A 72,089-nucleotide genomic window follows, 5' to 3' on the forward strand; every position below is an offset into this window, starting at 1 on the left:
CTAGCACAAACCGTGTTGGATTTAGAGTTCCAAATACATCTATCAATATAGGAGAAAACAGTGTGAAACCTAAAAATTCAAACTGTTATGGGAAATGAATGCTTCAACATAGAAGAACTAAATTTGGGGAACCAAGTCGCCTTAGTGTACTGATCATTACCTGAACGTATCATCCAGTTTGGGTGAAAAAATATTTGCTGAGATTTCTGGAGATTCGTAATTTTTGGAAGAGTGGCAACCCCTTTCCATGAAAGTGTTTCTCGCTAGTCACTGCTTAGGGCTACATCAAGAGGAAACAAAACATAGAGATAGAACGTGAAACTACTTTATTTTGTCATGTTTCAAGAAGCTAGCACAAACCGTGTTGGATTTAGAGTTCCAAATACATCTATCAATATAGGAGTAAACAGAGTGAAACCTAAAAATTCAACCTGTTACTGGAAACGAACGCTTCAACATAGAAGAACGAAATTTGGGGAACCAAGTCGCCTTAGTGTACTGATCATTACCTGAAAGTATCATCCAGTTTGGGTGAAAAAGTATTTGCTGAGATTTCTGGAGATTCGTAATTTTTGGAAGCTTGGCAACCCCTTTCCATGAAAGTGTTTCTTGCTAGTCACTGCTTAGGGCTACATCAAGAGGAAACAAAACATAGGGATAGAACGTGAAACTAATTTATTGTGTCAAGTTTCAAGAAGCTAGCACAAACCGTGTTGGATTTAGAGTTCCAAATACATCTATCAATATAGGAGTAAACAGAGTGAAACCTAAAAATTCAAACTGTTACTGGAAATGAATGCTTCAACATAGAAGAACGAAATGTGGGGAACCAAGTCGGCTTAGTGTACTGATCATTACCTGAAAGTATCATCCAGTTTGGGTGAAAAAATATTTGCTGAGATTTCTGGAGATTCGTAATTTTTGGAAGCTTGGCAACCCCTTTCCATGAAAGTGTTTCTCGCCAGTCACTGCTTAGGGCTACAGCAAGAGGAAACAAAACATAGAGATAGAACGTGAAACTACTTTATTGTGTCAAGTTTCAAGAAGCTAGCACAAACCGTGTTGGATTTAGAGTTCCAAATACATCTATCAATATAGGAGAAAACAGAGTGAAACCTAAAAATTCAAACTGTTACTGGAAACGAATGCTTCAACATAGAAGAACGAAATTTTGGGAACCAAGTCGCCTTAGTGTACTGATCATTACCTGAAAGTATCATCCAGTTTGGGTGAAAAAGTATTTGCTGAGATTTCTGGAGATTCGTAATTTTTGGAAGCTTGGCAACCCCTTTCCATGAAAGTGTTTCTCGCCAGTCACTGCTTAGGGCTACATCAAGAGGAAACAATACATAGAGATAGAACGTGAAACTACTGTACTGTGTCAAGTTTCAAGAAGCTAGCACAAACCGTGTTGGATTTAGAGTTCCAAATACATCTATCAATATAGGAGTAAACAGAGTGAAACCTAAAAATTCAAACTGTTACTGGAAACGAACGCTTCAACATAGAAGAACGAAATTTGGGAAACCAAGTCGCCTTAGTGTACTGATCATTACCTGAAAGTATCATCCAGTTTGGGTGAAAAAGTATTTGCTGAGATTTCTGGAGATTCGTAATTTTTGGAAGCTTGGCAACCCCTTTCCATGAAAGTGTTTCTCGCCAGTCACTGCTTAGGGCTACATCAAGAGGAAACAAAACATAGAGAGAGAACGTGAAACTACTTTATTGTGTCAAATTTGAAGAAGCTAGCACAAACCGTGTTGGATTTAGAGTTCCAAATACATCTATCAATATAGGAGTAAACAGAGTGAAACCTAAAAATTCAAACTGTTACTGGAAACGAACGCTTCAACGTAGAAGAACGAAATTTGGGGAACCAAGTGGGCTTAGTGAAGTGATCATTACCTGAAAGTATCATCCAGTTTGGGTGAAAAAGTATTTGCTGAGATTTCTGGAGATTCGTAATTTTTGGAAGCTTGGCAACCCCTTTCCATGAAAGTGTTTCTCGCCAGTCACTGCTTAGGGCTACAGCAAGAGGAAACAAAACATAGAGATAGAACGTGAAACTACTTTATTGTGTCAAGTTTCAAGAAGCTAGCACAAACCGTGTTGGATTTAGAGTTCCAAATACATCTATCAATATAGGAGAAAACAGAGTGAAACCTAAAAATTCAAACTGTTACTGGAAACGAACGCTTCAACGTAGAAGAACGAAATGTGGGGAACCAAGTCGCCTTAGTGTACTGATCATTACCTGAAAGTATCATCCAGTTTGGGTGAAAAAATATTTGCTGAGATTTCTGGAGATTCGTAATTTTTGGAAGAGTGGCAACCCCTTTCCATGAAAGTGTTTCTCGCCAGTCACTGCTTAGGGCTACAGCAAGAGGAAACAAAACATAGAGATAGAACGTGAAACTTCTTTATTGTGTCAAGTTTCAAGAAGCTAGCACAAACCGTGTTGGATTTAGAGTTCCAAATACATCTATCAATATAGGAGAAAACAGAGTGAAACCTAAAAATTCAAACTGTTCCTGGAAACGAATGCTTCAACATAGAAGAACGAAATTTTGGGAACCAAGTCGCCTTAGTGTACTGATCATTACCTGAAAGTATCATCCAGTTTGGGTGAAAAAGTATTTGCTGAGATTTCTGGAGATTCGTAATTTTTGGATGCTTGGCAAGCCCTTTCAATGAAAGTGTTTCTCGCCAGTCACTGCTTAGGGCTGCATCAAGAGGAAACAAAACATAGAGATAGAACGTGAAACTACTGTACTGTCAAGTTTCAAGAAGCTAGCACAAACCGTGTTGGATTTAGAGTTCCAAATACATCTATCAATATAGGAGAAAACAGTGTGAAACCTAAAAATTCAAACTGTTATGGGAAACGAATGCTTCAACATAGAAGAACTAAATTTGGGGAACCAAGTCGCCTTAGTGTACTGATCATTACCTGAAAGTATCATCCAGTTTGGGTGAAAAAATATTTGCTGAGATTTCTGGAGATTCGTAATTTTTGGAAGAGTGGCAACCCCTTTCCATGAAAGTGTTTCTCGCCAGTCACTGCTTAGGGCTACATCAAGAGGAAACAAAACATAGAGATAGAACGTGAAACTACTTTATTGTGTCAAGTTTCAAGAAGCTAGCACAAACCGTGTTGGATTTAGAGTTCCAAATACATCTATCAATATAGGAGTAAACAGAGTGAAACCTAAAAATTCAAACTGTTACTGGAAACGAACGCTTCAACATAGAAGAACGAAATTTGGGGAACCAAGTTGCCTTAGTGTACTGATCATTACCTGAAAGTATCATCCAGTTTGGGTGAAAAAGTATTTGCTGAGATTTCTGGAGATTCGTAATTTTTGGAAGCTTGGCAACCCCTTTCCATGAAAGTGTTTCTCGCCAGTCACTGCTTAGGGCTACATCAAGAGGAAACAATACATTGAGATAGAACGTGAAACTACTGTACTGTGTCAAGTTTCAAGAAGCTAGCACAAACCGTGTTGGATTTAGAGTTCCAAATGCATCTATCAATATAGGGGTAAACAGAGTGAAACCTAAAAATTCAACCTGTTACTGGAAACGAACGCTTCAACATAGAAGAACGAAATTTGGGAAACCAAGTCGCCTTTGTGTACTGATCATTACCTGAAAGTATCATCCAGTTTGGGTGAAAAAGTATTTGCTGAGATTTCTGGAGATTCGTAATTTTTGGAAGCTTGGCAACCCCTTTCCATGAAAGTGTTTCTCGCCAGTCACTGCTTAGGGCTACATCAAGAGGAAACAAAACATAGAGATAGAACGTAAAACTACTTTATTGTGTCAAGTTTCAAGAAGCTAGCACAAACCGTGTTGGATTTAGAGTTCCAAATACATCTATCAATATAGGAGAAAACAGAGTGAAACCTAAAAATTCAAACTGTTACTGGAAACGAATGCTTCAACATAGAAGAACTAAATTTGGGGAACCAAGTCGCCTTAGTGTACTGATCATTACCTGAAAGTATCATCCAGTTTGGGTGAAAAAGTATTTGCTGAGATTTCTGGAGATTCGTAATTTTTGGAAGCTTGGCAACCCCTTTCCATGAAAGTGTTTCTCGCCAGTCACTGCTTAGGGCTACAGCAAGAGGAAACAAAACATAGAGATAGAACGTGAAACTACTTTATTGTGTCAAGTTTCAAGAAGCTAGCACAAACCGTGTTGGATTTAGAGTTCCAAATACATCTATCAATACAGGAGAAAACAGAGTGAAACCTAAAAATTCAAACTGTTACTGGAAACGAACGCTTCAACGTAGAAGAACGAAATGTGGGGAACCAAGTCGCCTTAGTGTACTGATCATTACCTGAAAGTATCATCCAGTTTGGGTGAAAAAGTATTTGCTGAGATTTCTGGAGATTCGTAATTTTTGGAAGCTTGGCAACCCCTTTCCATGAAAGTGTTTCTCGCCAGTCACTGCTTAGGGCTACAGCAAGAGGAAACAAAACATAGAGATAGAACGTGAAACTACTTTATTGTGTCAAGTTTCAAGAAGCTAGCACAAACCGTGTTGGATTTAGAGTTCCAAATACATCTATCAATATAGGAGAAAACAGAATGAAACCTAAAAATTCAAACTGTTACTGGAAACGAATGCTTCAACATTGAAGAATGAAATTTTGGGAACCAAGTCGCCTTAGTGTACTGATCATTACCTGAAAGTATCATCCAGTTTGGGTGAAAAAGTATTTGCTGAGATTTCTGGAGATTCGTAATTTTTGGAAGCTTGGCAACCCCTTTCCATGAAAGTGTTTCTCGCCAGTCACTGCTTAGGGCTACATCAAGAGGAAACAAAACATAGAGATAGAACGTGAAACTACTTTATTGTGTTAAGTTTCAAGAAGCTAGCACAAACCGTGTTGGATTTAGAGTTCCAAATACATCTATCAATATAGGAGTAAACAGAGTGAAACCTAAAAATTCAAACTGTTACTGGAAACGAACGCTTCAACATAGAAGAACGAAATTTGGGACACCAAGTCGCCTTAGTGTACTGATCATTACCTGAAAGTATCATCCAGTTTGGGTGAAAAAATATTTGCTGAGATTTCTGGAGATTCGTAATTTTTGGAAGCTTGGCAACCCCTTTCCATGAAAGTGTTTCTCGCCAGTCACTGCTTAGGGCTATATCAAGAGGAAACAAAACATAGAGAGAGAACGTGAAACTACTTTATTGTGTCAAGTTTCAAGAAGCTAGCACAAACCGTGTTGGAATTAGAGTTCCAAATACATCTATCAATATAGGAGTAAACAGAGTGAAACCTAAAAATTCAAACTGTTACTGGAAACGAACGCTTCAACATAGAAGAATGAAATATGGGAAACGAAGTCGCCTTAGTGTACTGATCATTACCTGAAAGTATCATCAGTTTGGGTGAAAAAGTATTTGCTGAGATTTGTGGAGATTCGTAATTTTTGGAAGCTTGGCAACCTCTTTCCATGAAAGTGTTTCTCGCCAGTCACTGCTTAGGGCTACAGCAAGAGGAAACAAAACATAGAGATAGAACGTGAAACTACTTTATTGTGTCAAGTTTCAAGAAGCTAGCACAAACCGTGTTGGATTTAGAGTTCCAAATGCATCTATCAATATAGGGGTAAACAGAGTGAAACCTAAAAATTCAACCTGTTACTGGAAACGAACGCTTCAACATAGAAGAACGAAATTTGGGAAACCAAGTCGCCTTTGTGTACTGATCATTACCTGAAAGTATCATCCAGTTTGGGTGAAAAAGTATTTGCTGAGATTTCTGGAGATTCGTAATTTTTGGAAGCTTGGCAACCCCTTTCCATGAAAGTGTTTCTCGCCAGTCACTGCTTAGGGCTACATCAAGAGGAAACAAAACATAGAGATAGAACGTGAAACTACTTTATTGTGTTAAGTTTCAAGAAGCTAGCACAAACCGTGTTGGATTTAGAGTTCCAAATACATCTATCAATATAGGAGTAAACAGAGTGAAACCTAAAAATTCAAACTGTTACTGGAAACGAACGCTTCAACGTAGAAGAACGAAATGTGGGGAACCAAGTCGCCTTAGTGTACTGATCATTACCTGAAAGTATCATCCAGTTTGGGTGAAAAAATATTTGCTGAGATTTCTGGAGATTCGTAATTTTTGGAAGAGTGGCAACCCCTTTCCATGAAAGTGTTTCTCGCCAGTCACTGCTTAGGGCTACAGCAAGAGGAAACAAAACATAGAGATAGAACGTGAAACTTCTTTATTGTGTCAAGTTTCAAGAAGCTAGCACAAACCGTGTTGGATTTAGAGTTCCAAATACATCTATCAATATAGGAGAAAACAGAGTGAAACCTAAAAATTCAAACTGTTCCTGGAAACGAATGCTTCAACATAGAAGAACGAAATTTTGGGAACCAAGTCGCCTTAGTGTACTGATCATTACCTGAAAGTATCATCCAGTTTGGGTGAAAAAGTATTTGCTGAGATTTCTGGAGATTCGTAATTTTTGGATGCTTGGCAAGCCCTTTCAATGAAAGTGTTTCTCGCCAGTCACTGCTTAGGGCTGCATCAAGAGGAAACAAAACATAGAGATAGAACGTGAAACTACTGTACTGTCAAGTTTCAAGAAGCTAGCACAATCCGAGTTGGATTTAGAGTTCCAAATACATCTATCAATATAGGAGAAAACAGTGTGAAACCTAAAAATTCAAACTGTTATGGGAAACGAATGCTTCAACATAGAAGAACTAAATTTGGGGAACCAAGTCGCCTTAGTGTACTGATCATTACCTGAAAGTATCATCCAGTTTGGGTGAAAAAATATTTGCTGAGATTTCTGGAGATTCGTAATTTTTGGAAGAGTGGCAACCCCTTTCCATGAAAGTGTTTCTCGCCAGTCACTGCTTAGGGCTACATCAAGAGGAAACAAAACATAGAGATAGAACGTGAAACTACTTTATTGTGTCAAGTTTCAAGAAGCTAGCACAAACCGTGTTGGATTTAGAGTTCCAAATACATCTATCAATATAGGAGTAAACAGAGTGAAACCTAAAAATTCAAACTGTTACTGGAAACGAACGCTTCAACATAGAAGAACGAAATTTGGGGAACCAAGTTGCCTTAGTGTACTGATCATTACCTGAAAGTATCATCCAGTTTGGGTGAAAAAGTATTTGCTGAGATTTCTGGAGATTCGTAATTTTTGGAAGCTTGGCAACCCCTTTCCATGAAAGTGTTTCTCGCCAGTCACTGCTTAGGGCTACATCAAGAGGAAACAATACATTGAGATAGAACGTGAAACTACTGTACTGTGTCAAGTTTCAAGAAGCTAGCACAAACCGTGTTGGATTTAGAGTTCCAAATGCATCTATCAATATAGGGGTAAACAGAGTGAAACCTAAAAATTCAACCTGTTACTGGAAACGAACGCTTCAACATAGAAGAACGAAATTTGGGAAACCAAGTCGCCTTTGTGTACTGATCATTACCTGAAAGTATCATCCAGTTTGGGTGAAAAAGTATTTGCTGAGATTTCTGGAGATTCGTAATTTTTGGAAGCTTGGCAACCCCTTTCCATGAAAGTGTTTCTCGCCAGTCACTGCTTAGGGCTACATCAAGAGGAAACAAAACATAGAGATAGAACGTAAAACTACTTTATTGTGTCAAGTTTCAAGAAGCTAGCACAAACCGTGTTGGATTTAGAGTTCCAAATACATCTATCAATATAGGAGAAAACAGAGTGAAACCTAAAAATTCAAACTGTTACTGGAAACGAATGCTTCAACATAGAAGAACTAAATTTGGGGAACCAAGTCGCCTTAGTGTACTGATCATTACCTGAAAGTATCATCCAGTTTGGGTGAAAAAGTATTTGCTGAGATTTCTGGAGATTCGTAATTTTTGGAAGCTTGGCAACCCCTTTCCATGAAAGTGTTTCTCGCCAGTCACTGCTTAGGGCTACAGCAAGAGGAAACAAAACATAGAGATAGAACGTGAAACTACTTTATTGTGTCAAGTTTCAAGAAGCTAGCACAAACCGTGTTGGATTTAGAGTTCCAAATACATCTATCAATACAGGAGAAAACAGAGTGAAACCTAAAAATTCAAACTGTTACTGGAAACGAACGCTTCAACGTAGAAGAACGAAATGTGGGGAACCAAGTCGCCTTAGTGTACTGATCATTACCTGAAAGTATCATCCAGTTTGGGTGAAAAAGTATTTGCTGAGATTTCTGGAGATTCGTAATTTTTGGAAGCTTGGCAACCCCTTTCCATGAAAGTGTTTCTCGCCAGTCACTGCTTAGGGCTACAGCAAGAGGAAACAAAACATAGAGATAGAACGTGAAACTACTTTATTGTGTCAAGTTTCAAGAAGCTAGCACAAACCGTGTTGGATTTAGAGTTCCAAATACATCTATCAATATAGGAGAAAACAGAATGAAACCTAAAAATTCAAACTGTTACTGGAAACGAATGCTTCAACATTGAAGAATGAAATTTTGGGAACCAAGTCGCCTTAGTGTACTGATCATTACCTGAAAGTATCATCCAGTTTGGGTGAAAAAGTATTTGCTGAGATTTCTGGAGATTCGTAATTTTTGGAAGCTTGGCAACCCCTTTCCATGAAAGTGTTTCTCGCCAGTCACTGCTTAGGGCTACATCAAGAGGAAACAAAACATAGAGATAGAACGTGAAACTACTTTATTGTGTTAAGTTTCAAGAAGCTAGCACAAACCGTGTTGGATTTAGAGTTCCAAATACATCTATCAATATAGGAGTAAACAGAGTGAAACCTAAAAATTCAAACTGTTACTGGAAACGAACGCTTCAACATAGAAGAACGAAATTTGGGACACCAAGTCGCCTTAGTGTACTGATCATTACCTGAAAGTATCATCCAGTTTGGGTGAAAAAATATTTGCTGAGATTTCTGGAGATTCGTAATTTTTGGAAGCTTGGCAACCCCTTTCCATGAAAGTGTTTCTCGCCAGTCACTGCTTAGGGCTATATCAAGAGGAAACAAAACATAGAGAGAGAACGTGAATCTACTTTATTGTGTCAAGTTTCAAGAAGCTAGCATAAACCGTGTTGGAATTAGAGTTCCAAATACATCTATCAATATAGGAGTAAACAGAGTGAAACCTAAAAATTCAAACTGTTACTGGAAACGAACGCTTCAACATAGAAGAATGAAATATGGGAAACGAAGTCGCCTTAGTGTACTGATCATTACCTGAAAGTATCATCAGTTTGGGTGAAAAAGTATTTGCTGAGATTTGTGGAGATTCGTAATTTTTGGAAGCTTGGCAACCTCTTTCCATGAAAGTGTTTCTCGCCAGTCACTGCTTAGGGCTACAGCAAGAGGAAACAAAACATAGAGATAGAACGTGAAACTACTTTATTGTGTCAAGTTTCAAGAAGCTAGCACAAACCGTGTTGGATTTAGAGTTCCAAATGCATCTATCAATATAGGGGTAAACAGAGTGAAACCTAAAAATTCAACCTGTTACTGGAAACGAACGCTTCAACATAGAAGAACGAAATTTGGGAAACCAAGTCGCCTTTGTGTACTGATCATTACCTGAAAGTATCATCCAGTTTGGGTGAAAAAGTATTTGCTGAGATTTCTGGAGATTCGTAATTTTTGGAAGCTTGGCAACCCCTTTCCATGAAAGTGTTTCTCGCCAGTCACTGCTTAGGGCTACATCAAGAGGAAACAAAACATAGAGATAGAACGTGAAACTACTTTATTGTGTTAAGTTTCAAGAAGCTAGCACAAACCGTGTTGGATTTAGAGTTCCAAATACATCTATCAATATAGGAGTAAACAGAGTGAAACCTAAAAATTCAAACTGTTACTGGAAACGAACGCTTCAACGTAGAAGAACGAAATGTGGGGAACCAAGTCGCCTTAGTGTACTGATCATTACCTGAAAGTATCATCCAGTTTGGGTGAAAAAATATTTGCTGAGATTTCTGGAGATTCGTAATTTTTGGAAGCTTGGCAACCCCTTTCCATGAAAGTGTTTCTCGCCAGTCACTGCTTAGGGCTACAGCAAGAGGAAACAAAACATAGAGATAGAACTTGAAACTACTTTATTGTGTCAAGTTTCAAGAAGCTAGCACAAACCGTGTTGGATTTAGAGTTCCAAATACATCTATCAATATAGGAGAAAACAGAGTGAAACCTAAAAATTCAAACTGTTACTGGAAACGAATGCTTCAACATAGAAGAATGAAATTTTGGGAACCAAGTCGCCTTAGTGTACTGATCATTACCTGAAAGTATCATCCAGTTTGGGTGAAAAAGTATTTGCTGAGATTTCTGGAGATTCGTAATTTTTGGAAGCTTGGCAACCCCTTTCCATGAAAGTGTTTCTCGCCAGTCACTGCTTAGGGCTACATCAAGAGGAAACAATACATAGAGATAGAACGTGAAACTACTGTACTGTGTCAAGTTTCAAGAAGCTAGCATAAACCGTGTTGGATTTAGAGTTCCAAATACATCTATCAATATAGGAGTAAACAGAGTGAAACTTAAAAATTCAAACTGTTACTGGAAACGAACGCTTCAGCATAGAAGAACGAAATTTGGGAAACCAAGTCACCTTACTGTACTGATCATTACCTGAAAGTATCATCCAGTTTGGGTGAAAAAGTATTTGCTGAGATTTCTGGAGATTCGTAATTTTTGGAAGCTTGGCAACCCCTTTCCATGAAAGTGTTTCTCGCCAGTCACTGCTTAGGGCTACATCAAGAGGAAACAAAACGTAGTGATAGAACGTGAAACTACTTTATTGTGTCAAGTTTCAAGAAGCTAGCACAAACCGTGTTGGATTTAGAGTTCCAAATACATCTATCAATATAGGAGAAAACAGAGTGAAACCTAAAAATTCAAACTGTTACTGGAAACGAACGCTTTAACGTAGAAGAACGAAATGTGGGGAACCAAGTCGCCTTAGTGTACTGATCATTACCTGAAAGTATCATCCAGTTTGGGTGAAAAAATATTTGCTGAGATTTCTGGAGATTCGTAATTTTTGGAAGCTTGGCAACCCCTTTCCATGAAAGTGTTTCTCGCCAGTCACTGCTTAGGGCTACAGCAAGAGGAAACAAAACATAGAGATAGAACGTGAAACTACTTTATTGTGTCAAGTTTCAAGAAGCTAGCACAAACCGTGTTGGATTTAGAGTTCCAAATACATCTATCAATATAGGAGAAAACAGAGTGAAACCTAAAAATTCAAACTGTTCCTGGAAACGAATGCTTCAACATAGAAGAACGAAATTTTGGGAACCAAGTCGCCTTAGTGTACTGATCATTACCTGAAAGTATCATCCAGTTTGGGTGAAAAAGTATTTGCTGAGATTTCTGGAGATTCGTAATTTTTGGAAGCTTGGCAACCCCTTTCCATGAAAGTGTTTCTCGCCAGTCACTGCTTAGGGCTACATCAAGAGGAAACAAAACATAGAGACAGAATGTAAAACTACTTTATTTTGTCAAGTTTCAAGAAGCTAGCAGAAACCGTGTTGGAATTAGAGTTCCAAATACATCTATCAATATAGGAGAAAACAGAGTGAAACCTAAAAATTCAAACTGTTACTGGAAACGAACGCTTCAACGTAGAAGAACAAAATTTGGTGAAGCAAGTGGGCTTAGTGTACTGATCATTACCTGAAAGTATCATCCAGTTTGGGTGAAAAAGTATTTGCTGAGATTTCTGGAGATTCGTAATTTTTGGAAGCTTGGCAACCCCTTTCCATGAAAGTGTTTCTCGCCAGTCACTGCTTAGGGCTACAGCAAGAGGAAACAAAACATAGAGATAGAACGTGAAACTACTGTACTGTGTCAAGTTTCAAGAAGCTAGCACAAACCGTGTTGGATTTAGAGTTCCAAATACATCTATCAATATAGGAGTAAACAGAGTGAAACCTAAAAATTCAAACTGTTACTGGAAACGAACGCTTCAACATAGAAGAACGAAATTTGGGGAACCAAGTCGCCTTAGTGTACTGATCATTACCTGAAAGTATCATCCAGTTTGGGTGAAAAAATATTTGCTGAGATTTCTGGAGATTCGTAATTTTTGGAAGCTTGGCAACCCCTTTCCATGAAAGTGTTTCTCGCCAGTCACTGCTTAGGGCTATATCAAGAGGAAACAAAACATAGAGATAGAACGTGAAACTACTGTACTGTGTCAAGTTTCAAGAAGCTAGCACAAACCGTGTTGGATTTAGAGTTCCAAATACATCTATCAATATAGGAGTAAACAGAGTGAAACCTAAAAATTCAAACTGTTACTGGAAACGAACGCTTCAACATAGAAGAACGAAATACGGGAAACGAAGTCGCCTTAGTGTACTGATCATTACCTGAAAGTATCATCCAGTTTGGGTGAAAAAGTATTTGCTGAGATTTCTGGAGATTCGTAATTTTTGGAAGCTTGGCAACCCCTTTCCATGAAAGTGTTTCTCGCAGGTCACTGCTTAGGGCTACATCAAGAGGAAACAAAACATAGAGACAGAATGTAAAACTACTTTATTGTGTCAAGTTTCAAGAAGCTAGCAGAAACCGTGTTGGAATTAGAGTTCCAAATACATCTATCAATATAGGAGAAAACAGAGTGAAACCTAAAAATTCAAACTGTTACTGGAAACGAATGCTTCAACGTAGAAGAACGAAATTTTGGGAACCAAGTCGCCTTAGTGTACTGATCATTACCTGAAAGTATCATCCAGTTTGGGTGAAAAAGTATTTGCTGAGATTTCTGGAGATTCCTAATTTTTGGAAGCTTGGCAACCACTTTCCATGAAAGTGTTTCTCGCCAGTCACTGCTTAGGGCTACATCAAGAGGAAACAAAACATAGAGATAGAACGTGAAACTACTGTACTGTGTCAAGTTTCAAGAAGCTAGCACAAACCGTGTTGGATTTAGAGTTCCAAATACATCTATCAATATAGGAGAAAACAGAGTGAAACCTAAAAATTCAAACTGTTACTGGAAACGAACGCTTCAACGTAGAAAAACGAAATGTGGGGAACCAAGTCGCCTTAGTGTACTGATCATTACCTGAAAGTATCATCCAGTTTGGGTGAAAAAATATTTGCTGAGATTTCTGGAGATTCGTAATTTTTGGAAGCTTGGCAACCCCTTTCCATGAAAGTGTTTCTCGCCAGTCACTGCTTAGGGCTACATCAAGAGGAAACAAAACATAGAGACAGAATGTAAAACTACTTTATTTTGTCAAGTTTCAAGAAGCTAGCAGAAACCGTGTTGGAATTAGAGTTCCAAATACATCTATCAATATAGGAGAAAACAGAGTGAAACCTAAAAATTCAAACTGTTACTGGAAACGAACGCTTCAACGTAGAAGAACAAAATTTGGTGAAGCAAGTGGGCTTAGTGTACTGATCATTACCTGAAAGTATCATCCAGTTTGGGTGAAAAAGTATTTGCTGAGATTTCTGGAGATTCGCAATTTTTGGAAGCTTGGCAACCCCTTTCCATGAAAGTGTTTCTCGCCAGTCACTGCTTAGGGCTACATCAAGAGGAAACAAAACATAGAGATAGAACGTGAAACTACTTTATTGTGTTAAGTTTCAAGAAGCTAGCACAAACCGTGTTGGATTTAGAGTTCCAAATACATCTATCAATATAGGAGAAAACAGAGTGAAACCTAAAAATTCAAACTGTTACTGGAAACGAACGCTTCAACGTAGAAAAACGAAATGTGGGGAACCAAGTCGCCTTAGTGTACTGATCATTACCTGAAAGTATCATCCAGTTTGGGTGAAAAAATATTTGCTGAGATTTCTGGAGATTCGTAATTTTTGGAAGCTTGGCAACCCCTTTCCATGAAAGTGTTTCTCGCCAGTCACTGCTTAGGGCTACAGCAAGAGGAAACAAAACATAGAGATAGAACGTGAAACTACTTTATTGTGTCAAGTTTCAAGAAGCTAGCACAAACCGTGTTGGATTTAGAGTTCCAAATACATCTATCAATATAGGAGAAAACAGAGTGAAACCTAAAAATTCAAACTGTTACTGGAAACGAATGCTTCAACATAGAAGAATGAAATTTTGGGAACCAAGTCGCCTTAGTGTACTGATCATTACCTGAAAGTATCATCCAGTTTGGGTGAAAAAGTATTTGCTGAGATTTCTGGAGATTCGTAATTTTTGGAAGCTTGGCAACCCCTTTCCATGAAAGTGTTTCTCGCCAGTCACTGCTTAGGGCTACATCAAGAGGAAACAATACATAGAGATAGAACGTGAAACTACTGTACTGTGTCAAGTTTCAAGAAGCTAGCATAAACCGTGTTGGATTTAGAGTTCCAAATACATCTATCAATATAGGAGTAAAGAGAGTGAAACTTAAAAATTCAAACTGTTACTGGAAACGAACGCTTCAGCATAGAAGAACGAAATTTGGGAAACCAAGTCACCTTACTGTACTGATCATTACCTGAAAGTATCATCCAGTTTGGGTGAAAAAGTATTTGCTGAGATTTCTGGAGATTCGTAATTTTTGGAAGCTTGGCAACCCCTTTCCATGAAAGTGTTTCTCGCCAGTCACTGCTTAGGGCTACATCAAGAGGAAACAAAACGTAGTGATAGAACGTGAAACTACTTTATTGTGTCAAGTTTCAAGAAGCTAGCACAAACCGTGTTGGATTTAGAGTTCCAAATACATCTATCAATATAGGAGAAAAAAGAGTGAAACCTAAAAATTCAAACTGTTACTGGAAACGAACGCTTTAACGTAGAAGAACGAAATGTGGGGAACCAAGTCGCCTTAGTGTACTGATCATTACCTGAAAGTATCATCCAGTTTGGGTGAAAAAATATTTGCTGAGATTTCTGGAGATTCGTAATTTTTGGAAGCTTGGCAACCCCTTTCCATGAAAGTGTTTCTCGCCAGTCACTGCTTAGGGCTACAGCAAGAGGAAACAAAACATAGAGATAGAACGTGAAACTACTTTATTGTGTCAAGTTTCAAGAAGCTAGCAGAAACCGTGTTGGAATTAGAGTTCCAAATACATCTATCAATATAGGAGAAAACAGAGTGAAACCTAAAAATTCAAACTGTTCCTGGAAACGAATGCTTCAACATAGAAGAACGAAATTTTGGGAACCAAGTCGCCTTAGTGTACTGATCATTACCTGAAAGTATCATCCAGTTTGGGTGAAAAAGTATTTGCTGAGATTTCTGGAGATTCGTAATTTTTGGAAGCTTGGCAACCCCTTTCCATGAAAGTGTTTCTCGCCAGTCACTGCTTAGGGCTACATCAAGAGGAAACAAAACATAGAGACAGAATGTAAAACTACTTTATTTTGTCAAGTTTCAAGAAGCTAGCAGAAACCGTGTTGGAATTAGAGTTCCAAATACATCTATCAATATAGGAGAAAACAGAGTGAAACCTAAAAATTCAAACTGTTACTGGAAACGAACGCTTCAACGTAGAAGAACAAAATTTGGTGAAGCAAGTGGGCTTAGTGTACTGATCATTACCTGAAAGTATCATCCAGTTTGGGTGAAAAAGTATTTGCTGAGATTTCTGGAGATTCGCAATTTTTGGAAGCTTGGCAACCCCTTTCCATGAAAGTGTTTCTCGCCAGTCACTGCTTAGGGCTACATCAAGAGGAAACAAAACATAGAGATAGAACGTGAAACTACTTTATTGTGTTAAGTTTCAAGAAGCTAGCACAAACCGTGTTGGATTTAGAGTTCCAAATACATCTATCAATATAGGAGAAAACAGAGTGAAACCTAAAAATTCAAACTGTTACTGGAAACGAACGCTTCAACGTAGAAAAACGAAATGTGGGGAACCAAGTCGCCTTAGTGTACTGATCATTACCTGAAAGTATCATCCAGTTTGGGTGAAAAAATATTTGCTGAGATTTCTGGAGATTCGTAATTTTTGGAAGCTTGGCAACCCCTTTCCATGAAAGTGTTTCTCGCCAGTCACTGCTTAGGGCTACAGCAAGAGGAAACAAAACATAGAGATAGAACGTGAAACTACTTTATTGTGTCAAGTTTCAAGAAGCTAGCACAAACCGTGTTGGATTTAGAGTTCCAAATACATCTATCAATATAGGAGAAAACAGAGTGAAACCTAAAAATTCAAACTGTTACTGGAAACGAATGCTTCAACATAGAAGAATGAAATTTTGGGAACCAAGTCGCCTTAGTGTACTGATCATTACCTGAAAGTATCATCCAGTTTGGGTGAAAAAGTATTTGCTGAGATTTCTGGAGATTCGTAATTTTTGGAAGCTTGGCAACCCCTTTCCATGAAAGTGTTTCTCGCCAGTCACTGCTTAGGGCTACATCAAGAGGAAACAATACATAGAGATAGAACGTGAAACTACTGTACTGTGTCAAGTTTCAAGAAGCTAGCGTAAACCGTGTTGGATTTAGAGTTCCAAATACATCTATCAATATAGGAGTAAAGAGAGTGAAACTTAAAAATTCAAACTGTTACTGGAAACGAACGCTTCAGCATAGAAGAACGAAATTTGGGAAACCAAGTCACCTTACTGTACTGATCATTACCTGAAAGTATCATCCAGTTTGGGTGAAAAAGTATTTGCTGAGATTTCTGGAGATTCGTAATTTTTGGAAGCTTGGCAACCCCTTTCCATGAAAGTGTTTCTCGCCAGTCACTGCTTAGGGCTACATCAAGAGGAAACAAAACGTAGTGATAGAACGTGAAACTACTTTATTGTGTCAAGTTTCAAGAAGCTAGCACAAACCGTGTTGGATTTAGAGTTCCAAATACATCTATCAATATAGGAGAAAAAAGAGTGAAACCTAAAAATTCAAACTGTTACTGGAAACGAACGCTTTAACGTAGAAGAACGAAATGTGGGGAACCAAGTCGCCTTAGTGTACTGATCATTACCTGAAAGTATCATCCAGTTTGGGTGAAAAAATATTTGCTGAGATTTCTGGAGATTCGTAATTTTTGGAAGCTTGGCAACCCCTTTCCATGAAAGTGTTTCTCGCCAGTCACTGCTTAGGGCTACAGCAAGAGGAAACAAAACATAGAGATAGAACGTGAAACTACTTTATTGTGTCAAGTTTCAAGAAGCTAGCAGAAACCGTGTTGGAATTAGAGTTCCAAATACATCTATCAATATAGGAGAAAACAGAGTGAAACCTAAAAATTCAAACTGTTCCTGGAAACGAATGCTTCAACATAGAAGAACGAAATTTTGGGAACCAAGTCGCCTTAGTGTACTGATCATTACCTGAAAGTATCATCCAGTTTGGGTGAAAAAGTATTTGCTGAGATTTCTGGAGATTCGTAATTTTTGGAAGCTTGGCAACCCCTTTCCATGAAAGTGTTTCTCGCCAGTCACTGCTTAGGGCTACATCAAGAGGAAACAAAACATAGAGACAGAATGTAAAACTACTTTATTTTGTCAAGTTTCAAGAAGCTAGCAGAAACCGTGTTGGAATTAGAGTTCCAAATACATCTATCAATATAGGAGAAAACAGAGTGAAACCTAAAAATTCAAACTGTTACTGGAAACGAACGCTTCAACGTAGAAGAACAAAATTTGGTGAAGCAAGTGGGCTTAGTGTACTGATCATTACCTGAAAGTATCATCCAGTTTGGGTGAAAAAGTATTTGCTGAGATTTCTGGAGATTCGTAATTTTTGGAAGCTTGGCAACCCCTTTCCATGAAAGTGTTTCTCGCCAGTCACTGCTTAGGGCTACAGCAAGAGGAAACAAAACATAGAGATAGAACGTGAAACTACTTTATTGTGTCAAGTTTCAAGAAGCTAGCACAAACCGTGTTGGATTTAGAGTTCCAAATACATCTATCAATATAGGAGAAAACAGAGTGAAACCTAAAAATTCAAACTGTTACTGGAAACGAACGCTTCAACATAGAAGAACGAAATGTGGGGAACCAAGTCGCCTTAGTGTACTGATCATTACCTGAAAGTATCATCCAGTTTGGGTGAAAAAGTATTTGCTGAGATTTCTGGAGATTCGTAATTTTTGGAAGCTTGGCAACCCCTTTCCATGAAAGTGTTTCTCGCCAGTCACTGCTTAGGGCTACATCAAGAGGAAACAAAACATAGAGATAGAACGTGAAACTACTGTACTGTGTCAAGTTTCAAGAAGCTAGCACAAACCGTGTTGGATTTAGAGTTCCAAATACATCTATCAATATAGGAGTAAACAGAGTGAAACCTAAAAATTCAAACTGTTACTGGAAACGAACGCTTCAACATAGAAGAACGAAATTTGGGAAACCAAGTCGCCTTAGTGTACTGATCATTACCTCAAAGTATCATCCAGTTTGGGTGAAAAAGTATTTGCTGAGATTTCTGGAGATTCGTAATTTTTGGAAGCTTGGCAACCCCTTTCCATGAAAGTGTTTCTCGCCAGTCACTGCTTAGGGCTACATCAAGAGGAAACAAAACATAGAGATAGAACGTGAAACTACTGTACTGTGTCAAGTTTCAAGAAGCTAGCACAAACCGTGTTGGATTTAGAGTTCCAAATACATCTATCAATATAGGAGTAAACAGAGTGAAACCTAAAAATTCAAACTGTTACTGGAAACGAACGCTTCAACATAGAAGAACGAAATTTGGGAAACCAAGTCGCCTTAGTGTACTGATCATTACCTGAAAGTATCATCCAGTTTGGGTGAAAAAATATTTGCTGAGATTTCTGGAGATTCGTAATTTTTGGAAGCTTGGCAACCCCTTTCCATGAAAGTGTTTCTCGCCAGTCACTGCTTAGGGCTATATCAAGAGGAAACAAAACATAGAGAGAGAACGTGAAACTACTTTATTGTGTCAAGTTTCAAGAAGCTAGCACAAACCGTGTTGGAATTAGAGTTCCAAATACATCTATCAATATAGGAGTAAACAGAGTGAAACCTAAAAATTCAAACTGTTCCTGGAAACGAATGCTTCAACATAGAAGAACGAAATTTTGGGAACCAAGTCGCCTTAGTGTACTGATCATTACCTGAAAGTATCATCCAGTTTGGGTGAAAAAGTATTTGCTGAGATTTCTGGAGATTCGTAATTTTTGGAAGCTTGGCAACCCCTTTCCATGAAAGTGTTTCTCGCCAGTCACTGCTTAGGGCTACATCAAGAGGAAACAAAACATAGAGACAGAATGTAAAACTACTTTATTTTGTCAAGTTTCAAGAAGCTAGCAGAAACCGTGTTGGAATTAGAGTTCCAAATACATCTATCAATATAGGAGAAAACAGAGTGAAACCTAAAAATTCAAACTGTTACTGGAAACGAACGCTTCAACGTAGAAGAACAAAATTTGGTGAAGCAAGTGGGCTTAGTGTACTGATCATTACCTGAAAGTATCATCCAGTTTGGGTGAAAAAGTATTTGCTGAGATTTCTGGAGATTCGTAATTTTTGGAAGCTTGGCAACCCCTTTCCATGAAAGTGTTTCTCGCCAGTCACTGCTTAGGGCTACAGCAAGAGGAAACAAAACATAGAGATAGAACGTGAAACTACTTTATTGTGTCAAGTTTCAAGAAGCTAGCACAAACCGTGTTGGATTTAGAGTTCCAAATACATCTATCAATATAGGAGAAAACAGAGTAAAACCTAAAAATTCAAACTGTTACTGGAAACGAACGCTTCAACATAGAAGAACGAAATGTGGGGAACCAAGTCGCCTTAGTGTACTGATCATTACCTGAAAGTATCATCCAGTTTGGGTGAAAAAGTATTTGCTGAGATTTCTGGAGATTCGTAATTTTTGGAAGCTTGGCAACCCCTTTCCATGAAAGTGTTTCTCGCCAGTCACTGCTTAGGGCTACATCAAGAGGAAACAAAACATAGAGATAGAACGTGAAACTACTGTACTGTGTCAAGTTTCAAGAAGCTAGCACAAACCGTGTTGGATTTAGAGTTCCAAATACATCTATCAATATAGGAGTAAACAGAGTGAAACCTAAAAATTCAAACTGTTACTGGAAACGAACGCTTCAACATAGAAGAACGAAATTTGGGAAACCAAGTCGCCTTAGTGTACTGATCATTACCTCAAAGTATCATCCAGTTTGGGTGAAAAAGTATTTGCTGAGATTTCTGGAGATTCGTAATTTTTGGAAGCTTGGCAACCCCTTTCCATGAAAGTGTTTCTCGCCAGTCACTGCTTAGGGCTACATCAAGAGGAAACAAAACATAGAGATAGAACGTGAAACTACTGTACTGTGTCAAGTTTCAAGAAGCTAGCACAAACCGTGTTGGATTTAGAGTTCCAAATACATCTATCAATATAGGAGTAAACAGAGTGAAACCTAAAAATTCAAACTGTTACTGGAAACGAACGCTTCAACATAGAAGAACGAAATTTGGGAAACCAAGTCGCCTTAGTGTACTGATCATTACCTGAAAGTATCATCCAGTTTGGGTGAAAAAATATTTGCTGAGATTTCTGGAGATTCGTAATTTTTGGAAGCTTGGCAACCCCTTTCCATGAAAGTGTTTCTCGCCAGTCACTGCTTAGGGCTATATCAAGAGGAAACAAAACATAGAGAGAGAACGTGAAACTACTTTATTGTGTCAAGTTTCAAGAAGCTAGCACAAACCGTGTTGGAATTAGAGTTCCAAATACATCTATCAATATAGGAGTAAACAGAGTGAAACCTAAAAATTCAAACTGTTACTGGAAACGAACGCTTCAACGTAGAAAAACGAAATGTGGGGAACCAAGTCGCCTTAGTGTACTGATCATTACCTGAAAGTATCATCCAGTTTGGGTGAAAAAATATTTGCTGAGATTTCTGGAGATTCGTAATTTTTGGAAGCTTGGCAACCCCTTTCCATGAAAGTGTTTCTCGCCAGTCACTGCTTAGGGCTACAGCAAGAGGAAACAAAACATAGAGATAGAACTTGAAACTACTTTATTGTGTCAAGTTTCAAGAAGCTAGCACAAACCGTGTTGGATTTAGAGTTCCAAATACATCTATCAATATAGGAGAAAACAGAGTGAAACCTAAAAATTCAAACTGTTACTGGAAACGAACGCTTTAACGTAGAAGAACGAAATGTGGGGAACCAAGTCGCCTTAGTGTACTGATCATTACCTGAAAGTATTATCCAGTTTGGGTGAAAAAATATTTGCTGAGATTTCTGGAGATTCGTAATTTTTGGAAGCTTGGCAACCCCTTTCCATGAAAGTGTTTCTCGCCAGTCACTGCTTAGGGCTACATCAAGAGGAAACAAAACAGAGATAGAACGTGAAACTACTTTATTGGTGAAGCAAGTGGGCTTAGTGTACTGATCATTACCTGAAAGTATCATCCAGTTTGGGTGAAAAAGTATTTGCTGAGATTTCTGGAGATTCGCAATTTTTGGAAGCTTGGCAACCCCTTTCCATGAAAGTGTTTCTCGCCAGTCACTGCTTAGGGCTACATCAAGAGGAAACAAAACATAGAGATAGAACGTGAAACTACTTTATTGTGTTAAGTTTCAAGAAGCTAGCACAAACCGTGTTGGATTTAGAGTTCCAAATACATCTATCAATATAGGAGAAAACAGAGTGAAACCTAAAAATTCAAACTGTTACTGGAAACGAACGCTTTAACGTAGAAGAACGAAATGTGGGGAACCAAGTCGCCTTAGTGTACTGATCATTACCTGAAAGTATCATCCAGTTTGGGTGAAAAAATATTTGCTGAGATTTCTGGAGATTCGTAATTTTTGGAAGCTTGGCAACCCCTTTCCATGAAAGTGTTTCTCGCCAGTCACTGCTTAGGGCTACATCAAGAGGAAACAAAACATAGAGATAGAACGTGAAACTACTTTATTGGTGAAGCAAGTGGGCTTAGTGTACTGATCATTACCTGAAAGTATCATCCAGTTTGGGTGAAAAAGTATTTGCTGAGATTTCTGGAGATTCGCAATTTTTGGAAGCTTGGCAACCCCTTTCCATGAAAGTGTTTCTCGCCAGTCACTGCTTAGGGCTACATCAAGAGGAAACAAAACATAGAGATAGAACGTGAAACTACTGTACTGTGTCAAGTTTCAAGAAGCTAGCACAAACCGTGTTGGATTTAGAGTTCCAAATACATCTATCAATATAGGAGTAAACAGAGTGAAACCTAAAAATTCAAACTGTTACTGGAAACGAACGCTTCAACATAGAAGAACGAATTTGGGAAACCAAGTCGCCTTAGTGTACTGATCATTACCTGAAAGTATCATCCAGTTTGGGTGAAAAAATATTTGCTGAGATTTCTGGAGATTCGTAATTTTTGGAAGCTTGGCAACCCCTTTCCATGAAAGTGTTTCTCGCCAGTCACTGCTTAGGGCTATATCAAGAGGAAACAAAACATAGAGAGAGAACGTGAAACTACTTTATTGTGTCAAGTTTCAAGAAGCTAGCACAAACCGTGTTGGAATTAGAGTTCCAAATACATCTATCAATATAGGAGTAAACAGAGTGAAACCTAAAAATTCAAACTGTTACTGGAAACGAACGCTTCAACGTAGAAAAACGAAATGTGGGGAACCAAGTCGCCTTAGTGTACTGATCATTACCTGAAAGTATCATCCAGTTTGGGTGAAAAAATATTTGCTGAGATTTCTGGAGATTCGTAATTTTTGGAAGCTTGGCAACCCCTTTCCATGAAAGTGTTTCTCGCCAGTCACTGCTTAGGGCTACAGCAAGAGGAAACAAAACATAGAGATAGAACGTGAAACTACTTTATTGTGTCAAGTTTCAAGAAGCTAGCAGATACCGTGTTGGAATTAGAGTTCCAAATACATCTATCAATATAGGAGAAAACAGAGTGAAACCTAAAAATTCAAACTGTTCCTGGAAACGAATGCTTCAACATAGAAGAACGAAATTTTGGGAACCAAGTCGCCTTAGTGTACTGATCATTACCTGAAAGTATCATCCAGTTTGGGTGAAAAAGTATTTGCTGAGATTTCTGGAGATTCGTAATTTTTGGAAGCTTGGCAACCCCTTTCCATGAAAGTGTTTCTCGCCAGTCACTGCTTAGGGCTACATCAAGAGGAAACAAAACATAGAGACAGAATGTAAAACTACTTTATTTTGTCAAGTTTCAAGAAGCTAGCAGAAACCGTGTTGGAATTAGAGTTCCAAATACATCTATCAATATAGGAGAAAACAGAGTGAAACCTAAAAATTCAAACTGTTACTGGAAACGAACGCTTCAACGTAGAAGAACAAAATTTGGTGAAGCAAGTGGGCTTAGTGTACTGATCATTACCTGAAAGTATCATCCAGTTTGGGTGAAAAAGTATTTGCTGAGATTTCTGGAGATTCGTAATTTTTGGAAGCTTGGCAACCCCTTTCCATGAAAGTGTTTCTCGCCAGTCACTGCTTAGGGCTACAGCAAGAGGAAACAAAACATAGAGATAGAACGTGAAACTACTTTATTGTGTCAAGTTTCAAGAAGCTAGCACAAACCGTGTTGGATTTAGAGTTCCAAATACATCTATCAATATAGGAGAAAACAGAGTGAAACCTAAAAATTCAAACTGTTACTGGAAACGAACGCTTCAACATAGAAGAACGAAATGTGGGGAACCAAGTCGCCTTAGTGTACTGATCATTACCTGAAAGTATCATCCAGTTTGGGTGAAAAAGTATTTGCTGAGATTTCTGGAGATTCGTAATTTTTGGAAGCTTGGCAACCCCTTTCCATGAAAGTGTTTCTCGCCAGTCACTGCTTAGGGCTACATCAAGAGGAAACAAAACATAGAGATAGAACGTGAAACTACTGTACTGTGTCAAGTTTCAAGAAGCTAGCACAAACCGTGTTGGATTTAGAGTTCCAAATACATCTATCAATATAGGAGTAAACAGAGTGAAACCTAAAAATTCAAACTGTTACTGGAAACGAACGCTTCAACATAGAAGAACGAAATTTGGGAAACCAAGTCGCCTTAGTGTACTGATCATTACCTCAAAGTATCATCCAGTTTGGGTGAAAAAGTATTTGCTGAGATTTCTGGAGATTCGTAATTTTTGGAAGCTTGGCAACCCCTTTCCATGAAAGTGTTTCTCGCCAGTCACTGCTTAGGGCTACATCAAGAGGAAACAAAACATAGAGATAGAACGTGAAACTACTGTACTGTGTCAAGTTTCAAGAAGCTAGCACAAACCGTGTTGGATTTAGAGTTCCAAATACATCTATCAATATAGGAGTAAACAGAGTGAAACCTAAAAATTCAAACTGTTACTGGAAACGAACGCTTCAACATAGAAGAACGAAATTTGGGAAACCAAGTCGCCTTAGTGTACTGATCATTACCTGAAAGTATCATCCAGTTTGGGTGAAAAAATATTTGCTGAGATTTCTGGAGATTCGTAATTTTTGGAAGCTTGGCAACCCCTTTCCATGAAAGTGTTTCTCGCCAGTCACTGCTTAGGGCTATATCAAGAGGAAACAAAACATAGAGAGAGAACGTGAAACTACTTTATTGTGTCAAGTTTCAAGAAGCTATCACAAACCGTGTTGGAATTAGAGTTCCAAATACATCTATCAATATAGGAGTAAACAGAGTGAAACCTAAAAATTCAAACTGTTACTGGAAACGAACGCTTCAACGTAGAAAAACGAAATGTGGGGAACCAAGTCGCCTTAGTGTACTGATCATTACCTGAAAGTATCATCCAGTTTGGGTGAAAAAATATTTGCTGAGATTTCTGGAGATTCGTAATTTTTGGAAGCTTGGCAACCCCTTTCCATGAAAGTGTTTCTCGCCAGTCACTGCTTAGGGCTACAGCAAGAGGAAACAAAACATAGAGATAGAACTTGAAACTACTTTATTGTGTCAAGTTTCAAGAAGCTAGCACAAACCGTGTTGGATTTAGAGTTCCAAATACATCTATCAATATAGGAGAAAACAGAGTGAAACCTAAAAATTCAAACTGTTACTGGAAACGAACGCTTTAACGTAGAAGAACGAAATGTGGGGAACCAAGTCGCCTTAGTGTACTGATCATTACCTGAAAGTATTATCCAGTTTGGGTGAAAAAATATTTGCTGAGATTTCTGGAGATTCGTAATTTTTGGAAGCTTGGCAACCCCTTTCCATGAAAGTGTTTCTCGCCAGTCACTGCTTAGGGCTACATCAAGAGGAAACAAAACAGAGATAGAACGTGAAACTACTTTATTGGTGAAGCAAGTGGGCTTAGTGTACTGATCATTACCTGAAAGTATCATCCAGTTTGGGTGAAAAAGTATTTGCTGAGATTTCTGGAGATTCGCAATTTTTGGAAGCTTGGCAACCCCTTTCCATGAAAGTGTTTCTCGCCAGTCACTGCTTAGGGCTACATCAATAGGAAACAAAACATAGAGATAGAACGTGAAACTACTTTATTGTGTTAAGTTTCAAGAAGCTAGCACAAACCGTGTTGGATTTAGAGTTCCAAATACATCTATCAATATAGGAGAAAACAGAGTGAAACCTAAAAATTCAAACTGTTACTGGAAACGAACGCTTTAACGTAGAAGAACGAAATGTGGGGAACCAAGTCGCCTTAGTGTACTGATCATTACCTGAAAGTATCATCCAGTTTGGGTGAAAAAATATTTGCTGAGATTTCTGGAGATTCGTAATTTTTGGAAGCTTGGCAACCCCTTTCCATGAAAGTGTTTCTCGCCAGTCACTGCTTAGGGCTACATCAAGAGGAAACAAAACATAGAGATAGAACGTGAAACTACTTTATTGGTGAAGCAAGTGGGCTTAGTGTACTGATCATTACCTGAAAGTATCATCCAGTTTGGGTGAAAAAGTATTTGCTGAGATTTCTGGAGATTCGCAATTTTTGGAAGCTTGGCAACCCCTTTCCATGAAAGTGTTTCTCGCCAGTCACTGCTTAGGGCTACATCAAGAGGAAACAAAACATAGAGATAGAACGTGAAACTACTGTACTGTGTCAAGTTTCAAGAAGCTAGCACAAACCGTGTTGGATTTAGAGTTCCAAATACATCTATCAATATAGGAGTAAACAGAGTGAAACCTAAAAATTCAAACTGTTACTGGAAACGAACGCTTCAAAATAGAAGAACGAAATTTGGGAAACCAAGTCGCCTTAGTGTACTGATCATTACCTGAAAGTATCATCCAGTTTGGGTGAAAAAGTATTTGCTGAGATTTCTGGAGATTCGTAATTTTTGGAAGCTTGGCAACCACTTTCCATGAAAGTGTTTCTCGCCAGTCACTGCTTAGGGCTACATCAAGAGGAAACAAAACATAGAGATAGAACGTGAAACTACTGTACTGTGTCAAGTTTCAAGTAGCTAGCACAAACCGTGTTGGATTTAGAGTTCCAAATACATCTATCAATATAGGAGTAAACAGAGTGAAACCTAAAAATTCAAACTGTTACTGGAAACGAACGCTTCAACATAGAAGAACGAAATTTGGGAAACCAAGTCGCCTTAGTGTACTGATCATTACCTGAAAGTATCATCCAGTTTGGGTGAAAAAGTATTTGCTGAGATTTCTGGAGATTCGTAATTTTTGGAAGCTTGGCAACCCCTTTCCATGAAAGTGTTTCTCGCCAGTCACTGCTTAGGGCTACATCAAGAGGAAACAAAACATAGAGACAGAATGTAAAACTACTTTATTTTGTCAAGTTTCAACAAGCTAGCAGAAACCGTGTTGGAATTAGAGTTCCAAATACATCTATCAATATAGGAGAAAACAGAGTGAAACCTAAAAATTCAAACTGTTACTGGAAACGAACGCTTCAACGTAGAAGAACAAAATTTGGTGAAGCAAGTGGGCTTAGTGTAATGATCATTACCTGAAAGTATCATCCAGTTTGGGTGAAAAAGTATTTGGTGAGATTTCTGGAGATTCGCAATTTTTGGAAGCTTGGCAACCCCTTTCCATGAAAGTGTTTCTCGCCAGTCACTGCTTAGGGCTACATCAAGAGGAAACAAAACATAGAGATAGAACGTGAAACTACTTTATTGTGTTAAGTTTTAAGAAGCTAGCACAAACCGTGTTGGATTTAGAGTTCCAAATACATCTATCAATATAGGAGTAAACAGAGTGAAACCTAAAAATTCAAACTGTTACTGGAAACGAACGCTTCAACGTAGAAAAACGAAATGTGGGGAACCAAGTCGCCTTAGTGTACTGATCATTACCTGAAAGTATCATCCAGTTTGGGTGAAAAAATATTTGCTGAGATTTCTGGAGATTCGTAATTTTTGGAAGCTTGGCAACCCCTTTCCATGAAAGTGTTTCTCGCCAGTCACTGCTTAGGGCTACAGCAAGAGGAAACAAAACATAGAGATAGAACGTGAAACTACTTTATTGTGTCAAGTTTCAAGAAGCTAGCACAAACCGTGTTGGATTTAGAGTTCCAAATACATCTATCAATATAGGAGAAAACAGAGTGAAACCTAAAAATTCAAACTGTTCCTGGAAACGAATGCTTCAACATAGAAGAACGAAATTTTGGGAACCAAGTCGCCTTAGTGTACTGATCATTACCTGAAAGTATCATCCAGTTTGGGTGAAAAAGTATTTGCTGAGATTTCTGGAGATTCGCAATTTTTGGAAGCTTGGCAACCCCTTTCCATGAAAGTGTTTCTCGCCAGTCACTGCTTAGGGCTACATCAAGAGGAAACAATACATAGAGATAGAACGTGAAACTACTGTACTGTGTCAAGTTTCAAGAAGCTAGCATAAACCGTGTTGGATTTAGAGTTCCAAATACATCTATCAATATAGGAGTAAACAGAGTGAAACTTAAAAATTCAAACTGTTACTGGAAACGAACGCTTCAGCATAGAAGAACGAAATTTGGGAAACCAAGTCACCTTACTGTACTGATCATTACCTGAAAGTATCATCCAGTTTGGGTGAAAAAGTATTTGCTGAGATTTCTGGAGATTCGTAATTTTTGGAAGCTTGGCAACCCCTTTCCATGAAAGTGTTTCTCGCCAGTCACTGCTTAGGGCTACATCAAGAGGAAACAAAACGTAGTGATAGAACGTGAAACTACTTTATTGTGTCAAGTTTCAAGAAGCTAGCACAAACCGTGTTGGATTTAGAGTTCCAAATACATCTATCAATATAGGAGAAAAAAGAGTGAAACCTAAAAATTCAAACTGTTACTGGAAACGAACGCTTTAACATAGAAGAACGAAATGTGGGGAACCAAGTCGCCTTAGTGTACTGATCATTACCTGAAAGTATCATCCAGTTTGGGTGAAAAAATATTTGCTGAGATTTCTGGAGATTCGTAATTTTTGGAAGCTTGGCAACCCCTTTCCATGAAAGTGTTTCTCGCCAGTCACTGCTTAGGGCTACAGCAAGAGGAAACAAAACATAGAGATAGAACGTGAAACTACTTTATTGTGTCAAGTTTCAAGAAGCTAGCACAAACCGTGTTGGATTTAGAGTTCCAAATACATCTATCAATATAGGAGAAAACAGAGTGAAACCTAAAAATTCAAACTGTTCCTGGAAACGAATGCTTCAACATAGAAGAACGAAATTTTGGGAACCAAGTCGCCTTAGTGTACTGATCATTACCTGAAAGTATCATCCAGTTTGGGTGAAAAAGTATTTGCTGAGATTTCTGGAGATTCGTAATTTTTGGAAGCTTGGCAACCCCTTTCCATGAAAGTGTTTCTCGCCAGTCACTGCTTAGGGCTACATCAAGAGGAAACAAAACATAGAGACAGAATGTAAAACTACTTTATTTTGTCAAGTTTCAAGAAGCTAGCAGAAACCGTGTTGGAATTAGAGTTCCAAATACATCTATCAATATAGGAGAAAACAGAGTGAAACCTAAAAATTCAAACTGTTACTGGAAACGAACGCTTCAACGTAGAAGAACAAAATTTGGTGAAGCAAGTGGGCTTAGTGTACTGATCATTACCTGAAAGTATCATCCAGTTTGGGTGAAAAAGTATTTGCTGAGATTTCTGGAGATTCGTAATTTTTGGAAGCTTGGCAACCCCTTTCCATGAAAGTGTTTCTCGCCAGTCACTGCTTAGGGCTACAGCAAGAGGAAACAAAACATAGAGATAGAACGTGAAACTACTTTATTGTGTCAAGTTTCAAGAAGCTAGCACAAACCGTGTTGGATTTAGAGTTCCAAATACATCTATCAATATAGGAGAAAACAGAGTGAAACCTAAAAATTCAAACTGTTACTGGAAACGAACGCTTCAACATAGAAGAACGAAATGTGGGGAACCAAGTCGCCTTAGTGTACTGATCATTACCTGAAAGTATCATCCAGTTTGGGTGAAAAAGTATTTGCTGAGATTTCTGGAGATTCGTAATTTTTGGAAGCTTGGCAACCCCTTTCCATGAAAGTGTTTCTCGCCAGTCACTGCTTAGGGCTACAGCAAGAGGAAACAAAACATAGAGATAGAACGTGAAACTACTGTACTGTGTCAAGTTTCAAGAAGCTAGCACAAACCGTGTTGGATTTAGAGTTCCAAATACATCTATCAATATAGGAGTAAACAGAGTGAAACCTAAAAATTCAAACTGTTACTGGAAACGAACGCTTCAACATAGAAGAACGAAATTTGGGAAACCAAGTCGCCTTAGTGTACTGATCATTACCTCAAAGTATCATCCAGTTTGGGTGAAAAAGTATTTGCTGAGATTTCTGGAGATTCGTAATTTTTGGAAGCTTGGCAACCCCTTTCCATGAAAGTGTTTCTCGCCAGTCACTGCTTAGGGCTACATCAAGAGGAAACAAAACATAGAGATAGAACGTGAAACTACTGTACTGTGTCAAGTTTCAAGAAGCTAGCACAAACCGTGTTGGATTTAGAGTTCCAAATACATCTATCAATATAGGAGTAAACAGAGTGAAACCTAAAAATTCAAACTGTTACTGGAAACGAACGCTTCAACATAGAAGAACGAAATTTGGGAAACCAAGTCGCCTTAGTGTACTGATCATTACCTGAAAGTATCATCCAGTTTGGGTGAAAAAATATTTGCTGAGATTTCTGGAGATTCGTAATTTTTGGAAGCTTGGCAACCCCTTTCCATGAAAGTGTTTCTCGCCAGTCACTGCTTAGGGCTATATCAAGAGGAAACAAAACATAGAGAGAGAACGTGAAACTACTTTATTGTGTCAAGTTTCAAGAAGCTAGCACAAACCGTGTTGGAATTAGAGTTCCAAATACATCTATCAATATAGGAGTAAACAGAGTGAAACCTAAAAATTCAAACTGTTACTGGAAACGAACGCTTCAACATAGAAAAACGAAATGTGGGGAACCAAGTCGCCTTAGTGTACTGATCATTACCTGAAAGTATCATCCAGTTTGGGTGAAAAAATATTTGCTGAGATTTCTGGAGATTCGTAATTTTTGGAAGCTTGGCAACCCCTTTCCATGAAAGTGTTTCTCGCCAGTCACTGCTTAGGGCTACAGCAAGAGGAAACAAAACGTAGAGATAGAACTTGAAACTACTTTATTGTGTCAGGTTTCAAGAAGCTAGCACAAACCGTGTTGGATTTAGAGTTCCAAATACATCTATCAATATAGGAGAAAACAGAGTGAAACCTAAAAATTCAAACTGTTACTGGAAACGAACGCTTTAACGTAGAAGAACGAAATGTGGGGAACCAAGTCGCCTTAGTGTACTGATCATTACCTGAAAGTATCATCCAGTTTGGGTGAAAAAATATTTGCTGAGATTTCTGGAGATTCGTAATTTTTGGAAGCTTGGCAACCCCTTTCCATGAAAGTGTTTCTCGCCAGTCACTGCTTAGGGCTACATCAAGAGGAAACAAAACAGAGATAGAACGTGAAACTACTTTATTGGTGAAGCAAGTGGGCTTAGTGTACTGATCATTACCTGAAAGTATCATCCAGTTTGGGTGAAAAAGTATTTGCTGAGATTTCTGGAGATTCGCAATTTTTGGAAGCTTGGCAACCCCTTTCCATGAAAGTGTTTCTCGCCAGTCACTGCTTAGGGCTACATCAAGAGGAAACAAAACATAGAGTAGAACGTGAAACTACTTTATTGTGTTAAGTTTCAAGAAGATAGCACAAACCGTGTTGGATTTAGAGTTCCAAATACATCTATCAATATAGGAGAAAACAGAGTGAAACCTAAAAATTCAAACTGTTACTGGAAACGAACGCTTTAACGTAGAAGAACGAAATGTGGGGAACCAAGTCTCCTTAGTGTACTGATCATTACCTGAAAGTATCATCCAGTTTGGGTGAAAAAATATTTGCTGAGATTTCTGGAGATTCGTAATTTTTGGAAGCTTGGCAACCCCTTTCCATGAAAGTGTTTCTCGCCAGTCACTGCTTAGGGCTACATCAAGAGGAAACAAAACATAGAGATAGAACGTGAAACTACTTTATTGGTGAAGCAAGTGGGCTTAGTGTACTGATCATTACCTGAAAGTATCATCCAGTTTGGGTGAAAAAGTATTTGCTGAGATTTCTGGAGATTCGCAATTTTTGGAAGCTTGGCAACCCCTTTCCATGAAAGTGTTTCTCGCCAGTCACTGCTTCGGGCTACATCAAGAGGAAACAAAACATAGAGATAGAACGTGAAACTACTGTACTGTGTCAAGTTTCAAGTAGCTAGCACAAACCGTGTTGGATTTAGAGTTCCAAATACATCTATCAATATAGGAGAAAACAGAGTGAAACCTAAAAATTCAAACTGTTACTGGAAACGAATGCTTCAACGTAGAAGAACGAAATGTGGGGAACCAAGTCGCCTTAGTGTACTGATCATTACCTGAAAGTATCATCCAGTTTGGGTGAAAAAGTATTTGCTGAGATTTCTGGAGATTCGTAATTTTTGGAAGCTTGGCAACCCCTTTCCATGAAAGTGTTTCTCGCCAGTCACTGCTTAGGGCTACATCAAGAGGAAACAAAACATAGAGATAGAACGTGAAACTACTGTACTGTGTCAAGTTTCAAGTAGCTAGCACAAACCGTGTTGGATTTAGAGTTCCAAATACATCTATCAATATAGGAGTAAACAGAGTGAAACCTAAAAATTCAAACTGTTACTGGAAACGAACGCTTCAACATAGAAGAACGAAATTTGGGAAACCAAGTCGCCTTAGTGTACTGATCATTACCTGAAAGTATCATCCAGTTTGGGTGAAAAAGTATTTGCTGAGATTTCTGGAGATTCGTAATTTTTGGAAGCTTGGCAACCCCTTTCCATGAAAGTGTTTCTCGCCAGTCACTGCTTAGGGCTACATCAAGAGGAAACAAAACATAGAGACAGAATGTAAAACTACTTTATTTTGTCAAGTTTCAACAAGCTAGCAGAAACCGTGTTGGAATTAGAGTTCCAAATACATCTATCAATATAGGAGAAAACAGAGTGAAACCTAAAAATTCAAACTGTTACTGGAAACGAACGCTTCAACGTAGAAGAACAAAATTTGGTGAAGCAAGTGGGCTTAGTGTACTGATCATTACCTGAAAGTATCATCCAGTTTGGGTGAAAAAGTATTTGCTGAGATTTCTGGAGATTCGCAATTTTTGGAAGCTTGGCAACCCATTTCCATGAAAGTGTTTCTCGCCAGTCACTGCTTAGGGCTACATCAAGAGGAAACAAAACATAGAGATAGAACGTGAAACTACTTTATTGTGTTAAGTTTTAAGAAGCTAGCACAAACCGTGTTGGATTTAGAGTTCCAAATACATCTATCAATATAGGAGTAAACAGAGTGAAACCTAAAAATTCAAACTGTTACTGGAAACGAACGCTTCAACGTAGAAAAACGAAATGTGGGGAACCAAGTCGCCTTAGTGTACTGATCATTACCTGAAAGTATCATCCAGTTTGGGTGAAAAAATATTTGCTGAGATTTCTGGAGATTCGTAATTTTTGGAAGCTTGGCAACCCCTTTCCATGAAAGTGTTTCTCGCCAGTCACTGCTTAGGGCTACAGCAAGAGGAAACAAAACATAGAGATAGAACGTGAAACTACTGTACTGTGTCAAGTTTCAAGAAGCTAGCACAAACCGTGTTGGATTTAGAGTTCCAAATACATCTATCAATATAGGAGAAAACAGAGTGAAACCTAAAAATTCAAACTGTTACTGGAAACGAATGCTTCAACATAGAAGAATGAAATTTTGGGAACCAAGTCGCCTTAGTGTACTGATCATTACCTGAAAGTATCATCCAGTTTGGGTGAAAAAGTATTTGCTGAGATTTCTGGAGATTCGTAATTTTTGGAAGCTTGGCAACCCCTTTCCATGAAAGTGTTTCTCGCCAGTCACTGCTTAGGGCTACATCAAGAGGAAACAATACATAGAGATAGAACGTGAAACTACTGTACTGTGTCAAGTTTCAAGAAGCTAGCATAAACCGTGTTGGATTTAGAGTTCCAAATACATCTATCAATATAGGAGTAAACAGAGTGAAACTTAAAAATTCAAACTGTTACTGGAAACGAACGCTTCAGCATAGAAGAACGAAATTTGGGAAACCAAGTCACCTTAGTGTACTGATCATTACCTGAAAGTATCATCCAGTTTGGGTGAAAAAGTATTTGCTGAGATTTCTGGAGATTCGTAATTTTTGGAAGCTTGGCAACCCCTTTCCATGAAAGTGTTTCTCGCCAGTCACTGCTTAGGGCTACATCAAGAGGAAACAAAACGTAGTGATAGAACGTGAAACTACTTTATTGTGTCAAGTTTCAAGAAGCTAGCACAAACCGTGTTGGATTTAGAGTTCCAAATACATCTATCAATATAGGAGAAAAAAGAGTGAAACCTAAAAATTCAAACTGTTACTGGAAACGAACGCTTTAACGTAGAAGAACGAAAGGTGGGGAACCAAGTCGCCTTAGTGTACTGATCATTACCTGAAAGTATCATCCAGTTTGGGTGAAAAAATATTTGCTGAGATTTCTGGAGATTCGTAATTTTTGGAAGCTTGGCAACCCCTTTCCATGAAAGTGTTTCTCGCCAGTCACTGCTTAGGGCTACAGCAAGAGGAAACAAAACATAGAGATAGAACGTGAAACTACTTTATTGTGTCAAGTTTCAAGAAGCTAGCACAAACCGTGTTGGATTTAGAGTTCCAAATACATCTATCAATATAGGAGAAAACAGAGTGAAACCTAAAAATTCAAACTGTTCCTGGAAACGAATGCTTCAACATAGAAGAACGAAATTTTGGGAACCAAGTCGCCTTAGTGTACTGATCATTACCTGAAAGTATCATCCAGTTTGGGTGAAAAAGTATTTGCTGAGATTTCTGGAGATTCGTAATTTTTGGAAGCTTGGCAACCCCTTTCCATGAAAGTGTTTCTCGCCAGTCACTGCTTAGGGCTACATCAAGAGGAAACAAAACATAGAGACAGAATGTAAAACTACTTTATTTTGTCAAGTTTCAAGAAGCTAGCAGAAACCGTGTTGGAATTAGAGTTCCAAATACATCTATCAATATAGGAGAAAACAGAGTGAAACCTAAAAATTCAAACTGTTACTGGAAACGAACGCTTCAACGTAGAAGAACAAAATTTGGTGAAGCAAGTGGGCTTAGTGTACTGATCATTACCTGAAAGTATCATCCAGTTTGGGTGAAAAAGTATTTGCTGAGATTTCTGGAGATTCGTAATTTTTGGAAGCTTGGCAACCCCTTTCCATGAAAGTGTTTCTCGCCAGTCACTGCTTAGGGCTACAGCAAGAGGAAACAAAACATAGAGATAGAACGTGAAACTACTTTATTGTGTCAAGTTTCAAGAAGCTAGCACAAACCGTGTTGGATTTAGAGTTCCAAATACATCTATCAATATAGGAGAAAACAGAGTGAAACCTAAAAATTCAAACTGTTACTGGAAACGAACGCTTCAACATAGAAGAACGAAATGTGGGGAACCAAGTCGCCTTAGTGTACTGATCATTACCTGAAAGTATCATCCAGTTTGGGTGAAAAAGTATTTGCTGAGATTTCTGGAGATTCGTAATTTTTGGAAGCTTGGCAACCCCTTTCCATGAAAGTGTTTTTCGCCAGTCACTGCTTAGGGCTACATCAAGAGGAAACAAAACATAGAGATAGAACGTGAAACTACTGTACTGTGTCAAGTTTCAAGAAGCTAGCACAAACCGTGTTGGATTTAGAGTTCCAAATACATCTATCAATATAGGAGTAAACAGAGTGAAACCTAAAAATTCAAACTGTTACTGGAAACGAACGCTTCAACATAGAAGAACGAAATTTGGGAAACCAAGTCGCCTTAGTGTACTGATCATTACCTGAAAGTATCATCCAGTTTGGGTGAAAAAGTATTTGCTGAGATTTCTGGAGATTCGTAATTTTTGGAAGCTTGGCAACCCCTTTCCATGAAAGTGTTTCTCGCCAGTCACTGCTTAGGGCTACATCAAGAGGAAACAAAACATAGAGATAGAACGTGAAACTACTGTACTGTGTCAAGTTTCAAGAAGCTATCACAAACCGTGTTGGATTTAGAGTTCCAAATACATCTATCAATATAGGAGTAAACAGAGTGAAACCTAAAAATTCAAACTGTTACTGGAAACGAACGCTTCAACATAGAAGAACGAAATTTGGGAAACCAAGTCGCCTTAGTGTACTGATCATTACCTGAAAGTATCATCCAGTTTGGGTGAAAAAATATTTGCTGAGATTTCTGGAGATTCGTAATTTTTGGAAGCTTGGCAACCCCTTTCCATGAAAGTGTTTCTCGCCAGTCACTGCTTAGGGCTATATCAAGAGGAAACAAAACATAGAGAGAGAACGTGAAACTACTTTATTGTGTCAAGTTTCAAGAAGCTAGCACAAACCGTGTTGGAATTAGAGTTCCAAATACATCTATCAATATAGGAGTAAACAGAGTGAAACCTAAAAATTCAAACTGTTACTGGAAACGAACGCTTCAACGTAGAAAAACGAAATGTGGGGAACCAAGTCGCCTTAGTGTACTGATCATTACCTGAAAGTATCATCCAGTTTGGGTGAAAAAATATTTGCTGAGATTTCTGGAGATTCGTAATTTTTGGAAGCTTGGCAACCCCTTTCCATGAAAGTGTTTCTCGCCAGTCACTGCTTAGGGCTACAGCAAGAGGAAACAAAACATAGAGATAGAACTTGAAACTACTTTATTGTGTCAAGTTTCAAGAAGCTAGCACAAACCGTGTTGGATTTAGAGTTCCAAATACATCTATCAATATAGGAGAAAACAGAGTGAAACCTAAAAATTCAAACTGTTACTGGAAACGAACGCTTTAACGTAGAAGAACGAAATGTGGGGAACCAAGTCGCCTTAGTGTACTGATCATTACCTGAAAGTATCATCCAGTTTGGGTGAAAAAATATTTGCTGAGATTTCTGGAGATTCGTAATTTTTGGAAGCTTGGCAACCCCTTTCCATGAAAGTGTTTCTCGCCAGTCACTGCTTAGGGCTACATCAAGAGGAAACAAAACAGAGATAGAACGTGAAACTACTTTATTGGTGAAGCAAGTGGGCTTAGTGTACTGATCATTACCTGAAAGTATCATCCAGTTTGGGTGAAAAAGTATTTGCTGAGATTTCTGGAGATTCGCAATTTTTGGAAGCTTGGCAACCCCTTTCCATGAAAGTGTTTCTCGCCAGTCACTGCTTAGGGCTACATCAAGAGGAAACAAAACATAGAGTAGAACGTGAAACTACTTTATTGTGTTAAGTTTCAAGAAGATAGCACAAACCGTGTTGGATTTAGAGTTCCAAATACATCTATCAATATAGGAGAAAACAGAGTGAAACCTAAAAATTCAAACTGTTACTGGAAACGAACGCTTTAACGTAGAAGAACGAAATGTGGGGAACCAAGTCGCCTTAGTGTACTGATCATTACCTGAAAGTATCATCCAGTTTGGGTGAAAAAATATTTGCTGAGATTTCTGGAGATTCGTAATTTTTGGAAGCTTGGCAACCCCTTTCCATGAAAGTGTTTCTCGCCAGTCACTGCTTAGGGCTACATCAAGAGGAAACAAAACATAGAGATAGAACGTGAAACTACTTTATTGGTGAAGCAAGTGGGCTTAGTGTACTGATCATTACCTGAAAGTATCATCCAGTTTGGGTGAAAAAGTATTTGCTGAGATTTCTGGAGATTCGCAATTTTTGGAAGCTTGGCAACCCCTTTCCATGAAAGTGTTTCTCGCCAGTCACTGCTTCGGGCTACATCAAGAGGAAACAAAACATAGAGATAGAACGTGAAACTACTGTACTGTGTCAAGTTTCAAGTAGCTAGCACAAACCGTGTTGGATTTAGAGTTCCAAATACATCTATCAATATAGGAGAAAACAGAGTGAAACCTAAAAATTCAAACTGTTACTGGAAACGAATGCTTCAACGTAGAAGAACGAAATGTGGGGAACCAAGTCGCCTTAGTGTACTGATCATTACCTGAAAGTATCATCCAGTTTGGGTGAAAAAGTATTTGCTGAGATTTCTGGAGATTCGTAATTTTTGGAAGCTTGGCAACCACTTTCCATGAAAGTGTTTCTCGCCAGTCACTGCTTAGGGCTACATCAAGAGGAAACAAAACATAGAGATAGAACGTGAAACTACTGTACTGTGTCAAGTTTCAAGTAGCTAGCACAAACCGTGTTGGATTTAGAGTTCCAAATACATCTATCAATATAGGAGTAAACAGAGTGAAACCTAAAAATTCAAACTGTTACTGGAAACGAACGCTTCAACATAGAAGAACGAAATTTGGGAAACCAAGTCGCCTTAGTGTACTGATCATTACCTGAAAGTATCATCCAGTTTGGGTGAAAAAGTATTTGCTGAGATTTCTGGAGATTCGTAATTTTTGGAAGCTTGGCAACCCCTTTCCATGAAAGTGTTTCTCGCCAGTCACTGCTTAGGGCTACATCAAGAGGAAACAAAACATAGAGACAGAATGTAAAACTACTTTATTTTGTCAAGTTTCAACAAGCTAGCAGAAACCGTGTTGGAATTAGAGTTCCAAATACATCTATCAATATAGGAGAAAACAGAGTGAAACCTAAAAATTCAAACTGTTACTGGAAACGAACGCTTCAACGTAGAAGAACAAAATTTGGTGAAGCAAGTGGGCTTAGTGTACTGATCATTACCTGAAAGTATCATCCAGTTTGGGTGAAAAAGTATTTGCTGAGATTTCTGGAGATTCGCAATTTTTGGAAGCTTGGCAACCCCTTTCCATGAAAGTGTTTCTCGCCAGTCACTGCTTAGGGCTACATCAAGAGGAAACAAAACATAGAGATAGAACGTGAAACTACTTTATTGTGTTAAGTTTTAAGAAGCTAGCACAAACCGTGTTGGATTTAGAGTTCCAAATACATCTATCAATATAGGAGTAAACAGAGTGAAACCTAAAAATTCAAACTGTTACTGGAAACGAACGCTTCAACGTAGAAAAACGAAATGTGGGGAACCAAGTCGCCTTAGTGTACTGATCATTACCTGAAAGTATCATCCAGTTTGGGTGAAAAAATATTTGCTGAGATTTCTGGAGATTCGTAATTTTTGGAAGCTTGGCAACCCCTTTCCATGAAAGTGTTTCTCGCCAGTCACTGCTTAGGGCTACAGCAAGAGGAAACAAAACATAGAGATAGAACGTGAAACTACTTTATTGTGTCAAGTTTCAAGAAGCTAGCACAAACCGTGTTGGATTTAGAGTTCCAAATACATCTATCAATATAGGAGAAAACAGAGTGAAACCTAAAAATTCAAACTGTTACTGGAAACGAATGCTTCAACATAGAAGAATGAAATTTTGGTAACCAAGTCGCCTTAGTGTACTGATCATTACCTGAAAGTATCATCCAGTTTGGGTGAAAAAGTATTTGCTGAGATTTCTGGAGATTCGTAATTTTTGGAAGCTTGGCAACCCCTTTCCATGAAAGTGTTTCTCGCCAGTCACTGCTTAGGGCTACATCAAGAGGAAACAATACATAGAGATAGAACGTGAAACTACTGTACTGTGTCAAGTTTCAAGAAGCTAGCATAAACCGTGTTGGATTTAGAGTTCCAAATACATCTATCAATATAGGAGTAAACAGAGTGAAACTTAAAAATTCAAACTGTTACTGGAAACGAACGCTTCAGCATAGAAGAACGAAATTTGGGAAACCAAGTCACCTTACTGTACTGATCATTACCTGAAAGTATCATCCAGTTTGGGTGAAAAAGTATTTGCTGAGATTTCTGGAGATTCGTAATTTTTGGAAGCTTGGCAACCCCTTTCCATGAAAGTGTTTCTCGCCAGTCACTGCTTAGGGCTACATCAAGAGGAAACAAAACGTAGTGATAGAACGTGAAACTACTTTATTGTGTCAAGTTTCAAGAAGCTAGCACAAACCGTGTTGGATTTAGAGTTCCAAATACATCTATCAATATAGGAGAAAAAAGAGTGAAACCTAAAAATTCAAACTGTTACTGGAAACGAACGCTTTAACGTAGAAGAACGAAAGGTGGGGAACCAAGTCGCCTTAGTGTACTGATCATTACCTGAAAGTATCATCCAGTTTGGGTGAAAAAATATTTGCTGAGATTTCTGGAGATTCGTAATTTTTGGAAGCTTGGGAACCCCTTTCCATGAAAGTGTTTCTCGCCAGTCACTGCTTAGGGCTACAGCAAGAGGAAACAAAACATAGAGATAGAACGTGAAACTACTTTATTGTGTCAAGTTTCAAGAAGCTAGCACAAACCGTGTTGGATTTAGAGTTCCAAATACATCTATCAATATAGGAGAAAACAGAGTGAAACCTAAAAATTCAAACTGTTCCTGGAAACGAATGCTTCAACATAGAAGAACGAAATTTTGGGAACCAAGTCGCCTTAGTGTACTGATCATTACCTGAAAGTATCATCCAGTTTGGGTGAAAAAGTATTTGCTGAGATTTCTGGAGATTCGTAATTTTTGGAAGCTTGGCAACCCCTTTCCATGAAAGTGTTTCTCGCCAGTCACTGCTTAGGGCTACATCAAGAGGAAACAAAACATAGAGACAGAATGTAAAACTACTTTATTTTGTCAAGTTTCAAGAAGCTAGCAGAAACCGTGTTGGAATTAGAGTTCCAAATACATCTATCAATATAGGAGAAAACAGAGTGAAACCTAAAAATTCAAACTGTTACTGGAAACGAACGCTTCAACGTAGAAGAACAAAATTTGGTGAAGCAAGTGGGCTTAGTGTACTGATCATTACCTGAAAGTATCATCCAGTTTGGGTGAAAAAGTATTTGCTGAGATTTCTGGAGATTCGTAATTTTTGGAAGCTTGGCAACCCCTTTCCATGAAAGTGTTTCTCGCCAGTCACTGCTTAGGGCTACAGCAAGAGGAAACAAAACATAGAGATAGAACGTGAAACTACTTTATTGTGTCAAGTTTCAAGAAGCTAGCACAAACCGTGTTGGATTTAGAGTTCCAAATACATCTATCAATATAGGAGAAAACAGAGTGAAACCTAAAAATTCAAACTGTTACTGGAAACGAACGCTTCAACATAGAAGAACGAAATGTGGGGAACCAAGTCGCCTTAGTGTACTGATCATTACCTGAAAGTATCATCCAGTTTGGGTGAAAAAGTATTTGCTGAGATTTCTGGGGATTCGTAATTTTTGGAAGCTTGGCAACCCCTTTCCATGAAAGTGTTTTTCGCCAGTCACTGCTTAGGGCTACATCAAGAGGAAACAAAACATAGAGATAGAACGTGAAACTACTGTACTGTGTCAAGTTTCAAGAAGCTAGCACAAACCATGTTGGATTTAGAGTTCCAAATACATCTATCAATATAGGAGTAAACAGAGTGAAACCTAAAAATTCAAACTGTTACTGGAAACGAACGCTTCAACATAAAAGAACGAAATTTGGGAAACCAAGTCGCCTTAGTGTACTGATCATTACCTGAAAGTATCATCCAGTTTGGGTGAAAAAGTATTTGCTGAGATTTCTGGAGATTCGTAATTTTTGGAAGCTTGGCAACCCCTTTCCATGAAAGTGTTTCTCGCCAGTCACTGCTTAGGGCTACATCAAGAGGAAACAAAACATAGAGATAGAACGTGAAACTACTGTACTGTGTCAAGTTTCAAGAAGCTAGCACAAACCGTGTTGGATTTAGAGTTCCAAATACATCTATCAATATAGGAGTAAACAGAGTGAAACCTAAAAATTCAAACTGTTACTGGAAACGAACGCTTCAACATAGAAGAACGAAATTTGGGAAACCAAGTCGCCTTAGTGTACTGATCATTACCTGAAAGTATCATCCAGTTTGGGTGAAAAAATATTTGCTGAGATTTCTGGAGATTCGTAATTTTTGGAAGCTTGGCAACCCCTTTCCATGAAAGTGTTTCTCGCCAGTCACTGCTTAGGGCTATATCAAGAGGAAACAAAACATAGAGAGAGAACGTGAAACTACTTTATTGTGTCAAGTTTCAAGAAGCTAGCACAAACCGTGTTGGAATTAGAGTTCCAAATACATCTATCAATATAGGAGTAAACAGAGTGAAACCTAAAAATTCAAACTGTTACTGGAAACGAACGCTTCAACGTAGAAAAACGAAATGTGGGGAACCAAGTCGCCTTAGTGTACTGATCATTACCTGAAAGTATCATCCAGTTTGGGTGAAAAAAATATTTGCTGAGATTTCTGGAGATTCGTAATTTTTGGAAGCTTGGCAACCCCTTTCCATGAAAGTGTTTCTCGCCAGTCACTGCTTAGGGCTACAGCAAGAGGAAACAAAACATAGAGATAGAACTTGAAACTACTTTATTGTGTCAAGTTTCAAGAAGCTAGCACAAACCGTGTTGGATTTAGAGTTCCAAATACATCTATCAATATAGGAGAAAACAGAGTGAAACCTAAAAATTCAAACTGTTACTGGAAACGAACGCTTTAACGTAGAAGAACGAAATGTGGGGAACCAAGTCGCCTTAGTGTACTGATCATTACCTGAAAGTGTCATCCAGTTTGGGTGAAAAAATATTTGCTGAGATTTCTGGAGATTCGTAATTTTTGGAAGCTTGGCAACCCCTTTCCATGAAAGTGTTTCTCGCCAGTCACTGCTTAGGGCTACATCAAGAGGAAACAAAACAGAGATAGAACGTGAAACTACTTTATTGGTGAAGCAAGTGGGCTTAGTGTACTGATCATTACCTGAAAGTATCATCCAGTTTGGGTGAAAAAGTATTTGCTGAGATTTCTGGAGATTCGTAATTTTTGGAAGCTTGGCAACCCCTTTCCATGAAAGTGTTTCTCGCCAGTCACTGCTTAGGGCTACATCAAGAGGAAACAAAACATAGAGATAGAACGTGAAACTACTGTACTGTGTCAAGTTTCAAGAAGCTAGCACAAACCGTGTTGGATTTAGAGTTCCAAATACATCTATCAATATAGGAGTAAACAGAGTGAAACCTAAAAATTCAAACTGTTACTGGAAACGAACGCTTCAACATAGAAGAACGAAATTTGGGAAACCAAGTCGCCTTAGTGTACTGATCATTACCTGAAAGTATCATCCAGTTTGGGTGAAAAAATATTTGCTGAGATTTCTGGAGATTCGTAATTTTTGGAAGCTTGGCAACCCCTTTCCATGAAAGTGTTTCTCGCCAGTCACTGCTTAGGGCTATATCAAGAGGAAACAAAACATAGAGAGAGAACGTGAAACTACTTTATTGTGTCAAGTTTCAAGAAGCTAGCACAAACCGTGTTGGAATTAGAGTTCCAAATACATCTATCAATATAGGAGTAAACAGAGTGAAACCTAAAAATTCAAACTGTTACTGGAAACGAACGCTTCAACGTAGAAAAACGAAATGTGGGGAACCAAGTCGCCTTAGTGTACTGATCATTACCTGAAAGTATCATCCAGTTTGGGTGAAAAAAATATTTGCTGAGATTTCTGGAGATTCGTAATTTTTGGAAGCTTGGCAACCCCTTTCCATGAAAGTGTTTCTCGCCAGTCACTGCTTAGGGCTACAGCAAGAGGAAACAAAACATAGAGATAGAACTTGAAACTACTTTATTGTGTCAAGTTTCAAGAAGCTAGCACAAACCGTGTTGGATTTAGAGTTCCAAATACATCTATCAATATAGGAGAAAACAGAGTGAAACCTAAAAATTCAAACTGTTACTGGAAACGAACGCTTTAACGTAGAAGAACGAAATGTGGGGAACCAAGTCGCCTTAGTGTACTGATCATTACCTGAAAGTATCATCCAGTTTGGGTGAAAAAATATTTGCTGAGATTTCTGGAGATTCGTAATTTTTGGAAGCTTGGCAACCCCTTTCAATGAAAGTGTTTCTCGCCAGTCACTGCTTAGGGCTACATCAAGAGGAAACAAAACAGAGATAGAACGTGAAACTACTTTATTGGTGAAGCAAGTGGGCTTAGTGTACTGATCATTACCTGAAAGTATCATCCAGTTTGGGTGAAAAAGTATTTGCTGAGATTTCTGGAGATTCGCAATTTTTGGAAGCTTGGCAACCCCTTTCCATGAAAGTGTTTCTCGCCAGTCACTGCTTAGGGCTACATCAAGAGGAAACAAAACATAGAGATAGAACGTGAAACTACTTTATTGTGTTAAGTTTCAAGAAGCTAGCACAAACCGTGTTGGATTTAGAGTTCCAAATACATCTATCAATATAGGAGAAAACAGAGTGAAACCTAAAAATTCAAACTGTTACTGGAAACGAACGCTTTAACGTAGAAGAACGAAATGTGGGGAACCAAGTCGCCTTAGTGTACTGATCATTACCTGAAAGTATCATCCAGTTTGGGTGAAAAAATATTTGCTGAGATTTCTGGAGATTCGTAATTTTTGGAAGCTTGGCAACCCCTTTCCATGAAAGTGTTTCTCGCCAGTCACTGCTTAGGGCTACATCAAGAGGAAACAAAACATAGAGATAGAACGTGAAACTACTTTATTGGTGAAGCAAGTGGGCTTAGTGTACTGATCATTACCTGAAAGTATCATCCAGTTTGGGTGAAAAAGTATTTGCTGAGATTTCTGGAGATTCGCAATTTTTGGAAGCTTGGCAACCCCTTTCCATGAAAGTGTTTCTCGCCAGTCACTGCTTAGGGCTACATCAAGAGGAAACAAAACATAGAGATAGAACGTGAAACTACTTTATTGTGTTAAGTTTCAAGAAGCTAGCACAAACCGTGTTGGATTTAGAGTTCCAAATACATCTATCAATATAGGAGTAAACAGAGTGAAACCTAAAAATTCAAACTGTTACTGGAAACGAACGCTTCAACATAGAAGAATGAAATATGGGAAACGAAGTCGCCTTAGTGTACTGATCATTACCTGAAAGTATCATCAGTTTGGGTGAAAAAGTATTTGCTGAGATTTGTGGAGATTCGTAATTTTTGGAAGCTTGGCAACCTCTTTCCATGAAAGTGTTTCTCGCCAGTCACTGCTTAGGGCTACAGCAAGAGGAAACAAAACATAGAGATAGATCGTAAAACTACTTTATTGTGTCAAGTTTCAAGAAGCTAGCAGAAACCGTGTTGGAATTAGAGTTCCAAATACATCTATCAATATAGGAGAAAACAGAGTGAAACCTAAAAATTCAAACTGTTACTGGAAACGAATGCTTCAACATAGAAGAACGAAATTTTGGGAACCAAGTCGCCTTAGTGTACTGATCATTACCTGAAAGTATCATCCAGTTTGGGTGAAAAAGTATTTGCTGAGATTTCTGGAGATTCGTAATTTTTGGAAGCTTGGCAACCACTTTCCATGAAAGTGTTTCTCGCCAGTCACTGCTTAGGGCTACATCAAGAGGAAACAAAACATAGAGATAGAACGTGAAACTACTGTACTGTGTCAAGTTTCAAGAAGCTAGCACAAACCGTGTTGGATTTAGAGTTCCAAATACATCTATCAATATAGGAGTAAACAGAGTGAAACGTAAAAATTCAAACTGTTACTGGAAACGAATGCTTCAACATAGAAGAACGAAATTTGGGAAACCAAGTCACCTTAGTGTACTGATCATTACCTGAAAGTATCATCCAGTTTGGGTGAAAAAGTATTTGCTGAGATTTCTGGAGATTCGTAATTTTTGGAAGATTGGCAACCCCTTTCCATGAAAGTGTTTCTCGCCAGTCACTGCTTAGGGCTACATCAAGAGGAAACAAAACATAGAGACAGAATGTAAAACTACTTTATTTTGTCAAGTTTCAACAAGCTAGCAGAAACCGTGTTGGAATTAGAGTTCCAAATACATCTATCAATATAGGAGAAAACAGAGTGAAACCTAAAAATTCAAACTGTTACTGGAAACGAACGCTTCAACGTAGAAGAACAAAATTTGGTGAAGCAAGTGGGCTTAGTGTACTGATCATTACCTGAAAGTATCATCCAGTTTGGGTGAAAAAGTATTTGCTGAGATTTCTGGAGATTCGCAATTTTTGGAAGCTTGGCAACCCCTTTCCATGAAAGTGTTTCTCGCCAGTCACTGCTTAGGGCTACATCAAGAGGAAACAAAACATAGAGATAGAACGTGAAACTACTTTATTGTGTTAAGTTTCAAGAAGCTAGCACAAACCGTGTTGGATTTAGACTTCCAAATACATCTATCAATATAGGAGTAAACAGAGTGAAACCTAAAAATTCAAACTGTTACTGGAAACGAACGCTTCAACGTAGAAAAACGAAATGTGGGGAACCAAGTCGCCTTAGTGTACTGATCATTACCTGAAAGTATCATCCAGTTTGGGTGAAAAAATATTTGCTGAGATTTCTGGAGATTCGTAATTTTTGGAAGCTTGGCAACCCCTTTCCATGAAAGTGTTTCTCGCCAGTCACTGCTTAGGGCTACAGCAAGAGGAAACAAAACATAGAGATAGAACTTGAAACTACTTTATTGTGTCAAGTTTCAAGAAGCTAGCACAAACCGTGTTGGATTTAGAGTTCCAAATACATCTATCAATATAGGAGAAAACAGAGTGAAACCTAAAAATTCAAACTGTTACTGGAAACGAACGCTTTAACGTAGAAGAACGAAATGTGGGGAACCAAGTCGCCTTAGTGTACTGATCATTACCTGAAAGTATCATCCAGTTTGGGTGAAAAAATATTTGCTGAGATTTCTGGAGATTCGTAATTTGTGGAAGCTTGGCAACCCCTTTCCATGAAAGTGTTTCTCGCCAGTCACTGCTTAGGGCTACATCAAGAGGAAACAAAACAGAGATAGAACGTGAAACTACTTTATTGGTGAAGCAAGTGGGCTTAGTGTACTGATCATTACCTGAAAGTATCATCCAGTTTGGGTGAAAAAGTATTTGCTGAGATTTCTGGAGATTCGCAATTTTTGGAAACTTGGCAACCCCTTTCCATGAAAGTGTTTCTCGCCAGTCACTGCTTAGGGCTACATCAAGAGGAAACAAAACGTAGAGATAGAACGTGAAACTACTTTATTGTGTTAAGTTTCAAGAAGCTAGCACAAACCGTGTTGGATTTAGAGTTCCAAATACATCTATCAATATAGGAGAAAACAGAGTGAAACCTAAAAATTCAAACTGTTACTGGAAACGAACGCTTTAACGTAGAAGAACGAAATGTGGGGAACCAAGTCGCCTTAGTGTACTGATCATTACCTGAAAGTATCATCCAGTTTGGGTGAAAAAATATTTGCTGAGATTTCTGGAGATTCGTAATTTTTGGAAGCTTGGCAACCCCTTTCCATGAAAGTGTTTCTCGCCAGTCACTGCTTAGGGCTACATCAAGAGGAAACAAAACATAGAGATAGAACGTGAAACTACTTTATTGGTGAAGCAAGTGGGCTTAGTGTACTGATCATTACCTGAAAGTATCATCCAGTTTGGGTGAAAAAGTATTTGCTGAGATTTCTGGAGATTCGCAATTTTTGGAAGCTTGGCAACCCCTTTCCATGAAAGTGTTTCTCGCCAGTCACTGCTTAGGGCTACATCAAGAGGAAACAAAACATAGAGATAGAACGTGAAACTACTTTATTGTGTTAAGTTTCAAGAAGCTAGCACAAACCGTGTTGGATTTAGAGTTCCAAATACATCTATCAATATAGGAGTAAACAGAGTGAAACCTAAAAATTCAAACTGTTACTGGAAACGAACGCTTCAACATAGAAGAATGAAATATGGGAAACGAAGTCGCCTTAGTGTACTGATCATTACCTGAAAGTATCATCAGTTTGGGTGAAAAAGTATTTGCTGAGATTTGTGGAGATTCGTAATTTTTGGAAGCTTGGCAACCTCTTTCCATGAAAGTGTTTCTCGCCAGTCACTGCTTAGGGCTACAGCAAGAGGAAAGAAAACATAGAGATAGATCGTAAAACTACTTTATTGTGTCAAGTTTCAAGAAGCTAGCAGAAACCGTGTTGGAATTAGAGTTCCAAATACATCTATCAATATAGGAGAAAACAGAGTGAAACCTAAAAATTCAAACTGTTACTGGAAACGAATGCTTCAACATAGAAGAACGAAATTTTGGGAACCAAGTCGCCTTAGTGTACTGATCATTACCTGAAAGTATCATCCAGTTTGGGTGAAAAAGTATTTGCTGAGATTTCTGGAGATTCGTAATTTTTGGAAGCTTGGCAACCACTTTCCATGAAAGTGTTTCTCGCCAGTCACTGCTTAGGGCTACATCAAGAGGAAACAAAACATAGAGATAGAACGTGAAACTACTGTACTGTGTCAAGTTTCAAGAAGCTAGCACAAACCGTGTTGGATTTAGAGTTCCAAATACATCTATCAATATAGGAGTAAACAGAGTGAAACCTAAAAATTCAAACTGTTACTGGAAACGAACGCTTCAACATAGAAGAACGAAATTTGGGGAACCAAGTCACCTTAGTGTACTGATCATTACCTGAAATTATCATCCAGTTTGGGTGAAAAAGTATTTGCTGAGATTTCTGGAGATTCGTAATTTTTGGAAGCTTGGCAACCCCTTTCCATGAAAGTGTTTCTCGCCAGTCACTGCTTAGGGCTACATCAAGAGGAAACAAAACATAGAGACAGAATATAAAACTACTTTATTTTGTCAAGTTTCAACAAGCTAGCAGAAACCGTGTTGGAATTAGAGTTCCAAATACATCTATCAATATAGGAGAAAACAGAGTGAAACCTAAAAATTCAAACTGTTACTGGAAACGAACGCTTCAACGTAGAAGAACAAAATTTGGTGAAGCAAGTGGTTTAGTGTACTGATCATTACCTGAAAGTATCATCCAGTTTGGGTGAAAAAGTATTTGCTGAGATTTCTGGAGATTCGCAATTTTTGGAAGCTTGGCAACCCCTTTCCATGAAAGTGTTTCTCGCCAGTCACTGCTTAGGGCTACATCAAGAGGAAACAAAACATAGAGATAGAACGTGAAACTACTTTATTGTGTTAAGTTTCAAGAAGCTAGCACAAACCGTGTTGGATTTAGACTTCCAAATACATCTATCAATATAGGAGTAAACAGAGTGAAACCTAAAAATTCAAACTGTTACTGGAAACGAACGCTTCAACGTAGAAAAACGAAATGTGGGGAACCAAGTCGCCTTAGTGTACTGATCATTACCTGAAAGTATCATCCAGTTTGGGTGAAAAAATATTTGCTGAGATTTCTGGAGATTCGTAATTTTTGGAAGCTTGGCAACCCCTTTCCATGAAAGTGTTTCTCGCCAGTCACTGCTTAGGGCTACAGCAAGAGGAAACAAAACATAGAGATAGAACGTGAAACTACTTTATTGTGTCAAGTTTCAAGAAGCTAGCACAAACCGTGTTGGATTTAGAGTTCCAAATACATCTATCAATATAGGAGAAAACAGAGTGAAACCTAAAAATTCAAACTGTTACTGGAAACGAATGCTTCAACATAGAAGAACGAAATTTTGGGAACCAAGTCGCCTTAGTGTACTGATCATTACCTGAAAGTATCATCCAGTTTGGGTGAAAAAGTATTTGCTGAGATTTCTGGAGATTCGTAATTTTTCGAAGCTTGGCAACCCCTTTCCATGAAAGTGTTTCTCGCCAGTCACTGCTTAGGGCTACAGCAAGAGGAAACAAAACATAGAGATAGAACGTGAAACTACTGTACTGTGTCAAGTTTCAAGAAGCTAGCATAAACCGTGTTGTATTTAGAGTTCCAAATACATCTATCAATATAGGAGTAAACAGAGTGAAACTTAAAAATTCAAACTGTTACTGGAAACGAACGCTTCAGCATAGAAGAACGAAATTTGGGAAACCAAGTCACCTTACTGTACTGATCATTACCTGAAAGTATCATCCAGTTTGGGTGAAAAAGTATTTGCTGAGATTTCTGGAGATTCGTAATTTTTGGAAGCTTGGCAACCCCTTTCCATGAAAGTGTTTCTCGCCAGTCACTGCTTAGGGCTACAGCAAGAGGAAACAAAACATAGAGATAGAACGTGAAACTACTGTACTGTGTCAAGTTTCAAGAAGCTAGCACAAACCGTGTTGGATTTAGAGTTCCAAATACATCTATCAATATAGGAGAAAACAGAGTGAAACCTAAAAATTCAAACTGTTACTGGAAACGAACGCTTCAACATAGAAGAATGAAATATGGGAAACGAAGTCGCCTTAGTGTACTGATCATTACCTGAAGGTATCATCAGTTTAGGTGAAAAAGTATTTGCTGAGATTTCTGGAGATTCGTAATTTTTGGAAGCTTGGCAACCCCTTTCCATGAAAGTGTTTCTCGCCAGTCACTGCTTAGGGCTACAGCAAGAGGAAACAAAACATAGAGATAGATCGTAAAACTACTTTATTGTGTCAAGTTTCAAGAAGCTAGCAGAAACCGTGTTGGAATTAGAATTCCAAATACATCTATCAATATAGGAGAAAACAGAGTGAAACCTAGAAATTCAAACTGTTACTGGAAACGAACGCTTCAACATAGAAGAACGAAATTTGGGGAACCAAGTCGCCTTAGTGTACTGATCATTACCTGAAAGTATCATCCAGTTTGGGTGAAAAAATATTTGCTGAGATTTCTGGAGATTCGTAATTTTTGGAAGCTTGGCAACCCCTTTCCATGAAAGTGTTTCTCGCCAGTCACTGCTTAGGGCTACATCAAGAGGAAACAATACATAGAGATAGAACGTGAAACTACTGTACTGTGTCAAGTTTCAAGAAGCTAGCACAAACCGTGTTGGATTTAGAGTTCCAAATACATCTATCAATATAGGAGTAAACAGAGTGAAACCTAAAAATTCAAACTGTTACTGGAAACGAACGCTTCAACATAGAAGAACGAAATTTGGGAAACCAAGTCGCCTTAGTGTACTGATCATTACCTGAAAGTATCATCCAGTTTGGGTGAAAAAGTATTTGCTGAGATTTCTGGAGATTCGTAATTTTTGGAAGCTTGGCAACCCCTTTCCATGAAAGTGTTTCTCGCCAGTCACTGCTTAGGGCTACATCAAGAGGAAACAAAACATAGAGAGAGAACGTGAAACTACTTTATTGTGTCAAATTTGAAGAAGCTAGCACAAACCGTGTTGGATTTAGAGTTCCAAATACATCTATCAATATAGGAGTAAACAGAGTGAAACCTAAAAATTCAAACTGTTACTGGAAACGAACGCTTCAACGTAGAAGAACGAAATTTGGGGAACCAAGTGGGCTTAGTGTACTGATCATTACCTGAAAGTATCATCCAGTTTGGGTGAAAAAATATTTGCTGAGATTTCTGGAGATTCGTAATTTTTGGAAGCTTGGCAACCCCTTTCCATGAAAGTGTTTCTCTCCAGTCACTGCTTAGGGCTACATCAAGAGGAAACAATACATAGAGATAGAACGTGAAACTACTGTACTGTGTCAAGTTTCAAGAAGCTAGCATAAACCGTGTTGGATTTAGAGTTCCAAATACATCTATCCATATAGGAGTAAACAGCGTGAAACCTAAAAATTCAAACTGTTACTGGAAACGAACGCTTCAACGTAGAAGAACGAAATTTGGTGAAGCAAGTGGGCTTAGTGTACTGATCATTACCTGAAAGTATCATCCAGTTTGGATGAAAAAGTATTTGCTGAGATTTCTGGAGATTCGTAATTTTTGGAAGCTTGGCAACCCCTTTCCATGAAAGTGTTTCTCGCCAGTCACTGCTTAGGGCTACAGCAAGAGGAAACAAAACATAGAGATAGAACGTAAAACTACTTTATTGTGTCAAGTTTCAAGAAGCTAGCACAAACCGTGTTGGATTTAGAGTTCCAAATACCTCTATCAATATAGGAGAAAACAGAGTGAAACCTAAAAATTCAAACTGTTACTGGAAACGAACGCTTCAACGTAGAAGAACGAAATGTGGGGAACCAAGTCGCCTTAGTGTACTGATCATTACCTGAAAGTATCATCCAGTTAGGGTGAAAAAATATTTGCTGAGATTTCTGGAGATTCGTAATTTTTGGAAGAGTGGCAACCCCTTTCCATGAAAGTGTTTCTCGCCAGTCACTGCTTAGGGCTACAGCAAGAGGAAACAAAACATAGAGATAGAACGTGAAACTACTTTATTGTGTCAAGTTTCAAGAAGCTAGCACAAACCGTGTTGGATTTAGAGTTCCAAATACATCTATCAATATAGGAGAAAACAGAGTGAAACCTAAAAATTCAAACTGTTACTGGAAACGAATGCTTCAACATAGAAGAACGAAATTTTGGGAACCAAGTCGCCTTAGTGTACTGATCATTACCTGAAAGTATCATCCAGTTTGGGTGAAAAAGTATTTGCTGAGATTTCTGGAGATTCGTAATTTTTGGAAGCTTGGCAACCCCTTTCAATGAAAGTGTTTCTCGCCAGTCACTGCTTAGGGCTGCATCAAGAGGAAACAAAACATAGAGATAGAACGTGAAACTACTGTACTGTGTCAAGTTTCAAGAAGCTAGCACAAACCGTGTTGGATTTAGAGTTCCAAATACATCTATCAATATAGGAGAAAACAGTGTGAAACCTAAAAATTCAAACTGTTATGGGAAACGAATGCTTCAACATAGAAGAACTAAATTTGGGGAACCAAGTCGCCTTAGTGTACTGATCATTACCTGAAAGTATCATCCAGTTTGGGTGAAAAAATATTTGCTGAGATTTCTGGAGATTCGTAATTTTTGGAAGAGTGGCAACCCCTTTCCATGTAAGTGTTTCTCGCCAGTCACTGCTTAGGGCTACATCAAGAGGAAACAAAACATAGAGAGAGAACGTGAAACTACTTTATTTTGTCAAGTTTCAAGAAGCTAGCACAAACCGTGTTGGATTTAGAGTTCCAAATACATCTATCAATATAGGAGTAAACAGAGTGAAACCTAAAAATTCAAACTGTTACTGGAAACGAACGCTTCAACATAGAAGAACGAAATTTGGGGAACCAAGTTGCCTTAGTGTACTGATCATTACCTGAAAGTATCATCCAGTTTGGGTGAAAAAGTATTTGCTGAGATTTCTGGAGATTCGTAATTTTGGGAAGCTTGGCAACCCCTTTCCATGAAAGTGTTTCTCACCAGTCACTGCTTAGGGCTACATCAAGATGAAACAATACATTGAGATAGAACGTGAAACTACTCTACTGTGTCAAGTTTCAAGAAGCTAGCACAAACCGTGTTGGATTTAGAGTTCCAAATGCATCTATCAATATAGGGGTAAACAGAGTGAAACCTAAAAATTCAACCTGTTACTGGAAACGAACGCTTCAACATAGAAGAACGAAATTTGGGGAACCAAGTCGCCTTAGTGTACTGATCATTACCTGAAAGTATCATCCAGTTTGGGTGAAAAAGTATTTGCTGAGATTTCTGGAGTTTCGTAATTTTGGGAAGCTTGGCAACCCCTTTCCATGAAAGTGTTTCTCGCCAGTCACTGCTTAGGGCTACATCAAGAGGAAACAATACATAGAGATAGAACGTGAAACTACTGTACTGTGTCAAGTTTCAAGAAGCTAGCACAAACCGTGTTGGATTTAGAGTTCCAAATACATCTATCAATATAGGAGTAAACAGAGTGAAACCTAAAAATTCAAACTGTTACTGGAAACAAACGCTTCAACATAGAAGAACGAAATTTGGGAAACCAAGTCGCCTTAGTGTACTGATCATTACCTGAAAGTATCATCCAGTTTGGGTGAAAAAGTATTTGCTGAGATTTCTGGAGATTCATAATTTGTGGAAGCGTGTCAACCCCTTTCCATGAAAGTGTTTCTCGCCAGTCACTGCTTAGGGCTACATCAAGAGGAAACAAAACATAGAGATAGAACGTAAAACTACTTGATTGTGTCAAGTTTCAAGAAGCTAGCAGAAACCGTGTTGGATTTAGAGTTCCAAATACATCTATCAATATAGGAGTAAACAGAGTGAAACCTAAAAATTCAAACTGTTACTGGAAACGAATGCTTCAACATAGAAGAACGAAATTTGGGGAACCAAGTCGCCTTAGTGTACTGATCATTACCTGAAAGTATCATCCAGTTTGGGTGAAAAAGTATTTGCTGAGATTTCTGGAGATTCGTAATTTTTGGAAGCTTGGCAACCCCTTTCCATGAAAGTGTTTCTCGCCAGTCACTGCTTAGGGCTACAGCAAGAGGAAACAAAACATAGAGATAGAACGTGAAACTTCTTCATTGTGTCAAGTTTCAAGAAGCTAGCACAAACCGTGTTGGATTTAGAGTTCCAAATACATCTATCAATACAGGAGAAAACAGAGTGAAACCTAAAAATTCAAACTGTTACAGGAAACGAACGCTTCAACGTAGAAGAACGAAATGTGGGGAACCAAGTCGCCTTAGTGTACTGATCATTACCTGAAAGTATCATCCAGTTTGGGTGAAAAAATATTTGCTGAGATTTCTGGAGATTCGTAATTTTTGGAAGCTTGGCAACCCCTTTCCATGAAAGTGTTTCTCGCCAGTCACTGCTTAGGGCTACATCAAGAGGAAACAAAACATAGAGAGAGAACGTGAAACTACTTTATTGTGTCAAGTTTCAAGAAGCTAGCACAAACCATGTTGGATTTAGAGTTCCAAATACATCTATCAATATAGGAGTAAACAGAGTGAAACCTAAAAATTCAAACTGTTACTGGAAACGAACGCTTCAACATAGAAGAACGAAATTTGGGGAACCAAGTTGCCTTAGTGTACTGATCATTACCTGAAAGTATCATCCAGTTTGGGTGAAAAAGTATTTGCTGAGATTTCTGGAGATTCGTAATTTTTGGAAGCTTGGCAACCCCTTTCCATGAAAGTGTTTCTCGCCAGTCACTGCTTAGGGCTACATCAAGAGGAAACAATACATAGAGATAGAATGTGAAACTACTGTACTGTGTCAAGTTTCAAGAAGCTAGCACAAACCGTGTTGGATTTAGAGTTCCAAATACATCTATCAATATAGGAGTAAACAGAGTGAAACCTAAAAATTCAAACTGTTACTGGAAACGAACGCTTCAACATAGAAGAACGAAATTTGGGAAACCAAGTCGCCTTAGTGTACTGATCATTACCTGAAAGTATCATCCAGTTTGGGTGAAAAAGTATTTGCTGAGATTTCTGGAGATTCATAATTTGTGGAAGCTTGGCAACCCCTTTCCATGAAAGTGTTTCTCGCCAGTCACTGCTTAGGGCTACATCAAGAGGAAACAAAACATAGAGATAGAACGTAAAACTACTTTATTGTGTCAAGTTTCAAGAAGCTAGCAGAAACCGTGTTGGAATTAGAGTTCCAAATACATCTATCAATATAGGAGAAAACAGAGTGAAACCTAAAAATTCAAACTGTTACTGGAAACGAATGCTTCAACATAGAAGAACGAAATTTGGGGAACCAAGTTGCCTTAGTGTACTGATCATTACCTGAAAGTATCATCCAGTTTGGGTGAAAAAGTATTTGCTGAGATTTCTGGAGATTCGTAATTTTGGGAAGCTTGGCAACACCTTTCCATGAAAGTGTTTCTCGCCAGTCACTGCTTAGGGCTACATCAAGAGGAAACAAAACATAGAGAGAGAACGTGAAACTACTTTATTGTGTCAAGTTTCAAGAAGCTAGCACAAACCGTGTTGGATTTAGAGTTCCAAATACATCTATCAATATAGGAGTAAACAGAGTGAAACCTAAAAATTCAAACTGTTACTGGAAACGAACGCTTCAACATAGAAGAACGAAATTTGGGGAACCAAGTTGCCTTAGTGTACTGATCATTACCTGAAAGTATCATCCAGTTTGGGTGAAAAAGTATTTGCTGAGATTTCTGGAGATTTGTAATTTTTGGAAGCTTGGCAACCCCTTTCCATGAAAGTGTTTCTCGCCAGTCACTGCTTAGGGCTACATCAAGAGGAAACAATACATTGAGATAGAACGTGAAACTACTGTACTGTGTCAAGTTTCAAGAAGCTAGCACAAACCATGTTGGATTTAGAGTTCCAAATGCATCTATCAATATAGGGGTAAACAGAGTGAAACCTAAAAATTCAACCTGTTACTGGAAACGAACGCTTCAACATAGAAGAACGAAATTTGGGAAACCAAGTCGCCTTAGTGTACTGATCATTACCTGAAAGTATCATCCAGTTTGGGTGAAAAAGTATTTGCTGAGATTTCTGGAGATTCGTAATTTTTGGAAGCTTGGCAACCCCTTTCCATGAAAGTGTTTCTCGCCAGTCACTGCTTAGGGCTACATCAAGAGGAAACAAAACATAGAGATAGAACGTAAAACTACTTTATTGTGTCAAGTTTCAAGAAGCTAGCACAAACCGTGTTGGATTTAGAGTTCCAAATACATCTATCAATACAGGAGAAAACAGAGTGAAACCTAAAAATTCAAACTGTTACTGGAAACGAACGCTTCAACGTAGAAGAACGAAATGTGGGGAACCAAGTCGCCTTAGTGTACTGATCATTACCTGAAAGTATCATCCAGTTTGGGTGAAAAAATATTTGCTGAGATTTCTGGAGATTCGTAATTTTTGGAAGCTTGGCAACCCCTTTCCATGAAAGTGTTTCTCGCCAGTCACTGCTTAGGGCTACATCAAGAGGAAACAAAACATAGAGAGAGAACGTGAAACTACTTTATTGTGTCAAGTTTCAAGAAGCTAGCACAAACCATGTTGGATTTAGAGTTCCAAATACATCTATCAATATAGGAGTAAACAGAGTGAAACCTAAAAATTCAAACTGTTACTGGAAACGAACGCTTCAACATAGAAGAACGAAATTTGGGAAACCAAGTCGCCTTAGTGTACTGATCATTACCTGAAAGTATCATCCAGTTTGGGTGAAAAAGTATTTGCTGAGATTTCTGGAGATTCGTAATTTTTGGAAGCTTGGCAACCCCTTTCCATGAAAGTGTTTCTCGCCAGTCACTGCTTAGGGCTACATCAAGAGGAAACAATACATAGAGATAGAACGTGAAACTACTGTACGGTGTCAAGTTTCAAGAAGCTAGCACAAACCGTGTTGGATTTAGAGTTCCAATACATCTATCAATATAGGAGTAAACAGAGTGAAACCTAAAAATTCAAACTGTTACTGGAAACGAACGCTTCAACATAGAAGAACGAAATTTGGGAAACCAAGTCGCCTTAGTGTACTGATCATTACCTGAAAGTATCATCCAGTTTGGGTGAAAAAGTATTTGCTGAGATTTCTGGAGATTCGTAATTTTTGGAAGCTTGGCAACCCCTTTCCATGAAAGTGTTTCTCGCCAGTCACTGCTTAGGGCTACATCAAGAGGAAACAAAACATAGAGAGAGAACGTGAAACTACTTTATTGTGTCAAGTTTCAAGAAGCTAGCACAAACCGTGTTGGATTTAGAGTTCCAAATACATCTATCAATATAGGAGTAAACACAGTGAAACCTAAAAATTCAAACTGTTACTGGAAACGAACGCTTCAACATAGAAGAACGAAATTTGGGGAACCAAGTTGCCTTAGTGTACTGATCATTACCTGAAAGTATCATCCAGTTTGGGTGAAAAGTATTTGCTGAGATTTCTGGAGATTCGTAATTTTTGGAAGCTTGGCAACCCCTTTCCATGAAAGTGTTTCTCGCCAGTCACTGCTTAGGGCTACATCAAGAGGAAACAATACATTGAGATAGAACGTGAAACTACTGTACTGTGTCAAGTTTCAAGAAGCTAGCACAAACCGTGTTGGATTTAGAGTTCCAAATGCATCTATCAATATAGGGGTAAACAGAGTGAAACCTAAAAATTCAACCTGTTACTGGAAACGAACGCTTCAACATAGAAGAACGAAATTCGGGAAACCAAGTCGCCTTAGTGTACTGATCATTACCTGAAAGTATCATCCAGTTTGGGTGAAAAAGTATTTGCTGAGATTTCTGGAGATTCGTAATTTGTGGAAGCTTGGCAACCCCTTTCCATGAAAGTGTTTCTCGCCAGTCACTGCTTAGGGCTACATCAAGAGGAAGCAAAACATAGAGATAGAACGTAAAACTACTTTATTGTGTCAAGTTTCAAGAAGCTAGCACAAACCGTGTTGGATTTAGAGTTCCAAATACATCTATCAATACAGGAGAAAACAGAGTGAAACCTAAAAATTCAAACTGTTACTGGAAACGAACGCTTCAACGTAGAAGAACGAAATGTGGGGAACCAAGTCGCCTTAGTGTACTGATCATTACCTGAAAGTATCATCCAGTTTGGGTGATAAAGTATTTGCTGAGATTTCTGGAGATTCGTAATTTTTGGAAGCTTGGCAACCCCTTTCCATGAAAGTGTTTCTCGCCAGTCACTGCTTAGGGCTACATCAAGAGGAAACAAAACATAGAGATAGAACGTGAAACTACTGTACTGTGTCAAGTTTCAAGAAGCTAGCACAAACCGTGTTGGATTTAGAGTTCCAAATACATCTATCAATATAGGAGAAAACAGAGTGAAACCTAAAAATTCAAACTGTTACTGGAAACAAACGCTTCAACGTAGAAGAACGAAATGTGGGGAACCAAGTCGCCTTAGTGTACTGATCATTACCTGAAAGTATCATCCAGTTTGGGTGAAAAAGTATTTGCTGAGATTTCTGGAGATTCGTAATTTTTGGAAGCTTGGCAACCCCTTTCCATGAAAGTGTTTCTCGCCAGTTACTGCTTAGGGCTACAGCAAGAGGAAACAAAACATAGAGATAGAACGTGAAACTACTTTATTGTGTCAAGTTTCAAGAAGCTAGCACAAACCGTGTTGGATTTAGAGTTCCAAATACATCTATCAATATAGGAGTAAACAGAGTGAAACCTAAAAATTCAAACTGTTACTGGAAATGAATGCTTCAACATAGAAGAACGAAATGTGGGGAACTAAGTCGCCTTAGTGTACTGATCATTACCTGAAAGTATCATCCAGTTTGGGTGAAAAAATATTTGCTGAGATTTCTGGAGATTCGTAATTTTTGGAAGCTTGGCAACCCCTTTCCATGAAAGTGTTTCTCGCCAGTCACTGCTTAGGGCTACAGCAAGACGAAACAAAACATAGAGATAGAACGTGAAACTACTTTATTGTGTCAAGTTTCAAGAAGCTAGCACAAACCGGGTTGGATTTAGAGTTCCAAATACATCTATCAATATAGGAGAAAACAGAGTGAAACCTAAAAATTCAAACTGTTACTGGAAACGAATGCTTCAACATAGAAGAACGAAATTTTGGGAACCAAGTCGCCTTAGTGTACTGATCATTACCAGAAAGTATCATCCAGTTTGGGTGAAAAAGTATTTGCTGAGATTTCTGGAGATTCGTAATTTTTGGAAGCTTGGCAACCCCTTTCCATGAAAGTGTTTCTCGCCAGTCACTGCTTAGGGCTACATCAAGAGGAAACAAAACATAGAGATAGAACGTGAAACTACTGTACTGTGTCAAGTTTAAAGAAGCTAGCACAAACCGTGTTGGATTTAGAGTTCCAAATACATCTATCAATATAGGAGTAAACAGAGTGAAACCTAAAAATTCAAACTGTTACTGGAAACGAACGCTTCAACATAGAAGAATGAAATATGGGAAACGAAGTCGCCTTAGTGTACTGATCATTACCTGAAGGTATCATCAGTTTAGGTGAAAAAGTATTTGCTGAGATTTCTGGAGATTCGTAATTTTTGGAAGCTTGGCAACCCCTTTCCATGAAAGTGTTTCTCGCCAGTCACTGCTTAGGGCTACAGCAAGAGGAAACAAAACATAGAGATAGATCGTAAAACTACTTTATTGTGTCAAGTTTCAAGAAGCTAGCAGAAACCGTGTTGGAATTAGAATTCCAAATACATCTATCAATATAGGAGAAAACAGAGTGAAACCTAGAAATTCAAACTGTTACTGGAAACGAACGCTTCAACATAGAAGAACGAAATTTGGGGAACCAAGTCGCCTTAGTGTACTGATCATTACCTGAAAGTATCATCCAGTTTGGGTGAAAAAGTATTTGCTGAGATTTCTGGAGATTCGTAATTTTTGGAAGCTTGGCAACCCCTTTCCATGAAAGTGTTTCTCACCAGTCACTGCTTAGGGCTACATCAAGATGAAACAATACATTGAGATAGAACGTGAAACTACTGTACTGTGTCAAGTTTCAAGAAGCTAGCCCAAACCGTGTTGGATTTAGAGTTCCAAATGCATCTATCAATATAGGGGTAAACAGAGTGAAACCTAAAAATTCAACCTGTTACTGGAAACGAACGCTTCAACATAGAAGAACGAAATTTGGGAAACCAAGTCGCCTTAGTGTACTGATCATTACCTGAAAGTATCATCCAGTTTGGGTGAAAAAGTATTTGCTGAGATTTCTGGAGATTCGTAATTTTTGGAAGCTTGGCAACCCCTTTCCATGAAAGTGTTTCTCGCCAGTCACTGCTTAGGGCTACATCAAGAGGAAACAAAACATAGAGAGAGAACGTGAAACTACTTTATTGTGTCAAATTTGAAGAAGCTAGCACAAACCGTGTTGGATTTAGAGTTCCAAATACATCTATCAATATAGGAGTAAACAGAGTGAAACCTAAAAATTCAAACTGTTACTGGAAACGAACGCTTCAACGTAGAAGAACGAAATTTGGGGAACCAAGTGGGCTTAGTGTACTGATCATTACCTGAAAGTATCATCCAGTTTGGGTGAAAAAATATTTGCTGAGATTTCTGGAGATTCGTAATTTTTGGAAGCTTGGCAACCCCTTTCCATGAAAGTGTTTCTCTCCAGTCACTGCTTAGGGCTACATCAAGAGGAAACAATACATAGAGATAGAACGTGAAACTACTGTACTGTGTCAAGTTTCAAGAAGCTAGCATAAACCGTGTTGGATTTAGAGTTCCAAATACATCTATCCATATAGGAGTAAACAGCGTGAAACCTAAAAATTCAAACTGTTACTGGAAACGAACGCTTCAACGTAGAAGAACGAAATTTGGTGAAGCAAGTGGGCTTAGTGTACTGATCATTACCTGAAAGTATCATCCAGTTTGGATGAAAAAGTATTTGCTGAGATTTCTGGAGATTCGTAATTTTTGGAAGCTTGGCAACCCCTTTCCATGAAAGTGTTTCTCGCCAGTCACTGCTTAGGGCTACAGCAAGAGGAAACAAAACATAGAGATAGAACGTAAAACTACTTTATTGTGTCAAGTTTCAAGAAGCTAGCACAAACCGTGTTGGATTTAGAGTTCCAAATACCTCTATCAATATAGGAGAAAACAGAGTGAAACCTAAAAATTCAAACTGTTACTGGAAACGAACGCTTCAACGTAGAAGAACGAAATGTGGGGAACCAAGTCGCCTTAGTGTACTGATCATTACCTGAAAGTATCATCCAGTTAGGGTGAAAAAATATTTGCTGAGATTTCTGGAGATTCGTAATTTTTGGAAGAGTGGCAACCCCTTTCCATGAAAGTGTTTCTCGCCAGTCACTGCTTAGGGCTACAGCAAGAGGAAACAAAACATAGAGATAGAACGTGAAACTACTTTATTGTGTCAAGTTTCAAGAAGCTAGCACAAACCCTGTTGGATTTAGAGTTCCAAATACATCTATCAATATAGGAGAAAACAGAGTGAAACCTAAAAATTCAAACTGTTACTGGAAACGAATGCTTCAACATAGAAGAACGAAATTTTGGGAACCAAGTCGCCTTAGTGTACTGATCATTACCTGAAAGTATCATCCAGTTTGGGTGAAAAAGTATTTGCTGAGCTTTCTGGAGATTCGTAATTTTTGGAAGCTTGGCAACCCCTTTCAATGAAAGTGTTTCTCGCCAGTCACTGCTTAGGGCTGCATCAAGAGGAAACAAAACATAGAGATAGAACGTGAAACTACTGTACTGTGTCAAGTTTCAAGAAGCTAGCACAAACCGTGTTGGATTTAGAGTTCCAAATACATCTATCAATATAGGAGAAAACAGTGTGAAACCTAAAAATTCAAACTGTTATGGGAAACGAATGCTTCAACATAGAAGAACTAAATTTGGGGAACCAAGTCGCCTTAGTGTACTGATCATTACCTGAAAGTATCATCCAGTTTGGGTGAAAAAATATTTGCTGAGATTTCTGGAGATTCGTAATTTTTGGAAGAGTGGCAACCCCTTTCCATGTAAGTGTTTCTCGCCAGTCACTGCTTAGGGCTACATCAAGAGGAAACAAAACATAGAGAGAGAACGTGAAACTACTTTATTTTGTCAAGTTTCAAGAAGCTAGCACAAACCGTGTTGGATTTAGAGTTCCAAATACATCTATCAATATAGGAGTAAACAGCGTGAAACCTAAAAATTCAAACTGTTACTGGAAACGAACGCTTCAACATAGAAGAACGAAATTTGGGGAACCAAGTTGCCTTAGTGTACTGATCATTACCTGAAAGTATCATCCAGTTTGGGTGAAAAAGTATTTGCTGAGATTTCTGGAGATTCGTAATTTTTGGAAGCTTGGCAACCCCTTTCCATGAAAGTGTTTCTCGCCAGTCACTGCTTAGGGCTACATCAAGAGGAAACAATACATAGAGATAGAACGTGAAACTACTGTACTGTGTCAAGTTTCAAGAAGCTAGCACAAACCGTGTTGGATTTAGAGTTCCAAATACATCTATCAATATAGGAGTAAACAGAGTGAAACCTAAAAATTCAAACTGTTACTGGAAACGAACGCTTCAACATAGAAGAACGAAATTTGGGAAACCAATTCGCCTTAGTGTACTGATCATTACCTGAAAGTATCATCCAGTTTGGGTGAAAAAGTATTTGCTGAGATTTCTGGAGATTCATAATTTGTGGAAGCTTGGCAACCCCTTTCCATGAAAGTGTTTCTCGCCAGTCACTGCTTAGGGCTACATCAAGAGGAAACAAAACATAGAGATAGAACGTAAAACTACTTTATTGTGTCAAGTTTCAAGAAGCTAGCAGAAACCGTGTTGGAATTAGAGTTCCAAATACATCTATCAATATAGGAGAAAACAGAGTGAAACCTAAAAATTCAAACTGTTACTGGAAACGAATGCTTCAACATAGAAGAACTAAATTTGGGGAACCAAGTTGCCTTAGTGTACTGATCATTACCTGAAAGTATCATCCAGTTTGGGTGAAAAAGTATTTGCTGAGATTTCTGGAGATTCGTAATTTTAGGAAGCTTGGCAACCCCTTTCCATGAAAGTGTTTCTCGCCAGTCACTGCTTAGGGCTACATCAAGAGGAAACAAAACATAGAGAGAGAACGTGAAACTACTTTATTGTGTCAAGTTTCAAGAAGCTAGCACAAACCGTGTTGGATTTAGAGTTCCAAATACATCTATCAATATAGGAGTAAACAGAGTGAAACCTAAAAATTCAAACTGTTACTGGAAACGAACGCTTCAACATAGAAGAACGAAATTTGAGAAACCAAGTCGCCTTAGTGTACTGATCATTACCTGAAAGTATCATCCAGTTTGGGTGAAAAAGTATTTGCTGAGATTTCTGGAGATTCGTAATTTTTGGAAGCTTGGCAACCCCTTTCCATGAAAGTGTTTCTCGCCAGTCACTGCTTAGGGCTACATCAAGAGGAAACAAAACATAGGGATAGAACGTGAAACTAATTTATTGTGTCAAGTTTCAAGAAGCTAGCACAAACCGTGTTGGATTTAGAGTTCCAAATACATCTATCAATATAGGAGTAAACAGAGTGAAACCTAAAAATTCAAACTGTTACTGGAAACGAATGCTTCAACATAGAAGAACGAAATGTGGGGAACCAAGTCGCCTTAGTGTACTGATCATTACCTGAAAGTATTATCCAGTTTGGGTGAAAAAGTATTTGCTGAGATTTCTGGAGATTCATAATTTGTGGAAGCTTGGCAACCCCTTTCCATGAAAGTGTTTCTCGCCAGTCACTGCTTAGGGCTACAGCAAGAGGAAACAAAACATAGAGATAGAACGTAAAACTACTTTATTGTGTCAAGTTTCAAGAAGCTAGCAGAAACCGTGTTGGAATTAGAGTTCCAAATACATCTATCAATATAGGAGTAAACAGAGTGAAACCTAAAAATTCAAACTGTTACTGGAAACGAATGCTTCAACATAGAAGAACTAAATTTGGGGAACCAAGTTGCCTTAGTGTACTGATCATTACCTGAAAGTATCATCCAGTTTGGGTGAAAAAGTATTTGCTGAGATTTCTGGAGATTCGTAATTTTGGGAAGCTTGGCAACACCTTTCCATGAAAGTGTTTCTCGCCAGTCACTGCTTAGGGCTACATCAAGAGGAAACAAAACATAGAGAGAGAACGTGAAACTACTTTATTGTGTCAAGTTTCAAGAAGCTAGCACAAACCGTGTTGGATTTAGAGTTCCAAATACATCTATCAATATAGGAGTAAACAGAGTGAAACCTAAAAATTCAAACTGTTACTGGAAACGAACGCTTCAACATAGAAGAACGAAATTTGAGAAACCAAGTCGCCTTAGTGTACTGATCATTACCTGAAAGTATCATCCAGTTTGGGTGAAAAAGTATTTGCTGAGATTTCTGGAGATTCGTAATTTTTGGAAGCTTGGCAACCCCTTTCCATGAAAGTGTTTCTCGCCAGTCATTGCTTAGGGCTACATCAAGAGGAAACAAAACATAGGGATAGAACGTGAAACTAATTTATTGTGTCAAGTTTCAAGAAGCTAGCACAAAACGTGTTGGATTTAGAGTTCCAAATACATCTATCAATATAGGAGTAAACAGAGTGAAACCTAAAAATTCAAACTGTTACTGGAAACGAATGCTTCAACATAGAAGAACGAAATGTGGGGAACCAAGTCGCCTTAGTGTACTGATCATTACCTGAAAGTATCATCCAGTTTGGGTGAAAAAATATTTGCTGAGATTTCTGGAGATTCGTAATTTTTGGAAGCTTGGCAACCCCTTTCCATGAAAGTGTTTCTCGCCAGTCACTGCTTAGGGCTACAGCAAGAGGAAACAAAACATAGAGATAGAACGTGAAACTAATTTATTGTGTCAAGTTTCAAGAAGCTAGCAGAAACCGTGTTGGAATTAGAGTTCCAAATACATCTATCAATATAGGAGAAAACAGAGTGAAACCTAAAAATTCAAACTGTTACTGGAAACGAATGCTTCAACATAGAAGAACTAAATTTGGGGAACCAAGTTGCCTTAGTGTACTGATCATTACCTGAAAGTATCATCCAGTTTGGGTGAAAAAGTATTTGCTGAGATTTCTGGAGATTCGTAATTTTTGGAAGCTTGGCAACCCCTTTCCATGAAAGTGTTTCTCGCCAGTCACTGCTTAGGGCTACATCAAGAGGAAACAATACATAGAGATAGAACGTGAAACTACTGTACTGTGTCAAGTTTCAAGAAGCTAGCACAAACCGTGTTGGATTTAGAGTTCCAAATACATCTATCAATATAGGAGTAAACAGAGTGAAACCTAAAAATTCAAACTGTTACTGGAAACGAACGCTTCAACATAGAAGAACGAAATTTGGGAAACCAAGTCGCCTTAGTGTACTGATCATTACCTGAAAGTATCATCCAGTTTGGGTGAAAAAGTATTTGCTGAGATTTCTGGAGATTCATAATTTGTGGAAGCTTGGCAACCCCTTTCCATGAAAGTGTTTCTCGCCAGTCACTGCTTAGGGCTACATCAAGAGGAAACAAAACATAGAGATAGAACGTAAAACTACTTTATTGTGTCAAGTTTCAAGAAGCTAGCAGAAACCGTGTTGGAATTAGAGTTCCAAATACATCTATCAATATAGGAGAAAACAGAGTGAAACCTAAAAATTCAAACTGTTACTGGAAACGAATGCTTCAACATAGAAGAACTAAATTTGGGGAACCAAGTTGCCTTAGTGTACTGATCATTACCTGAAAGTATCATCCAGTTTGGGTGAAAAAGTATTTGCTGAGATTTCTGGAGATTCGTAATTTTGGGAAGCTTGGCAACCCCTTTCCATGAAAGTGTTTCTCGCCAGTCACTGCTTAGGGCTACATCAAGAGGAAACAAAACATAGAGAGAGAACGTGAAACTACTTTATTGTGTCAAGTTTCAAGAAGCTAGCACAAACCGTGTTGGATTTAGAGTTCAAAATACATCTATCAATATAGGAGTAAACAGAGTGAAACCTAAAAATTCAAACTGTTACTGGAAACGAACGCTTCAACATAGAAGAACGAAATTTGGGGAACCAAGTTGCCTTAGTGTACTGATCATTACCTGAAAGTATCATCCAGTTTGGGTGAAAAAGTATTTGCTGAGATTTCTGGAGATTCGTAATTTTTGGAAGCTTGGCAACCCCTTTCCATGAAAGTGTTTCTCGCCAGTCACTGCTTAGGGCTACATCAAGAGGAAACAATACATTGAGATAGAACGTGAAACTACTGTACTGTGTCAAGTTTCAAGAAGCTAGCACAAACCGTGTTGGATTTAGAGTTCCAAATGCATCTATCAATATAGGGGTAAACAGAGTGAAACCTAAAAATTCAACCTGTTACTGGAAACGAACGCTTCAACATAGAAGAACGAAATTTGGGAAACCAAGTCGCCTTAGTGTACTGATCATTACCTGAAAGTATCATCCAGTTTGGGTGAAAAAGTATTTGCTGAGATTTCTGGAGATTCGTAATTTGTGGAAGCTTGGCAACCCCTTTCCATGAAAGTGTTTCTCGCCAGTCACTGCTTAGGGCTACATCAAGAGGAAACAAAACATAGAGATAGAACGTAAAACTACTTTATTGTGTCAAGTTTCAAGAAGCTAGCAGAAACCGTGTTGGATTTAGAGTTCCAAATACATCTATCAATATAGGAGAAAACAGAGTGAAACCTAAAAATTCAAACTGTTACTGGAAACGAATGCTTCAACATAGAAGAACAAAATTTGGTGAACCAAGTCGCCTTAGTGTACTGATCATTACCTGAAAGTATCATCCAGTTTGGGTGAAAAAGTATTTGCTGAGATTTCTGGAGATTCGTAATTTTTGGAAGCTTGGCAACCCCTTTCCATGAAAGTGTTTCTCGCCAGTCACTGCTTAGGGCTACATCAAGAGGAAACAAAACATAGAGAGAGAACGTGAAACTACTTTATTGTGTCAAGTTTCAAGAAGCTAGCACAAACCGTGTTGGATTTAGAGTTCCAAATACATCTATCAATATAGGAGAAAACAGAGTGAAACCTAAAAATTCAAACTGTTACTGGAAACGAACGCTTCACATAGAAGAACGAAATTTGGGGAACCAAGTTGCCTTAGTGTACTGATCATTACCTGAAAGTATCATCCAGTTTGGGTGAAAAAGTATTTGCTGAGATTTCTGGAGATTCGTAATTTTTGGAAGCTTGGCAACCCCTTTCCATGAAAGTGTTTCTCGCCAGTCACTGCTTAGGGCTACATCAAGAGGAAACAATACATAGAGATAGAACGTGAAACTACTGTACTGTGTCAAGTTTCAAGAAGCTAGCACAAACCGTGTTGGATTTAGAGTTCCAAATACATCTATCAATATAGGAGTAAACAGAGTGAAACCTAAAAATTCAAACTGTTACTGGAAACGAACGCTTCAACATAGAAGAACGAAATTTGGGAAACCAAGTCGCCTTAGTGTACTGATCATTACCTGAAAGTATCATCCAGTTTGGGTGAAAAAGTATTTGCTGAGATTTCTGGAGATTCGTAATTTTTGGAAGCTTGGCAACCCCTTTCCATGAAAGTGTTTCTCGCCAGTCACTGCTTAGGGCTACATCAAGAGGAAACAAAACATAGAGAGAGAACGTGAAACTACTTTATTGTGTCAAGTTTCAAGAAGCTAGCACAAACCGTGTTGGATTTAGAGTTCCAAATACATCTATCAATATAGGAGTAAACAGAGTGAAACCTAAAAATTCAAACTGTTACTGGAAACGAACGCTTCAACATAGAAGAACGAAATTTGGGGAACCAAGTTGCCTTAGTGTACTGATCATTACCTGAAAGTATCATCCAGTTTGGGTGAAAAAGTATTTGCTGAGATTTCTGGAGATTCGTAATTTTTGGAAGCTTGGCAACCCCTTTCCATGAAAGTGTTTCTCGCCAGTCACTGCTTAGGGCTACATCAAGAGGAAACAATACATTGAGATAGAACGTGAAACTACTGTACTGTGTCAAGTTTCAAGAAGCTAGCATAAACCGTGTTGGATTTAGAGTTCCAAATACATCTATCCATATAGGAGTAAACAGCGTGAAACCTAAAAATTCAAACTGTTACTGGAAACGAACGCTTCAACGTAGAAGAACGAAATTTGGTGAAGCAAGTGGGCTTAGTGTACTGATCATTACCTGAAAGTATCATCCAGTTTGGATGAAAAAGTATTTGCTGAGATTTCTGGAGATTCGTAATTTTTGGAAGCTTGGCAACCCCTTTCCATGAAAGTGTTTCTCGCCAGTCACTGCTTAGGGCTACAGCAAGAGGAAACAAAACATAGAGATAGAACGTAAAACTACTTTATTGTGTCAAGTTTCAAGAAGCTAGCACAAACCGTGTTGGATTTAGAGTTCCAAATACCTCTATCAATATAGGAGAAAACAGAGTGAAACCTAAAAATTCAAACTGTTACTGGAAACGAACGCTTCAACGTAGAAGAACGAAATGTGGGGAACCAAGTCGCCTTAGTGTACTGATCATTACCTGAAAGTATCATCCAGTTAGGGTGAAAAAATATTTGCTGAGATTTCTGGAGATTCGTAATTTTTGGAAGAGTGGCAACCCCTTTCCATGAAAGTGTTTCTCGCCAGTCACTGCTTAGGGCTACAGCAAGAGGAAACAAAACATAGAGATAGAACGTGAAACTACTTTATTGTGTCAAGTTTCAAGAAGCTAGCACAAACCGTGTTGGATTTAGAGTTCCAAATACATCTATCAATATAGGAGAAAACAGTGTGAAACCTAAAAATTCAAACTGTTATGGGAAACGAATGCTTCAACATAGAAGAACTAAATTTGGGGAACCAAGTCGCCTTAGTGTACTGATCATTACCTGAAAGTATCATCCAGTTTGGGTGAAAAAATATTTGCTGAGATTTCTGGAGATTCGTAATTTTTAGAAGAGTGGCAACCCCTTTCCATGTAAGTGTTTCTCGCCAGTCACTGCTTAGGGCTACATCAAGAGGAAACAAAACATAGAGAGAGAACGTGAAACTACTTTATTTTGTCAAGTTTCAAGAAGCTAGCACAAACCGTGTTGGATTTAGAGTTCCAAATACATCTATCAATATAGGAGTAAACAGAGTGAAACCTAAAAATTCAAACTGTTACTGGAAACGAACGCTTCAACATAGAAGAACGAAATTTCGGGAACCAAGTTGCCTTAGTGTACTGATCATTACCTGAAAGTATCATCCAGTTTGGGTGAAAAAGTATTTGCTGAGATTTCTGGAGATTCGTAATTTTTGGAAGCTTGGCAACCCCTTTCCATGAAAGTGTTTCTCACCAGTCACTGCTTAGGGCTACATCAAGATGAAACAATACATTGAGATAGAACGTGAAACTACTGTACTGTGTCAAGTTTCAAGAAGCTAGCACAAACCGTGTTGGATTTAGAGTTCCAAATGCATCTATCAATATAGGGGTAAACAGAGTGAAACCTAAAAATTCAACCTGTTACTGGAAACGAACGCTTCAACATAGAAGAACGAAATTTGGGAAACCAAGTCGCCTTAGTGTACTGATCATTACCTGAAAGTATCATCCAGTTTGGGTGAAAAAGTATTTGCTGAGATTTCTGGAGATTCGTAATTTGTGGAAGCTTGGCAACCCCTTTCCATGAAAGTGTTTCTCGCCAGTCACTGCTTAGGGCTACATCAAGAGGAAACAAAACTTAGAGATAGAACGTAAAACTACTTGATTGTGTCAAGTTTCAAGAAGCTAGCAGAAACCATGTTGGATTTAGAGTTCCAAATACATCTATCAATATAGGAGAAAACAGAGTGAAACCTAAAAATTCAAACTGTTACTGGAAACGAATGCTTCAACATAGAAGAACTAAATTTGGGGAACCAAGTCGCCTTAGGGTACTGATCATTACCTGAAAGTATCATCCAGTTTGGGTGAAAAAGTATTTGCTGAGATTTCTGGAGATTCGTAATTTTTGGAAGCTTGGCAACCCCTTTCCATGAAAGTGTTTCTCGCCAGTCACTGCTTAGGGCTACAGCAAGAGGAAACAAAACATAGAGATAGAACGTGAAACTTCTTTATTGTGTCAAGTTTCAAGAAGCTAGCACAAACCGTGTTGGATTTAGAGTTCCAAATACATCTATCAATACAGGAGAAAACAGAGTGAAACCTAAAAATCCAAACTGTTACAGGAAACGAACGCTTCAACGTAGAAGAACGAAATGTGGGGAACCAAGTCGCCTTAGTGTACTGATCATTACCTGAAAGTATCATCCAGTTTGGGTGAAAAAATATTTGCTGAGATTTCTGGAGATTCGTAATTTTTGGAAGCTTGGCAACCCCTTTCCATGAAAGTGTTTCTCGCCAGTCACTGCTTAGGGCTACATCAAGAGGAAACAAAACATAGAGAGAGAACGTGAAACTACTTTATTGTGTCAAGTTTCAAGAAGCTAGCACAAACCGTGTTGGATTTAGAGTTCCAAATACATCTATCAATATAGGAGTAAACAGAGTGAAACCTAAAAAGTCAAACTGTTACTGGAAACGAACGCTTCAACATAGAAGAACGAAATTTGGGGAACCAAGTTGCCTTAGTGTACTGATCATTACCTGAAAGTATCATCCAGTTTGGGTGAAAAAGTATTTGCTGAGATTTCTGGAGATTCGTAATTTTAGGAAGCTTGGCAACCCCTTTCCATGAAAGTGTTTCTCGCCAGTCACTGCTTAGGGCTACATCAAGAGGAAACAAAACATACAGAGAGAACGTGAAACTACTTTATTGTGTCAAGTTTCAAGAAGCTAGCACAAACCGTGTTGGATTTAGAGTTCCAAATACATCTATCAATATAGGAGTAAACAGAGTGAAACCTAAAAATTCAAACTGTTACTGGAAACGAACGCTTCAACATAGAAGAACGAAATTTGAGAAACCAAGTCGCCTTAGTGTACTGATCATTACCTGAAAGTATCATCCAGGTTGGGTGAAAAAGTATTTGCTGAGATTTCTGGAGATTCGTAATTTTTGGAAGCTTGGCAACCCCTTTCCATGAAAGTGTTTCTCGCCAGTCACTGCTTAGGGCTACATCAAGAGGAAACAAAACATAGGGATAGAACGTGAAACTAATTTATTGTGTCAAGTTTCAAGAAGCTAGCACAAACCGTGTTGGATTTAGAGTTCCAAATACATCTATCAATATAGGAGTAAACAGAGTGAAACCTAAAAATTCAAACTGTTACTGGAAACGAATGCTTCAACATAGAAGAACGAAATGTGGGGAACCAAGTCGCCTTAGTGTACTGATCATTACCTGAAAGTATCATCCAGTTTGGGTGAAAAAGTATTTGCTGAGATTTCTGGAGATTCATAATTTGTGGAAGCTTGGCAACCCCTTTCCATGAAAGTGTTTCTCGCCAGTCACTGCTTAGGGCTACAGCAAGAGTAAACAAAACATAGAGATAGAACGTAAAACTACTTTATTGTGTCAAGTTTCAAGAAGCTAGCAGAAACTGTGTTGGAATTAGAGTTCCAAATACATCTATCAATATAGGAGTAAACAGAGTGAAACCTAAAAATTCAAACTGTTACTGGAAACGAATGCTTCAACATAGAAGAACTAAATTTGGGGAACCAAGTTGCCTTAGTGTACTGATCATTACCTGAAAGTATCATCCAGTTTGGGTGAAAAAGTATTTGCTGAGATTTCTGTAGATTCGTAATTTTGGGAAGCTTGGCAACACCTTTCCATGAAAGTGTTTCTCGCCAGTCACTGCTTAGGGCTACATCAAGAGGAAACAAAACATAGAGAGAGAACGTGAAACTACTTTATTGTGTCAAGTTTCAAGAAGCTAGCACAAACCGTGTTGGATTTAGAGTTCCAAATACATCTATCAATATAGGAGTAAACAGAGTGAAACCTAAAAATTCAAACTGTTACTGGAAACGAACGCTTCAACATAGAAGAACGAAATTTGAGAAACCAAGTCGCCTTAGTGTACTGATCATTACCTGAAAGTATCATCCAGTTTGGGTGAAAAAGTATTTGCTGAGATTTCTGGAGATTCGTAATTTTTGGAAGCTTGGCAACCCCTTTCCATGAAAGTGTTTCTCGCCAGTCACTGCTTAGGGCTACATCAAGAGGAAACAAAACATAGGGATAGAACGTGAAACTAATTTATTGTGTCAAGTTTCAAGAAGCTAGCACAAAACGTGTTGGATTTAGAGTTCCAAATACATCTATCAATATAGGAGTAAACAGAGTGAAACCTAAAAATTCAAACTGTTACTGGAAACGAATGCTTCAACATAGAAGAACGAAATGTGGGGAACCAAGTCGCCTTAGTGTACTGATCATTACCTGAAAGTATCATCCAGTTTGGGTGAAAAAATATTTGCTGAGATTTCTGGAGATTCGTAATTTTTGGAAGCTTGGCAACCCCTTTCCATGAAAGTGTTTCTCGCCAGTCACTGCTTAGGGCTACAGCAAGAGGAAACAAAACATAGAGATAGAACGTGAAACTAATTTATTGTGTCAA

This window comes from Spermophilus citellus (assembly GCF_964194105.1).
Source record: "Spermophilus citellus genome assembly, chromosome: 8".
In the NCBI taxonomy this organism is placed as follows: Eukaryota; Metazoa; Chordata; class Mammalia; order Rodentia; family Sciuridae; genus Spermophilus; species Spermophilus citellus.